This window comes from Phalangium opilio, unplaced genomic scaffold (genome assembly GCF_054372755.1).
Source record: "Phalangium opilio isolate 3A_F unplaced genomic scaffold, DU_Popi_V2 ptg000194l_1, whole genome shotgun sequence".
Classification (NCBI taxonomy): domain Eukaryota; kingdom Metazoa; phylum Arthropoda; class Arachnida; order Opiliones; family Phalangiidae; genus Phalangium; species Phalangium opilio.
The window spans coordinates 2,308,050-2,368,997 of record NW_028324212.1 but is presented as its reverse complement, the minus strand read 5'-3'; the positions used below and the strand labels follow the sequence as shown (position 1 = coordinate 2,368,997).

Sequence of the window (60,948 nt, the reverse complement as noted above, 5' to 3'; positions counted from 1 at the left end):
AAATCTTCTCCGAAGCGGGTTTCATGGACTGGAAATCTTCTCGCTTATTTGACATGTAGCTGGTGGCCCCCGAGTCGACATACCATGCCGAGCTGAGTGCAATGCCAGCAGAAGCCTTGAAGGCCGCGAATTCGCTGAAAGGTGACCCTCCTTTCACACCTTTACTTCGATGCTTGCGTCCTACTTGAGTTCTTTCTTGGTCCATCTTCTCTTTATAACGTTGGCAGTCCTTGATAAAGTGGCCCGGATTATTACAGTGATAACAAACTCCTTTTTGAGGACGACGCCGATGATTACTGTGCTTTGGTCGACTGCCTTGATTCGCAATTACTAATGCTGTGTCTGCCTTGGGCGCTTCCGTGGTAGCATCACTTTCCTGACGTCGGTTATATTCGTCGATTACCTTCGCCTTTACAAATTCCAGTGTCAACTCTGCTTCCGGCCTCACTTCAAGCGCGGTGACCAACGCATTGTAGGAATCCGGTAAACTACATAGCAACATGGCTGAGAGGTAACTATCTTCCATTTGGTGCCCGATTCCTCTTAACCCCTCAACCAGTTCTAACATCGACGTGATATGATCTTGCATACGTTGTTGACCCTCTTTGAATCGCATGTGATGGATTCTTCTTAATAGGAATAGCTTGCTGGTCATATTTGACTGCTCGTGTAGTTTGCTGAGCGTGGTCCACATGGATCGAGCGGTGGTGCCTTTAATGATGTGAATCAATTGGTCATCTTCAACCGACAGTGCAATAGCAGCTTGGGCTTGCCTATCCCGCTTGTCCCAGTCAGAAGGAATATTCGTCTCGGGCTTCTCTGTGTCAACCACTTCCCACAAGTTATCCTTTGTCAGCAGCATCTTCATTTTGAACTTCCATAGTTGACAGTTTGCGCTGTTGAGTTTCGCAATGGTGCACTTGGTGTCACTACTCATAATGGTTGCCGTTTGAAACGGGATACGATTAATCTAAGACTACACGAACTCAGCTACCACTAATATCAAAACGAAATCACACTACCGCCTTACGCGTGACTGGGCCCATAACCTGTTGGGCTTTAAAGAAAGACCATAGTAGTAACTCAACAAAGTTTATTAGATACACTAACAAGTTTAAGGCAAAAACAATTCAATATATATGAAACGAAAGTAGATCAAAAAACATGATAAAATAATAGACTTTAGAGTTAGGTCTACAAAACGTTTTACGATGTACGTTGTATTATGCCAACACCTGGTTGGCGTTATATCGTCAAACACTAATCGCTCCAAACTTTTTTTACGCTGCTTGTCTGATGAAAGTTAATATCACGCTTGAATGGAACTTGTTTTAAATGAGGCACAAACTATTTGTTTAATTTTTCAGTCAAAGACTGATTTTTCAAAATTGAGGCTCCCGCATCAATTGAAAACAATATCGCAGCCAGATGAGAACATTACTCTCCGAGCCCGGCCATACAAGAACAGTGGGCTGTTAATATTTCCCCCTCTTCTCTTGCAACTATCCAATTATACAAATGATTCTCAGTCGCTTTTTGAGAATGCTTAACCTTGAAAGTAAATGGTAGTAATCAAAATTGGTTCAAGGTTCATGTAAAACGGCATCTAAAATCACCCCTTTATATAATAGCGTTTCGCACTTACCTTTCCCAAAACCAATTTCAATTCTTTGTATAATTTTCTGACTAGAATTGTACTTATATTGCCGTTTGTTAGGAAAGTATAAGATTCTAGGCTTTTGTGATTCTTCATTTCGTCTAGTGTCACAGAGTTTGTCGTATGTAAAAGATACATAGAAATATCTGGGAACTGAACCCTTAGGCCTTGGCCATTCTGATGCTTCACTGGTATAATTATCAAGTTTCTCTTCGTAAGGATCGAAACTAACAAACTTTAGGAACTTTTTTTATTCTGGGAGCGCTCCGCGAGGACCCAAAGGAAAACGCTATTAATGTAAAGCAGCAAAAACAATTTGATTGGGCGGTTACGAAAGTTCAAGAGTCCACCGCTAACCTAGCCGGCGCTAATGACGAATTATTGGCAGCACTGTAAAGCGTCCTTTTTTAAAAATTCACAACCGTCAAAAAACTTGAACGAACCTTAAAGTAAGTTGTATGCAAAAATTATTTCATTTTTTTATACATTTTGAAAGATAGACTTATTTTTAAGAATTTGAATGTTTATTAACATAAGCTAGTTAAAAATGTACTGTGAGCAAAATAATCAATGTTAAAATATAAAATTTGTGAATTTTTTGGTAGAAAATCAAAATGTCAGGTATGACTTTCAATGGTGCGGTGAATGGCTTGACATTAAATGTCAATTACGAAAACGGAGGTCGCCGAGGAAGAGGTGGTCGTAGAGGTAGAGGGGGTCGTCAAGTTGACAACAAAAACCCTTATGGGCGTGGTGGCAAGCCGCGCACCTGCTACAAATGCAGAAAACCTGGGCATTTCATAAAGAATTGCCCAGAAATGAAAGGTGAAACATTTTTCTTATTATCTGTCCCAGCATCCTTTTTGTAACATCGTGTATTTTTAGATGGAATCGAACAAACAGAAATGGATGTAGCAACTTTGGCCACAGATGTGGCCAATGTTTTAACTGTCAATGGGGCTCCGGCTATGGAAGAAGCGGCTCAGGCAGCAAATGAAACTGTTCCGCCTACAGGTGGAACAGTTTTAGAGGAAAATAAATTACCAAATGAAGGGGAGACAAGCGTTTAAAAATGAAAAAAAATATAAAAAAAAACTTTATTTAAAATGTTTTATTCCGGTGCGGGGGAAAAAGTTGAAAAATAAAAGGCAATTAGCTCATTGTAATGAAGAAAGTTCCTGTTTCATATAAAGATTTTTTGTCTTGCTTACACTTTTAGTATATTGCTAAATTTTTATTTACCTTGAAAAATAATTAAAATTTTAAAAAATAAACAAAAAATATTTAAATTGAAATAAATATATAATAAATATAAAATAAAATATGTAAAAAATGTAAAATGTAATGCATAAAAAACTATAATGTAATAAATGAAACTAAAATGTAACAATAAAAATAAACAAAAAACATTTCGAATGTAATAAAATAAAAAATATGTAATAGCAATAATAAAATAATATGTTGTGAATAGTGTGAACTTCATTTATAACAATTAATCCTTGAAAAATATCAAAAAATTATATTAAAAAAATCAAATTCTATGAAAAATTAAGGAAAATTTCTACAATTTTTTATAGAACTTCTTGAAGAACCTATATTTAAGAATCAATTAATGAACTGGTCCCGAAGATCAGTAACCCCCATGTATTTCTTAAATTTAAAAACTACTCCATGCAATTAATAAATAGGTTTTAAACCAGAGGGATTGTGGTATTTTCATATAATTATAATAAAGATATCATTTTGTTTTACCAGTGGTCCCTTTTTGGTTTCTACCTTTAAAATTTAGGTCCCTATATTACCCTATTTTTATAGTGAAAAGTCCCTTTTTGCCCTATTTATTTTGAGATTTTGGTGGCATCCCTGTCATCGGGAGAAAGAAAAATCAGGAAATTCGTCACAAAAATCAAAAAATCTGCATAAATACAAGAAAAACAATAGTAACTTGTAGAAATCTCACATCTTTGAGAAAATACTATACCTGTTTGAGAATCTATATGACCCCTTTATGAAACCCAAAGCACTTGACGTTTAACTTTTATTTTTTATAGATAATTTTTGTAGCAAATTTTATCACCAAAAACGTTTTCGTGGAATTTTGTTTCTTCAACTTTCATTGTTCCTCCTTTATGATTATCTCTTATGAATTTGTATTTTATTTTGTTTCCTCCTACACCTTTCCATTATAATAATCTACTAACTCTATTATTTTAAAAGGATTTTTGAAGAACTGGTACAGAGAGAATTAAGTAGGGAGCGGAAGCTATAGCCTTTGACAGTGCAAAACGGGATGTAGCGCAAAACAAGTGGGCTACGTTGCTATTTTCTCTGTTTCTGTACAATCTCTTTTCCAGTCACATGACTTTGTTTTAAAAGCAAGTGTTTTACTGGTTGTAAAGTGTTGGGGGTGTGGCACTGTGTGAACCAACCAGCAGCAGCCTCTGGCAGTAGCAGAGCTGAGCGCGTAACCATCGAAACCTGTCAGTTCGTGTTTCAATCACATTTAATTTCTCAAATGTTAAAACTAACGTTTAATCGTAACTAGTACTATTTAGAAGATAAAAGGTGAAGTTTTAATTACTCCTTATAAAAAGAATTTAATATTTAATAGTAATTCTAACAGGGGTAAACGTTGAAAAAAGGTTTTGTAAGAAGTCCAAGGCTTAGAGTAGAGGCTTCTGACAGTGACAGAGAGCGTCGCGATATTTGGATTTTGGACACGCAATAATAATGCGAATTGTTTGTAAATATGGCTCTTGCTCGTCTAAACAAACTTCAAGCATTAGGGAGGTTAGAGGAGCGCCTGGAGTGTTTTTTGTGAAGTTTCCATCTTTAAAAAACGAAAAAGAAAAGTGTCAACGATGGGTTAATGCCTGTAGTCGAAAAGATTTCACCATAGACAAGGTCTCTCATGGTTCTTATATCTGTTCAAGACACTTTTATGGTTTCAGAGGTCCAACTCCCGAATATCCAGATCCTATTCCGTTAGCATCTGTTTGGGAACCCATTCAAGTAACCTAGTTTATATTATTTGTTTATATCTGGAGTATTGAAAAACATATTTTTTCAGGAAGAAATAACACTTATCGCAGATGTTGAAGAAACACAGGAAATTAATGATACACAAGAAGCTTCTCACAAAGGATATGAAGAATGCAATGTAAGCAGGGATTTGCAAATAGTGAAAACTTCAAGTTATTTACATTATTGTCATATACAGGGTGGAAGAAATCAGACCAACAGCTACCTTTGTTAACGGCCCCCAATATTGCCGTCGGGTGACTTCACTATACTACAGAGCAGACCTCGTACACAGAGTGTAAATAAATACGTAGCATTGTAAGAAAAAGAGATGTTTTAATATGGAACATGTCTGAAGGCTATCAGCCTCGGATCTACGTGACTTCATGACTTAACCCCAAGAAACCTTATTGAACAACGTTAATACTACGATATTCCCTTAACATAACCCCCATAGGAAGACATCAAGTGGGGTAAGGCCAGGAGACCTTGCTGACCACGGGATTGGTCCACCTCTACCTATCTAACAGCCATTAACGAACACTGACCGCCCAATGTGGTGGCAAAGCTCACGAATTACTGCTTATGGTAATGCGTCTATCGCTTCACTAAACTTGTGACGCAGGACGTCCAATTACGGTCCACCAGTAATGTTCTCATCGAAGAAGAAGGATCCGTTAAGTCGGTACCCATGAATGCCAGTCACACATTTACCTTCCATCGCAGTTGATGGTAATGGTGTCGTATCCAACGATGGAAGACACATTGAACATCTACGCTGATATGTTTGCAAAACAGATTGTACTGTACGTTTCAGTGTGCGGCCTAAGTTCATAGGCTAAAGAGTAGGGCTATGACAATTCAATGTGTGTAGCATTCAGACACACTCCCCATTATCACGTTTATACTTGTCTTACTTTAATAAAATGATGTGAATCCCAAGGCGTTGTTATTTACACTCTGTTTGCCGTGAATCCCAAGGCGTTATTATTTACACCAAGTTTAATAGGTCTAAATGTAGTATATTCACGGTATCTTTCGGCAGTTTTCGGGGTCGTCCACAAAGGTAGCTGTTGGTCTGATTTCTTCCACCCTGTAGGTGTCTGATCAGAAGGGATCCCAAGATATCTTAGACTTGAAAGTATTATCACCACCAATGTCTTGGTCGATGGAAAAAGTAAACCAGGGTGTTATGTTCATAAAACACATAAATGGGAAGATAGTTTTATCATGTTCATTTGTGGGAAATGGACCTGTTACTGTGACAATCACTGCGTTGGGTAAAAACATACCGAGTGATAAAATTGAAAAACATCTGGACATTAAAACAAATCGTGACGTTTACAACTATTTATCACAACTTGATAAATTTAAGATCTGCCCAGGAAATAATGATGGTGAACTGGTCAGGCTTTACAATGTGAGACGCCCAAATAACCACAAACGAAATAGCAATTATTCCAATGCTTTAAAAGCTGTTTACAGCAATAGATGCGAAGGCCTAGTTCCGGTTAGCAAGAATCGTTGTGCTTCATGCCAACAATATCGGTCAAGTTTAAGAACATTGCGTTGTCGTTACCAAGCAATACGTAAAAAAGTAACTAAAGATATTACAATAAAAGACAAAACTAAAAGGGCATCCAAGACGAAATTACTCCTATCTGAGAAAGGTAAACAAGACTTATCAACATTGAAGAGGCTTTTCAAAGAGAAACTTAAAAAAGAGAAACCAGGATCCTTCATGGCTCTTTTTATTAAACAACAGTTATTAGCATTGGAGAGATCTAAATATGGCATGAGATGGGACTCATTCTTCCTTAAATGGTGTTCCTATATAAAAAACAAATCCAAATCAGCCTACAAAGCTTTAGAATTGTCTGGAATTATAAAGCTACCCACGACAAGAACATTGTATCATCATGATCACACTATAACAAACAAATCAGGATTTAATGAAGATGCTATCAATGAAATGATAAATATTACAGACATTGATAACCTTCCAGAACATAAGAAGTACTTTGTTCTTCTTTTGGATGAAATGGCTATCAAGCCAGACCTAATTTGTCATAAAGATACTGGGTACTTCACTGGTTTTATCGATGTCTTGGACCATCATAACTCTCTTAATGACACTGTGATGAGAGAAAAGGGAACAACTGTGCCACCTTTAGCAACAAGCATTCTTCAACTTATGCTTCGTGGCATAACAAGCAATATTAAAATTCCATTTGCCCATTTTCCAACAAAAGGAGTAACGAGCGCTGAATTATATTCAATTGTTTGGGAAGCCATTTCTTTGTTGGAAAACAATGGATTTAGAATTGTTGGAGACGGAGCTTCAATAAACCGTAAGGTTTTTCGCATGTGCGCTGATCACCAAGGAACCAAAAATGTACCTTTTGCCACTAGTAATATACACGCTGCTGATGAAGAAAGGGACATATACTTCCTGTCAGATGCACCTCACCTGATAAAAACAGTGCGTAACTGTGTAAGCAACAGTGGGGCAAATTCCAATTTTCGTAGCCTATGGATAAATGGCGAAGATATTTCCTGGAAAGTTATCTTGCGCCTTTACTACACGCAATTAAGAATGAAAGGCCAATTTAAAAATGTTTCCAAGCTAACATACAGTCACGTTTTCTTGAATGCATATTCAAAGATGAAAGTCAATTTAGCTTGTCAAGTTCTGAGCAAGACAGTTGCGTCTGCGATAGAAGTCCTTTTCGGAGAAGATAAATACAAGGAAACGGTTAAATTTATTAGGACATTTGACAAGTTTTTTGACTTGTGCAATGTTGGAAATTGTTTTGAAGCCTTGGCAAAGAGAAAACCCAACAAAAGAATATATGAGCATGAGCATGATGAACGATTGCAGGTATTAAAACTAATCATGGATGGTTTAGTCAAATAATCATGTTATATAATTTGTCATTAAGTGGTTAGAAGTTGACTTTATAAAATACTTGGATGACTGGGAGAGTGATGTATTAAATCGCCCAGGAGACTATTCTAAAACAGAAAGGAGCAACATGCTTTTATCCGCAACAACTATTGAAGGGCTACGAATGACAGGTAATTAATACGCTCTGAATGTAATATAAGCCACATTTAAATATTGTTAACCTTTTCTATTACAGCCCTTTCAACAGTCCAAATAGTACGATTTCTTCTGAAGAAAGGTGCGAAATATGTTTTAACCCAACATTTGAACCAAGACCCCCTGGAACATGGAAGGCAGAGATGCTCAGGAGGTCGAAACTGCAATCCATCAGTTTCACTATTTGAAGCGAACATGGATAAGCTGAAAGCCTTAAAGGGTTTGGTTGTAGAAGCAATTCATGGAAATACAACTATTTCTGAAAAGACGGTTCTTTACACGTTTATTAGATAATAAATATTATTAAACTTGTTTGTAACCAGATTTTAAAGTTTAAGAACATGTATCTTGATTTAATCACCAATTTTTGACCATATTAATGCACAAATACAATAAAATGCACTGATACAATCATGGAATAGGAACACAATTATAATACTGTTGGTTTACTACAATGAAATCAGCCAATTATTGCTGTGATTACCTTCAATTTTGAAAACTAACGTAGTGTTATATCACTTACTCTTTGAGGCAAATTAAAAAACAATTTCATGAACCGTATCACATTTGTTTTCCTAGATATATAAATTATGTACATTTGTTTCAAATTTATGCTAATTATTCTAAATAATAACAAGGTGTGTGAGTTAAAGGGTTGCATGTTTTAGGAACATTTGGTCACGAATGAATTGAAGTGAATATCACATTGGCTTGCTTATTGAGGTAAAAATTGCACAAATAGATCAAGGTCAGGATCATTATTCAGAAATGAATACTCTGAATGTTCATTTATGTTAACTAATGTCTGTGTTGATGTGTCAGTATCGGTAATACGAATAGTTGGGATTGGATCGGTAATCTGAATAGTTTGGATTGGATCTTCTGGTGGTATGAATTGTAGGAATAGATCTAGATCAGGATCACCATTTAAAAATTTGTATTCAGAATGTTCATTGAATTTAACTAATCTCTCTGATGACATTTCAGTATTAGGAATTTGAATTGTCGGGATTTGCCTTTCTAGAACTTTTACTGGTACAGATAATCTTGACTTTTTGATATTTGGTTTCATTGTACTTCTGGGTTGAATTTTAGACTCCTGACTTTTTTCGAGCAAAGATTTTCTTAAAGCTTTCTTAGCTTTGAGTGTTTCTTTCGTTTCGTATTGGTATTGCTCCAATAAGTCACGAACTAACACTTTACCCCTCGTGTTTAAAAAACAATCCACAAGTTTTAAAAGCCATTTTCTACTGTCATTTTCACTGTACATTGAATTCCAGAGTTCATTGATTTCTGAATTTTGAAAAATGTGTTGGATAGTTCGGGTTTTTAAATTTTGGTTCCTAATTTTTGACACATCAGTCACATAGATTAAGTCCGATATCTTTTTAATTAATTGGATTAGGTTAAACATTTCATCTGTAACTGATATTAATCCCCCCCCCTAGATAATTTAACAATCCAAGCCTCTGTTTTGTCTGATTCTGTAACATCGAGAGAAGACGGGATTTTGTCCTTGACTATCATTTTGACTAGGTTTGGTGGACATTTTTTGTTCTTAACCAACTGAAAGGCACAGTACCCTGCAACATATCTTGTCACAGGAGTATTTTCAGTAATTACTTTACTGTTAGTGATGTTGGCAAAGGGGTTTCGTTTCCGATGTTGCGATCCAAGCAGCTCCACCTTTTTCCTTTCCCGTTCCACTTTAGCATTTTCCTTGCTAACTGCATTGTCAACCCCAACTTCCATCTTGACCATAATTTCGAGAAAGAAGTATTGGAGAATGCGACTTACAACATTCCTTTTCATTGGTTGTGGGAGATCGTTAAACATAGGGCAAATTGTACATAAAAGATGCCCCTTTTCTTGTTCCTTCGTTTCTATTTTCATTAAATCATGCGTTTGTTGTAAAAATTCTTCCCTAGTAGATTTAAATTGTACGCATTGAACCTTTGTCACAAGGTATGGTATAAACTGCTCTCTAATGCCAGCGCTGTCCAGATGAGAAAAAAACACTCTCACAGCTTCTTTTTCAAAGCGAAATACGAACATCTGGGTCCTGATCTTCTTTAAAGTTAATTGAAAACAATGGTTTACAACACCTAAGTATTGTAATAATTATGAATATTTATAGGACCTATAATTAAAGTAACAAAAAAAGAATAATTACCTTTCAACTGAATACCCTTTAGGGAAGCCATGGCTCCAGCGGGCTAGCGCTAGCGCGTGGCAGCAGCGCGCTTGAAATTTGAAATGATTTCCCCCGCAATCCCCAGCCCAACGGTCTTATTAAACCCGCCCATAAAGGAGGTGCCTGTCTACGTCAAACCGGAAAACGGTTTGTACTACAATTTAAGTCACGTGGTTTTTAGAGCTACATTTTTCAACCAGCCTTCCGCTACCTACTTAATTCTCTCTGCTGGTACTGCTGAAAAAGGCTGACGAATATACATTACTTTTGTGGGTAACGTTGGTACTGCAACTAAAAATTGTACTGACTGCAGCTTCATCTATCAATAACCATCATTTATAAAACATGTTGAAAGTGGGTCATCAATTGTAGCCCTTTGAATTAAATTAAAATAATTGCGAACTATTAATTTAAAAAAAAAGTATAGGCCTACTGTTAATACTTGGCAAATCACCGTTGACTACAGTGTTAATTCTTGCGTTTAATAGCTATCAATTTACACAGAAATGTTGCGTTGGGGAGGAATGTGGATATCTGCTGTAGTAAACGTGGTCTTTCTTAAAGCATTACCTGATTTAAGATTTTATTCAATTGGATAGAAATGCCAATTTCTAATTAATACAATAAAGATTAATCAAAAATGTCTTCGTGGACAAAGACTAGAAAAAGTAAATGATAAGAGAACAAAATGGAATGACCGAAGTAACAGATATTAAATTTTTTCAGTTTAAAGACATGATTATAAAACATCAATTATTTAAAAAAAAATACTTATCTTCGTTTTTTTCACCAAAATTACATTTGCATTGTTTACGAAAGACAGGTTATTCATTCTATATATCATTTTTGGTATTAACAGTTTTCGAATGATAAGGATTAGAATAAATATCCGAGTATGGATATGGTTTATTTTTAAAGGTTCCTCTTTTCGAACTTAAGAGAAAACGTTGTTTAAAACGACTAAATGCTACCGAAGTTAGAAATTTTATCTTTCATCATGATTGGCATTTTAAACGTCACTTTAGGGTTGGTTTTGCGCCTGTTTTTATACGACCACGATTCGATTGGGTCCCATTTTTTGGGTCGACGATTTAAAATGTTTTATAAATGAATCATTAAAATTTGGATAAAAGATATTATTAACAAAAAACGTTTGGTATATTATTGAGTGCGTGAGAACTGTTTTAAAAGTTGTGATTGAAATTGAATTAGTTTGGTATGACTTCGACTTGCTATTTATGAGCAAATGTATAACACGAAACACGTAAATGGACACCGACAAATGGTGGGCTGTGTTTTTATTTCACTATTGGGCTTAGTTTCCAGTCTTAAAACGTATTGTAACGTACGTAGCTGCATCCATTTAAATATCACTAACGAGGAACTGTTTCTATCATGGCCTACACTGGAAATCTAGCTTTAAATATAAACGATGTCGCATGTATCTGTTATATAGTAAAGATTTGACACGAACCATTTTGAAAAGAATGGAAAATTCATGATTCAAAATTTTTGGGCAAATGTAATTTTGGTGAAAAAAACGAAGATAAGTATTTTTTTTTAAATAATTGATGTTTTATAATCATGTCTTTAAACTGAAAAAATTTAATATCTGTTACTTCGGTCATTCCATTTTGTTCTCTTATCATTTACTTTTTCTAGTCTTTGTCCACGAAGACATTTTTGATTAATATCTGTTCCTTCAGTCTTCATTTTAATTAAGATTGTTAAGAAACTGTTGCATTTTTAAAATCTGCACTAAGCACAAACATAAATATAGGGGAGCTTAAGCATAAGAGACCTAATATTGGTATTTAGTGACTAATGCTTTCAGGTACCAGTTAATCAGTTATCACCAATGAGATTAATTTATCACTGAAAACATCAAATTTTCATACTAAAATTATTTTGGCCTTTCTTTATCCCCTGGCTTTGAGTATTAAAATACTTAAAATAACTCTGAGAATTATCTAGAATCATATCTACTGATATTCCAAATTCAGAAGAATCAGAGTCATCGTTTTGAGTCTTTCAGATGATGGCTTGGACTTATGTTACTGGTTTTCGGTTTTCGTTGTAGCAGTTTAACTGAGACAAAGTTTCTGCCTGACAGCATAGCCCACTCGATCCGCGCTCATGGACGCAAGCTGCTCGCGCTTAGAGAGCTTTCAGTTGGAGAAGGAGATGAGCCTCGTGACATCATTTACGCTGCCATATTGGTGGGTTTAAAGCAGGAATGAAGCTGATACCACCCAATATGGCTACCAGAACAGCGGTAAGACTTGGGAGGGTGTGACGTACAACAATCCCATCTGAAAGCTCTCTATTTAATAATAATTGACCAGGTCTCGTCATCTGCTAAACTTAGGGATTGGACAATTATACTTTTTGAGTTAATGTCTGGACTCTGGTTACCCTTGCATTTTCTTAGTGGTCCCGTGGTTTAATTTTTAAACTGGTCATTTGCCCTGTGCCACCGCCTTATTTCCCCCACTGGACAAGGAAGCATTTCTCATAAAGGATAATGGCCATCATTGTTGTGTAAGAGACAGCCTGGCAGCCCCGTATTTGTTTACCCTGCCCATAGCCCACTCGATCACGCGTAACACGACGCAAGATGCAGAGGGCAGAGCAGCGTCCGTGAGCATGGATTGAGTGGGCTATGCCCTGCCTGGCCAAGTCAGCTGACTTAGGTGAAATATTCATTACTTCTATGCGACTTAACTCTAGACATTCTTGAACGAATCATCTTGTGAACATTTTATAAGACAGGCTTCTGGCGCTGGGTTTTTTTCTGAGCCAAATTTGCTTTTTAAATTTAAAAAAATAAATTTCAACCTTTTTTTCATCTCTTCAGAAATTTAATAATGATAGTGTGTTACATATTTATCCAAAATTTATATTAATTAATTAACACACTGTACATCGCCTTAATTTGTAATTTCGCGCTTGGAAGAGGCTGAATTAAAAATATTGATTTGGAGACAGGGATTAGTGATAGTGTGATTGAATTGAATCTATCATTTATTTTACCAGTAAAAAACGTATCTTCGTAGCGGTAACCGTTGGCTGCTGGCACCAGTCTAGAAACCAGGGAATGAACCCTTCTACGTAGTTTGAATTAATCTACTTTAAACATCAAAAATGTATCTAATTTAAACAAAAAGGTTTATTCTAAATAGCGGTTATAAATAGTAATTAAAAACGCAACTGTTACCTAATAAAAATGATTGCTAGAGCCGGGATAGAAAACATTGGTTGGTTTGTTGACAGGGTTTAGTGATCGTGTGATTTAATTATTCAATTATATTACCATTAATTTAAACCAATAAAATGATCTACATAGTGGTTATCGGTGGCACCAAATATAATCTGCACAGTTATCGTTGGAAAAATGGCCATTGTTTACTGTTTTGAGGTTATGTTAGAATAAGCACTAAATAATTAAAATTTAAATTGTTAACCTATAAGAATTATTGGAAAAGCGTCATTTAAAAATATTGTATGATTTGGTGACAGGGTTTAGTGATAGTGTGATTGAATCTATCATTTATTTTACCAGTAAAAAACGTATCTTCGTAGCGGTAACTGTTGGCAACAGTCAAAAAACAGGGAACGAACCCTTGTGCGTCTTTTGCATTAATCTACTTTTAACAACAAAAATTGATTTAATTTAAACAAATAACCTAATTAGCGGCTATCGTGGGCCGATGGCACCAGGTGAAACACCTTAAAACGTACGCTACACGGCCAATTGGTCTCTAGTCTCTACATACAATCAGCTGTATTTAAATTTTGACCGAGGCTTAGTGAAATCAGTCAATTTAAAAATTATCGGCTAAATCCTAAATTTAAATTCTTTTGTATTAAATTATAATAAGGTTTAACTTACGAAATTAAAATAAAATGAGGACGAATTAACCCCTTCTTTTATGTGAAAAGTTAAAAAATTCGCCTTAAGCTCGACATAGCCACACGCGTTGTCTAAACAAAAATCTTCGCTCAGTCGCTCTATTAGCGGTAAAACAGCGTAAGTCCAACAGTACGTTTCTCTATGATTTTAGCTAGGATTAAACCACGTAAGTCCAACAGAATAAAAGGTCGTAAGTTTAAGTATGTGCTTAAAAGTACAAAAAGTAATACTTAATATTAATTGTTTTCAATAAAACTTCGAAAGGCACCAGAAAAATGTTCAACCTTTCATTTAAAACCATTTTCAGACCTATCGAATAAATAGTCTTCAAAAAATGGTCGAGACCATTTGGCTATCACAGCAAACATTTCCTATGTTATTCCTATGGGAAAATTTCCCTTTTTTTGCCAAAATGTCTTAATTTTTTTATGGAAATGAAAACCACCCTTAGCAACTTTATTTTCTATGAAGAAAACTAATAGAGGGATCTCTTTGAAATTTTAACCACATATTAAGGGTCCGAATTTTAGTTCAGTGGAATTTTTTCAAAACAATTAATACAATACAAAAAAACTACATCCAAACAAAAAACCCTCCTTATACATTAAGAGCAGTATGAAGTCTTATCTAAGAGAGCGACCGCTCTCTCAGAATATCAAAATAAAAGTAAGAGATAAAGCACATGTGAACTAAAGAACACAACTACATGGTTAACACTGTATATATTTAAGTGACTGTGTTATTCTCTATTACTATTCTCCCTTGATTTGACTATATTAGATAACAGTATCTTAAATTATTTAGCGGTACTGTTACCTTAGTTACCAGCAAACTCGATTTTTAAACTTTGGTCCCAAGTTTTTTTTTTGACCAAGGCTTACCGAAATAAACTGATTTACAAATTACCTGATAAATCATTTATATAAAGTGTATTATATTTAACTATTATTAAGTTTTTGAAACGAAAGAAAGTGAAATCAAACCTTATATTCCACCTGTCTCTACCAAAAGTAAATAAATGAGGTTTTAACCGTCTTATCGACACTCGACAGCGCGTGGATTTATTCAACTTTTCAAGCTTGATTAACCTTCAATGGACCATTTCATCCATATGGCTTTAGCAAGAAACGCTGGAGTTATTATAAGGCAACTAAACCCTAAAAAAGCTAGTTTTGATCGCGATGACATTTTTCAGTAAATCGGTGTATGCCTAGTATAATATCGCAAATCAAGATATGTCGTAAATATTGTCAAAATGAATACTTAGACTTAATTTTTATCCAAGAAAATCGCTAAGCGCCTAGTTAAATGTTTTACCTTTCATTTAAAACCGGTTTTAAGTCTAACAACCGTATATTTAATTCTAAAAGTGCCTGGACAAAATGGTTGTTATCCAAAAAAATCCCATGTTATTTCTATGGGAAATTTCAATTTTTTCGTCAAAAGGGCTGATTAATTTAATGCAAATGAAAACCACGCTTAGCAACTTTATTTTTTATAAAATAAACTAATGGATGGATCTTTTTGAAATTTTAACCACATATTAAGCGCCCGAATTGTAGATCCGTGGAATATTTTCAAAACACTTAATAGAATACGAAAAAAGTTACACCAAAGCAAATAACCCTCCTTATACATTAAGAGCAGTATGAAGTCGTATCTAAGAGAGCTATCGCTCTCCTAGAATTTCTTCAGCTATACTACATATGTATATAGAATAATCCTCGCTATAGTGATTACAAGGACAAAGCTAAGGCCTAGACTCCGTCAGGTAAATCAAGTGTTATCCGTAATAGGCTTAGTGAACCAAAGAGGAAATAATTGAGACCTGAGATGAGGTAAACTATGGGTTTTGATTTTCTTGTCCGTAATGAGGAGACATTAAAGGGTCAGAGTGAGCCGAAGGTTAAGTACACGTTTAAATAAAAAGGTCTAAATTTTATTATAGAAGGTAGCACCATGGTGACAATTCGATCAGTGAAAGGGCTAATCGTAATCGGGTTGTAGCTTCGGAGTTTTCATTCTTGTTATGGTGCGCATTGACTTTCATTGCGTCTAACCACAAATCAGCTATGGTGATAATTAACGTTAACACTCGGGTTGGCAAACTAAGAATATAGTTGAGGTGAAACGAGACAGTAGTGTTTATACTGCAAACCAGTTGTGAATGTAGCTATGAGAATATAGGGTTAACAGTTGAGGCGTAGACGATCGGACCTTTTCAAACACATAAAGGTTATAACTCTCCTAAAGTTATCACTTCATTTCCTGTTTTTTCCTATTGACAATTTTCCATGTGTCCAAGACATATCTTCATTGGGTGTAAAATGTGTTCCGCTTTACTGTATATTCGCTATGCTTGGAATACTGCTTTAAAAATTCGTAAATTTTTACTTCAAAAAACGAGAAATAAATCTATATCTAGGTGAATAAGTTTGTAGTAGTAGTCCTCCTCTTGACTCGGAGAGGTAATATTTTGGTTTTTCCAACTTGTAATGATTATAGGTTTTGTTCCAATCCTATCATTCTCATTTCTGTTCGTCCTCCTACCCTGAGGCCACTGCTCTACTCTAATATGTTGGTGAGCAACTTGCCTTCGATTGTTCGTAACATACAAGGCATCCCTGGTTGGCCCACTTCACATTCTCTAATGGCCAACTCTCAACACCTACCTATGCCAACTAAATCAGTTTAGAATTGCTCAGCTGTTAATTCTAAATAAAAGGCAATGATTAGAGGTGCTGGGAAAACTAGATACACTCGACGGGCTCTATTTGTCAGTTTCCTGGAAAAGGATGTACTTTCTTCAGACATAGTTGTGCTTAAGGAAAAGGCTGAAAGCACTAAACAAATTTTCATCAGACTCAAAACTAAAAATCCTGACTCTGATCATTCCTCATTCTATCTTGCCTGTGAGGATGACAGCGAATTTCAAAAACTTTCTGACCGCGCTATTTGGCCAGTCAATACTCCGTTCCATTTATTCAATAAATTGCTTTCCCCCACTCTATTCGGGAAAGTAGGGCTTTCATACAACCGGGCTGCCAGGCCTGTAGTGCGGTTTCTGATAGGAAACCGATCTCCATGATTATAAGCACTGAACGCATTCAGACTTGGGTTTTAAAGTTGCAAAGACGTTTATCTAGCCAAAGCCAACAGCTGAGAAGCCATAAGTCAACAGCTGAGAAGCCATAAGCCAAATACGTTTGAAGTTAGGCACCGTACAAGGCTTAGGTATGAATAATGCGGAAATTGAAGTTCTAAAACCGTGCCATAACACTCCTGAGAGTCTAAAGCGACAGTGTTTGACGTCAAAACCAAGTAGGAACAGTCCCAAGGAAAATAATATTAAAAGGTAAACAGTTGCTTCTTTCACGTTTTAATTTAAGTATATGGGTAATTAGCTCACGATTAATATGTTGATGCTTGTATTAGGAAAGCGTTTTGTGAAAGTTTTGTACCGCGACCAGAAACCAGTGCGAAAAATGGGGATGAAACGAATGACAAGAAACGAAGAGTTACAGGTGTACCTATCCATGATTTCCCTAATGGATCTTGGACCAAACAGTTAAAATCACTTCCAATACAATTTAACATTAGCCAAGTTGTCACTTTTTTTACGAAAAACAAGGCAAATAAGCACCTTGAAGATGGAAACCGAATGCAAAAAGCCAAAAAGGTTGCAAGTGTGTTCATTTGTGATCCAGGGAGTGATAAGGCCTTCATTTTTGTCAAAAGTATAATTGTTCCATCTTATAAGCTTTATATATAGTACGCAGTGCAATTAAAACTCGAAAAAATAAGCGGGGACATATTAGATGGTTATTGTGAGTGCCCATGTGGTAACGGTGGTGTTTGTAAACACACTTGTGCAGTTTTATGGTTCCTGTGGGAGTGCAAACTAGAAAAACTCTTTTATATTCCACATGATAAGTCATGCACTGAGGTACCTAAGAAATGGGGACTGAAGAAAGGAAATGTAAATATTCAAACTAAAAGCTTTTCTAATTTACAATTTAAAAAACACAAGCCAAATTATTCTAACGAAAACCCTGCCCCAGTGCTTCCAAAACCCAAGTACTCCTCACTTCCAGTTTTGGACACTGAAGAGAAACGTAAAGCGGATGAAATGGATTAAGAGGCACGGATAGAACGTGTGTCCAATAGCTTTGGGAAAGGAGCTAAGGTTATGTGGCAAGAAATCTTAGCGGAAAATAACTACCTTCCCGTACCTGAAGAAACACATAATGAAATAGAATCAAACGAGAGTTTACAGAAACAGCAAGTTCCTACCATTACGCCTGAAGTACCTTTTCCAGAGATACCTAAGTGCCAAAAAGATAAAATATTTATTTCCGAGTGTGTTCTTACGCTTATCCAAGCTAAAAATCTTGAGTCCTTAACTAGAGGTCAATCCAACTCTCAGCTATGGAAAAGTGAGAGAGTAAATCGAATCACAGCTTCCAAATTTGGAGATGTTATTAAAAGAAAAAAAGAAATCACTCCAAAATATGTTGAAACTATTAGAAAGGGGTCTGATCTCAGTGGAAATGTCTTTGTCCAGGAAGGCATTACCAACGAAGGAAATGCAATAAATATGTACAAAGTTTATAAAGCTGGAACTGTGATATGCTTCAACGTTGGATTTTGTGTAAATCCTTCTTTACCAATAATTGGAGCTAGTCCCGATCAAATTTGTTACGACAAAAGTAAAGAAGAATTTGGTTTACTTGAAATTAAAACACCGGCCAAAGCAAAATAGGAAGGGTATACTGTATCTCAAGCCATTGACAAAAAACTAGCCCCTTGCTTGAAGAAGGACAACAATGGAGAGATAAGTTTAAAGGATAACCACAATTATTATTTCCAAGTTCAAGGTCAACTGGGTGTGACCGGCTACAAATGGTGTGATTTCTTTTTGGTTACCGGAAATGATTATTTTTGCCAAAGGATTAATTTCAACTGTGATATATTTAATGATTTAATGGTTCCAAAATTGAGTGAATTTTATTTTTGTCATTTTTGACAAATATTTTTATATTTTCACATTAGTTATTTTTGATTAATATTTTTATATTTTCACAAATGTTTGAAAATAAAATTGTATACAGCGCCAGAGTTTTGTAGTTATTCATTTACTGTTTCTCTATTTAATAATGGCGCTCTTCTAAAATTAAGTAAATAGGCAAATATTTTCCATACTTTGTTTAGTTCTTCATGCATGCAATTTGGAAATACATATTTTAATATTCGGTTAATTTTTACCTCCCTTCTTTCAACATGGATTCTTAAGTTTGCTATGTCTCTGGTTTGTTTCACTTCCGCTTCAGTGAGCTGTGTTCTATCCTTTAAAAACGGTGGTATGTTTAAGGTAGCACCAACTTTCTGCAACTCCTCTGCCATTAAAAATCCTCGGTCAGCCATAACTGAGTCACCGGGCTCTAATTTTTCATAAAGACCGCTACTATTTGTGATCTCTTTATCAGATATGCGGCCAGGAGAAAGGTCAGATATGAAACTGACAAAACCATTTGGGGTTATTCCTATCAAGCCTTTTACGGTATTATGGCTTTTATAGCTCGAATAAGTGTCACTTTGAGTGTTATAATCATGGGGAGTTTCTATAAAGAGTTCGGTACAATCAATGATAATTCGAGTGCAAGGATAAAGGGCACGAAATGGTTCTGGCATGTATTTATCAACAATCCTCCTTGATGGCCATATTGTCATCCTTGGAAGCCTACGGTAAAAAAGGTCAATCCATGTAATCCATATATTACTAAAAGTTGAAACGCTAATCTGAAATCGATAGGCTAAATCTTCTTCTAGCATTCCAACCTTTATACGGCACATAACGAGGAATAGTTGATTTTTAAAATCTAGGGCCTTAGGTCTACCAGCTGAAGACTTCTTTCTTTTTTCTTTTTGGTTAAATTGGTTATTACTATTGTGAAAATTTAAACTAGGTAGATCGTTTTCTATGTAACCGTAAAGGTCTAAAAAGTCCTCTTTAGATCTAAATCCTGTGTAAAATTCTAGTTGTTTATCATTTGCACTGATGTTTTCAAAGTTAAACGATTTTGCAGAGTTTTCTTCTAATATAAGCACATAGCCTCTCCTTCAATTTGACATTTTCTTCAATGAGACAAGCCATTTTTGACTTAAGAATTGACATTTCCAATTTAAGTCCGGCTTCATTGGTCCCTGAAGATATGTCATCGCCTTGCGTTTGACAATAATTGTGGTCTAAAAACACATTTGTTTTACAAAATGAAAATCGCGCGATAATGAAACTTCATTACAACTTTAGCTAAGACTACGATACCTGTAAAGCTAGATTCCCACTTGACCGAAAAAACACGACGGAAATCACGCAGTCGACGGTAGAAATTTTAACTTACGCCGGCGTCCGGCGGTAGACCGTTCACACTACGACTGAATTTTGAGTTCGGCGGTAGATAATTTTGGGTCACGTGACAGATTTGAGTGGTTTCCACAACATCTCTTTCGCACTCTGAATTGGTATCTTTGTCCCCTTGTCGCTTCGATCGTACAAGAAGGGCTATTTTCTAGCCTCCTCACTAAATTATTTCCTATTAACATCTAATCTCTTTTTACTTTCATTAGTTTCGTTTTTCTTTCTTGGTGGCATGTTTAAGCTAAGCCTTGGTCAACCACAAAAAAATGGCGGCTATAAAATCTATCTCGCGTATGCGTGCGCACTTGAAATTTATGACGTAGTCAGTGGGATAATTTCATTGGCTGAGACACCGGCGTAACGCCGAGCACGACCGAAAAAATAGAACACAACTTACGCCCGGCCGAACGGCAATTCCGTCGGGCTCGGCGTAAAGATTTTTCTGTCGAACCCCTTTCTGCCGGGTTTCCGTCGTGTTTTCGGTCGAGTGGGAATCTAGCTTAAATGCTATTGTCATCCGTTTGTCTGAAACATTAGAACATCCAATATTTGTATTTGGCACAGTTTCAAAGGCTACAGCTTCCGGTAGTTGACCCTCCTCAAGAAGATCAATTGATTTGGTAATTGAATTTGGGAATACAAATTTCCCCATGTACATAGGGTAAACATCTTCCTTTCTTTTTATACCACTTTTTCGAAAATGTGCGCCACAAACAACACTGTTCTCACAAGGAGTCCACGAAACGTGCGGTCGAGTCTTAGAACCCTGGCACAAAACGAAGCGTATTCTTCGTACCCATTCTTCGCGGACACATTCATCCCTGGGGAACTTATGAAAAGAAATACCCTTGTGGTTTCTGGTGTTGTTTTTGCATTCAGGGATGCAACAAGTATTTCCTCCTTTCCAAAATGATACACACTTAGGCATTTTCTTTACTATCCTTGAGTTACCAACGGCAAGCTGACACTTCACTTGAGCAAAATTTTTCCAAATAAAACCGTCTGCTACTACTACGAGTGATAGAAGAGGAAGCCAACGCATAGCCGATAGCCGAAACGCGGTGCACGTTACAGGGCTGCCGGACTAACAAAATGTAAAATCCACAAAATAGTGAAAGCTTCACTAGTCCATTTAGATATTTTTATTTGGTCTTTGTCGACTGTTACAGTTTTCCTACCCCCATTTATGGAACGGTGTATTGCATCATTACTGAATTTATTTAACAGAGGATAGACTGATGCTATTATTTAACATAGAGTTAGACTGATTTTAATAGCATCAGAGAGAGGTTGCGCGGTACTGACCCCCGAGGTAAAGGCTCTTAAAATATCGTTCATAAGTTCAGAATTATTTTATTTATGATTTTATTATGTTATGGAAAATTTTAATACACTTATCGCTTACCGTCACCAGGATGACCATCCTGTTATTATTTTATTTTCATATTTACCCTGATCATCATGGTGTCAATTTAATTTCCTACATATCTTACCCATCTTGTTGTTTGTCAATTAATTATAGAAATAATTTCAAGTATTGTCTCACCATCTCTCTAGGAAATTGAAAAGTTGGTTTCCCCGGTTAGAAAGTATTTGGTACTGATCATTTTTGAATTTGTAGAAGCTTTTATGTGCTAGACATTTTACTATAAAAGACTCTTTACATCAGACCTTCTTCACCATTTAATCTAAAAAGGAAAGACCGACAAATCTAGAAATAATCGTCAATTGTTTTAAAGTTCGTGGTTCATTGGTTGTTAAGAAGTTAACGATGTATATGAAATCAACGCGTGAACACGAAGTATGGATTTTTCAGTCACTACGCTCATTTACCTCTTTCCACCAACAAGATCAACAAAGATGCAGGCGACTTACAGGAAATATATATGATCTGAGTTTCGAGGAAGGGGGACTATATAAAATTACTGATTTTATTCGGGAGCAGACCTCCGTATTCGTTATCAACGGTCTGGAAAAGGTACGTTTGCTGTCCAGGATATTGTGTCTGTCTCTGTGTGTGTGTCTGTCTGTCACACCCCACGTGACCGCGTTCGCAGTTTGCGTATCGGAGCAAACGTGTTCCAGATTTCCGGACTGCATTGACAGTTCACGGAAATTGGGAAAATTGTGTTTGTCTCCGCTGGCTATTCTACTTGAGTTCCCACACCACCAGTTTTGGTTTTCGTCCACTCCACATGGACACTAGTTTGTACTTGCTGGCTTCCAAGCACCACAATCTTCTGTTCTTCGTCTTTCGTCTATACCACATAGACACCAATCTGTAACATTGGCTTCTACTCCATCATCGTCGTTAGGCTTAAGATGACGCGGAGAGCGGCTAGGGTTACGAGAAACGTCTAGCCTCCCAATGGCAGGGCTTCCACCATCGGTTCACGCGAATGCGTTTTTATCTAGTATTATAATGGAAACGAATCGTATATATACCCCAAAATTTGAAGAAAGCGGGCAAGAGTGGTACCCTTCACTTTAAACGTCAATATTAGCAAAGTTTCGAAAGAAAATAGGAACAACTTTATTTTAAACGATTTAACTATTTTTAAAATTATTTACTGGCGATTAAAATAATTAATATCATTTATATTTAATTAATCATTTAAGATAAACTTATTTCTATGTACTGACACAAGTGAGAGTTAATATAGAACGAGTAATGAAGATTGCATCTGAATCGAAACAGTACACGCATATCAAAGTTAATATAAAGCGAGTAGGGTGAAAAGATCTCTTACAAAACGATTACATTTTCTTTTTGCAGAATATTAAATGGAAATACTTAAATATTTTTCGGCATTACGATTCTTTTAGTAGTTGTGTAGCTATAAAGCTCTGTTTCATCTCAATATTCCAAGAACATCGTTTGATATTAACATTTAAAATTTAGTGTTTACTTTTTAATAAATCTTTACTACATTTATATATAGTGTAAACGTAACTTTTAGCTTCATTAAATAATAAGGATGTCAATACTTCATCTCTCCATACGTGTTGAAACGACTGGGTCTATGAGATAAGATAACCTATATCTTAACCATAATTGACCTTGTTTCATGTCCTCTTATAGGAGGTTTTAACGGTTCAGAGTGAGCCGAAGGTTAAATACACATTTAAGTGATAGATATTAGGTCCTCATTAGAATTATTGTGGATACGCAGGAAATTATTAAAACTCTTTAAACCAAATGATCATGGCAATATCTCGCCGATTAGAACTATGTATTTCCGGTTTGCCTCATTGGCTTGCGGACCTGTGTTTGGAAAGTAAATTCGTCTCGGCTCGGAGAGGTTTATTTTGGTTTCCCAATTTGTTTTTTCAAATTTGAAAGGACGGATACCAAATTATAAAACTCCCCTTTAGTTTATCGGATTTTTGGTAATTTAATTTACAAATGATTCGAAGCCGAGCTAGTTCTGTTTCTCAGTGACAACTTGACCGATTACGGTTAGTATTTCATACGAAACACATGGTAAAGTTTCTAGTTCAGTCGAAGCGTTATTTCAAAAAGTTCGATCTGTGGCCCAAGATTCGTAAAATTTATACAACGAAATGCAATAGAAACTATTTTCGCGGACAGACCACATACCGACTTTAACGAATAAGGATGGTTTTCTTTTTGGACATAGCTTTGCTTTATTATGTCTAGGTAGTGTTCTAGCCTAATGCAATAATTATACGTCAAAGCTTATACAGTAAAAGATAATAATGGTATTTAAATTATCTTTCAAAATATAATAATATCGGGGTTACATTTTGGAGGGGCATGGGGCCTCAACAGCGACATGCCAGGCTAGCTTTCCTGCCTTACTCGCGCAATTGCACTTCAAATATGTGAAAGAAATGCAAACTTAACTTTTGCTAGCCTATACGAAAAAGATGTGACTAGAAATCTAGATTTAAAATTTATAAGCCTTTTCTTTATGCTCTTTAAGATTTTATGGGGGTAAGGTGGAGTGTTTGATTCTTATTAGAGGGGTTAAAGTATAAGACAAACACCTACCTCTTTTCACTTATGATTCAACCTCGCTAACGCTAGACAAGATGTTAGAATGCAGTCAGTTGTGGAGAGTTAAGGCCTTTTAACGGGAACGAGGGGCTTATAAAATTTCTGAATCAAAAGTGACCGCGTTTGATGGTATGTGTCAATTGAGAGTCAAAATAGATTCTAATCCAATTTTTAATATTCAACATAATATTCAATCTTGTTCACAACTTTTCACAAACTTTTAAGGGTCAAAATAAGAATTTAAGCAAACTTTAAACTTACATCTAAGGGAGGTTTGCAATTTATAACCTCTTTTGAATGTCTCCTCAATTGGAGTACCTCCTACAGCCTTTAAGTTTTAAATGTAAATTTAAGGGTATTTAGGGTAAAATTTAATCGTTATGCACTAAAATTATATTGTTCAAAAATAGAAAATTAAAATTTAAAAATTGTATCATTCCGTCAACCATAATCTAAGTTCTTTAACCATAGTTTCAAGCCAGTTTATCAAAATAATATCAAGTTTTTAATTTCTTACGCCAAGAAGTTTTTCTTCCATATTCTTCTTAGGGGTTCAGGATCTTTTTTTCTTCTTTTTTACGCGATTTAAGGGTTTTAATTCAGGATCTTTTTTTCTTTTCTCGCGATTTAATAACAATTCGCGCACTCGCGATCCTTCTTTTCTTCTAGGGGTTTTAGGGGTTTAAAAAAATATCTCCGAGTTTTCTCTTCCGAAAATAAACATTCAATTTGACGAAAAATAAAGGTATCAAATGAATAAAAAAGTTCAATATAAAATAATACTCCTGGCCAGGTACCAGGGTAGTGACTTAAGGTCTTGTTGCTTGGGGTCTAAATCAGCGTGACATTTCTCTGGGTTCTTGGAAAGAGTTTTCGTTGCTAGGTATTTCATTTTGCACTATGGATATAGGGGAATAGGATCGTTCTAGAAAGTTCTGTGTCAACATTGAGGGGCTAGTTCCTTTTCTATTGTACGAAAGAATTTCTTTTCAGTTTGTTTTAAAGGGATAGGTTTAAGTTTAAAGGGCTAATATTATCTTTATAGTGTTAATTTAAGGTATTTCGTTATTAATTAATGATTATTTATAAATTTAATTCGATTTTAGGGTCAAAATGGTTATATATCAACACCTCTTCTTAAAAGTTCGTCCCCGAACTTAACATATCCATCTTACCATCACCATAATAAAAATAAATTTTTTTTTTAGATTAAGTGATTAATAATAAAATAGGTGTGAACGAGTAAAAAGTATTTATCTTCTATACCTGCAGGAGGTATTTTCTTTTAGGGAATAGAATTCCGGTTTCAGCCAGCGTCTATGAGGGGTTTGATAATGGGGGCTGGTAATGTTATTAGTTATTTCAATGTCCTGGGTGTCTTCCGATTTCTCATTAGGGGTTAAGGGGACATTTTTAATACATTCATTTTCTTGATGACCATTGGCATGACAAATTAGACAATTAATAGATGGGGTAGGGAATATCCCAGCGTCGACTCTCAATCTCATTTCTTCATATTTTTGGGGGGTAGCAGAACTTCTGTCTTTATGGTAAGGGTCATTGATTCTAGGGTAGCCAGTAGAAGAATTTTTAACAACAATGATTTTCTTGGGGTATTTAATCTATTGCGTTGGACGGTAGGGGGTCTGAACAAGAAGAAATGAGTACCATCATCGTCGATTCTGGTCTCATATGAACGTCTTTGGGGGTTGGGGGAGGTCTAATATTGGCAACAACTTGCGTTTGATTATCTAAGGATGAGGGAGGGTTCGAGCCGTTTGCAAGTAATTGTGGGTCGACGTTTAGATTTTCAATGGAAGGCTCTATAACAGGGGTATTAATAATTAAATTTTGTGTTAAGGGTTCCAGATCCCACACTTCTTCGTTTAAGGCATTAGAATTTGGGTTTTGATTTTCAGATTCAGTTATTTCGATTGTACCCCAGTTTTCAAAATTATCGTTATAGGGGTTTGAAGGGGGGTTCATAATTAAATTAATATTTTCATGCCAATAGTTTAATGATTGTTCGAGGGTAGGGGTATTAAGAACTGGTGGATTAAAAGTGCGTTCTCTTTCCCAGCTGGCTATGGGGTGAATTACAGGTCTGGTAGGCAGAGGATCCATGAACGAGGTTGTTGATCTTTGTTGACGTCGGCGGCGGCGGTTTCTCCTTCTCGCTCCTCCTGACGTTAGATCATCTTCCTCCAGACTGGAGTCCAAATAGGGGTCGTTGATAGGGGTTTGTGGTGGGGATGTTTCCTAAGATATTTGATGATATCCTTGGACTGAGATTATAGGTAGATCCGGATAAAGATGGAATACTAGGGGAACATCAGCTGGACATGGTTCTAAAACTGGTGTTTGAATCATGTGAAAAGTAATCATGGGTTCGCATGTTCGGCAATAGTAATGTGGAAGAGTTTGTGATTGTTCTCTAGTCATATTTATGCAATGAATGTGAATTTAAGATTCATAGTTGTCACACTGAATCCAGTCTATAACAGTATCGGTAATCTCATTTATAGTACACTTAGGGGCTGCACAGTTCTCTTCTTCTTTCGACTTTCTAGGGGTTTCTTTCCTTTTTCTATGAAAATACCTTCTTTTCGAGGGGATATTTTCTTTAGGGATCGTAGTAGCCGTATTATCTTCTTGTTCAGTGATTATCGGCCCGACGCGATCGTGAAAAACTTTCAGGTTGGATATGTGATGAGTACCGATTTCTTCTCCCGTATTTGGATCTTTTAATTTATAGTCTAAGTTGTTGACCCGAGCAACGATCACGAAAGGTCCTTCATATTTGGGTGCTAATTTTTGTGTAAAGTGTGCGCTCGCACTCGATTGGGGGTGTGTTTTAATCCACACTAATTGTCCGATTGTAAGGGTATAGTCTCTATGATGAGCATCATAATATTTTTATTTTTATCCTGAGCTTTAGTAACATTTCTTTTCACATTTTCATAAGCTTCATTTAATTGTTTTGTAAAATTTGTCGAGATAGGAGGAAGCTCATCAAAACCTTCAGGTAAGGGGTCTCCTGGTAATCTTATTTCTCGACCATAGTTCAAATAATTAGGGGTATATCCAGTTGTATCATTAGGGGTACTATTCATAGCTAACCTCACCAAGGAAATATGTTTATCCCAGTTTCTATGATCATTTTCAATGTAAGTGGCTAATAGCCTGCCTACCACTTGGTTATATCGTTCAGTTAAATTTGATTGAGGGTGATAAATGCTAGTAAAACTTTGTTTAATACCGAGCAAACCCATGACCTCTCCAAAAACATCAGCTATGAATTGAGGTCCTGAATCCGACACTAAACGAAGGGGTACTCCATATCGAGCAATCACATGATCGACTAAAGCATTTGCAATATCAATAGCCGTGGCTCGTTTCAGGGGTTGTAACTCTATGGCTTTAGTAAAATAATCAACCATAACTAGTAACATGGTATTTTCTTTAGGGGATTTAGGAAAAGGACCCATCAGATCTATACCGACTAATTTCCAGGGGCCTTCAATTATTGTTGACATCATAAGTACAGGTTTCTTTTGTCTTTCAGTTTTTGTTCTTTGACATACGACACATGATTGTACGTATTGTTTAATGTCATTTTTCGTACCTTCCCAAAAGTATTTAGCTTTTATCTTTTTGTAAGTCTTATCAATGCCCATGTGTCCTGCATATCGCGCATCATGGTATGTTTCTAACACATTTTTCTCGCGTCTATAGGGGTTAATAGTCTTGGATAAAAGTCCTCTTCCGTAGGCTGCAGCTAAATAAGGTCGTTTAATTTCACGTATTTGGGATGATTAGATATCAACTGGGGATCCTCATAAAATTCATTTATTTCAGGATCATTCTTTTGTTTATCTATCCATTCTTCGTGACTTAAAATTTTAATGGGTATCTCTTTAGCTAAGGGTTCTATTTGAATAGCCAGAAGAAAATCTTCAAATTCTTCGTCACCTATCTCTTCTTTTCCCATGGTGATGCATTGTGATTCTGTAGTAGGGGTTTGAGTACTAGTAGACTTCATCAACTTGTTTTTATCCAAAAACCAGTCGTAGGGGTAAGTAGGGATGTTATGTTCCAATTCTTTATCTTCTTCCGTTTCATCCTCCATGAGGGGATTTTCATGCATTCTCTCTTCTTCGATACTAGCGCGTGAAAGGGGGTCGGCTAGTTTGTTTTTAGATCCAGGTCTATAGATGATTTGGAAGTTATAATTTTGTAAACAGAGAGCCCATCTTGCTAGTCTTCCGTGGGGGTCGTGCAATGAAATTAACCATTGTAAAGCGGCATGATCAGTTATGACTTTAAAATGGACACCCTCCAGGTAACATTTAAATTTCTTTATGGCCCAAACGACTGCGTAACATTCTTTCTCAGTAGTAGAATAGTTTCTTTCATGTGAATTCAGGGTTTTACTAGCATAGTGAATAACTCTGGGATAATCATTCTGTACTTGAAGTAATACAGCTCCCAAGCCTATTCCACTTGCATCGGTATGAACTATCATCTCGCCATCCTTTAGGGGTGCAACCAAGATAGGGGTTGAAACAAGTTTTTCCTTTAATTGTTGGAAAGCCTGTTCTTGCGGTTCATTCCAAGTCCAAGGGACATTCTTTTTCCTTAGATTGTTTAGGGGTGCAGCTATGTCGGCAAAGTTAGGAATAAAGCGCCGAAACCATCCCGCCAATCCCATGAATTTTGCCAATTCATCAGTATTTGTGGGGGGAGGGTATTGTATTAATGCTTCAGTTTTATCAGGATCAGGACGAATTCCTTTTTGTCCAACGCGGTGTCCTAACATAGGGACTTCCGATTTGGCAAAAGTACATTTATCAATTCTTATGGTCAATCCATGATTTTTAAGTCGTGTGAATACATAATTCAGGTCTTCTAAATGTTTCTCCCAAGAAGGGGATGCAACTATGATATCATCTCTATACACATTTGTATTGTGTTCTCTTCTCACGCTAGGGGGAAATACTTCATTCATCAGATAAGCGAAGCTCGCCGGAGCATTGACCAATCCAAAAGGCATGACCAAAAATTCGTATTTTCCAGAGTGAGTTATAAACGCAGTCTTGCTAATAGATTCAGAATCCATGGGTAATTGCCAAAATCCTGACAATAAATCAATCGTAGTAATATACATAGGGGTTCCAATAGAATCTAATACTTCATTGACATCAGGATAGGGGTAAACATTTGTCACTGTTATCTCGTTTAACTTTCTATAGTCTACGCAAAATCTGGTATCTCCAGTTTTTTTAGGAACTTATACTACAGGTGAGCTCCAAGATCCTTGGGATGGTCGAATTATTCGATCTTCCAACATCTTGCTAACGTGTTCTTCTATAATAGCTTGTTTTGAAGGGGATACTCTATAAGGTGCTAACGCGATAGGATTATGCAATCCAGTGTCTATTTTGTGTGTAGTTACCGTAGCTCGACCCGGTTTCTTACTAAAAACGTTGGGAAATTGGTTGACTAGGTTTTGCAAATCTTGTTTTTTCTCTGTATCCAAATCTATATCTTCTGGCATGCTTATGTCGTTAGTCACGGTCGTAGTAGTAGGAGTGGTTCTAGGGTTCTGAATAAATGGAAACACCCAGTATTGTCCATTTATTGTGCAAGTGATACTATGATCCTCGTAGTTCAGTTATGCTCCTACTTCTAACATCCAATCCGATCCCAATATAATTGAAAATTTAGCTTGATCGATTATATGAAATTCTATTTCCATAGGGGGACCCATCTCATCATCCAATTGTACAGGAAGTTTAATTGGGCCTGCAGCTTTAAGAGGATTGTTAGGGAAGCTGAAACGAACTCTCTTGTTTTCAGGTGATTAAAATCCATTTCTGGGTAGGCTTTTTCAGCGACATTCTTTACCATAAATGATGTACATGCTCCCGTGTCTAGGATTGCAGCATAATTATCATTGGGTAATTGTAAGGGTATACTTCCAGTTCCAGGGACAATATTACGTATCACGTGAATTACGTTTTCGTGTTGGGGAACAGTCATCTCAACTGTTCTTTTAGGAATGGTATTTTGATCTTCATTTACTCTTTCTCTTGATTGATAGTTTTGTTTTTGGGGACAATCCCTAGCAATATGATCCGTAGAATTGCATACAAGGCATTTAGGCCTAGCTGATGGAAGATACGATTCAATGGGTAAGGGTACTTCTTGTGGTCTACTTCTTTTATTTGGGCAGTTATAAACAAAATGTCCGTATTCCTTGCAATAGTTGCAGAATTTGTTTATGAAGGGGTTTCGGGGTTCGTTTGTTCCTTGATTTCGAGGATGTAAAACTCCCATCACTGGTTGAAGTTGTTTTACTACCTCTAAAAGTTCATCAACTGTGGTACAAGTTTTCAGGTTTAATAGGGCTTCATATTCGGGCATTAATCCAAAAATTATATGGTCTAATCGATCTTGCTCAGAGGGAATAGAGGGTAATTGATCATAATAGTTAATCATATCCTGCACATAATCTGCAGGGCTCTCATTGGGTCTTTGTCTTCTTGTTTGGATTTTTCTCTTGATTATTTTGGAATAACCATCTCCCAAAAATTTTTCTTTAAACTTATTTTCAAAGTCATTCCAAGTATGAAAATGATTTTTATATTTTTCCAATACCATTTCTTTGCTTGTCCTTCGAATGTAAGGGTATGTGGGTCAATAATTCCTGACGTTTCACGCCTGTTATCATCCCATACTCGTACGCGCTATATAGGAAGTCTATAGGGTTTGATTCTCCATTAAATCTTATCGTGAATTGAGGAATAGGTAAAGTTCGATTATTAGGGGTCGAATATTGTAAGTTTTCTCCGCGAGGGATTTGAGTAATATCAGGAATGTTTGAAGTCTCTTGTTCTTTCTCATATTCAGGAAATATAGGACTTTGCAACTTTTCTTGAAAAAAAGTAGTCTGATTTAGTATAGGTTCCTCTATGGGTTCGTTTCTTGGAAAAAGTTCTTCTCTCTCTGGTCTCAAGGTAACTTTATTAGGGATTGTATAGAGTTCTTTAATTCGCGTCGCATAAGGGTCTTCCGAACGTTTTTCTTCGCGTATAATGTAGGGGAGGGATACTTTCTTTCCTGTTTCTTTTTGGACATAAGGGGTTGATGTAAATAGAGGATTTAATCTATCTTCCTCTTTTTCAGGGTTCTCTTCTCTATGGGCTTCTAACGATTCTCTCATACTATCTCGTAAAGCAACCATAGTATCAGTAAATATTTTTTGGGATTCGACATTTTGTTGATTAATTGGATTTTGGGATTCAACATTTTGTTGCATTAATTGTTGCTGGGAAGCAAAATTTTCTTGAATTATTCGTTGTTGGGAAACAAAATTTTCTTGAATTATTCGAGTTATGTCATACATATGGTTAGATTTATCAACGTTTGTACGTTGAAATAAAACACCTATCTTCATAATAAGGTTTCTCAGGAAGTTTAAGATTCTATCATACGAAATTCCTATCAACAATAAAATTATGATAGCGATAGCGAAGATAGCTAATAATAGATCTGACGAGTTAAGGGTAATGTCCGTCATTTTGATTGCTCGATTTTTCTCAATATTTTCTCAAAATAATACAGGGGTTTTTAATAATTGAACCAACTTTGACTCTCTTCAAGACATGTCAAAATCCATCATATTGATAAGATTCCGAAGGATCGAATCCTGCCGACTGCGCCAATTTATAAGCCTTTTCTTTATGCTCTTTAAGATTTTATGGGGGTAAGGTGGAGTGTTCGATTCTTATTAGAGGGGTTAAAGTATAAGACAAACACCTACCTCTTTTCACTTATGATTCAACCTCACTAACGCTAGACTAGATGTTAGAATGCAGTCAGTTGTGAAGAGTTAAGGCCTTTTAACGGGAACGAGGGGCTTATAAAATTTCTGAATCAAAAGTGACCGCGTTTGATGGTATGTGTCAATTGAGAGTCAAAATAGATTCTAATACAAATTTTAATATTCAACATAATATTCAATCTTGTTCATAAATTTCGACACACTTTTATAGGGGTCAAAATAAAAAATTAAACAAAAAATCAAAAGTAATATACTCTATGGAATGTCTCCTATAAGTTTCAAATTTAAATTTTAGGGGTGTTTGGGTTAAAATCGTGCAGTTATGCACTAAAACCATAATGTTCAAAAATAGAAAGTTAGGATTTAAAAAAAAAATGAAACAATCCGTTAACCATAATCTAAGTTCTTTAACCATAGTTTCAAGTCAGTTTATTAAAATAGTTTCAAGTTTTTTAATTTCTTACGCCAGTTTCATCTTAGGGGTTCAGGATCTTTTTTCTTCTTCTCGATTTAAGGGTTTTAATTCAGGATCTTTTTTCTTTTCTCGCGATTTAATAACAATTCGCGCACTCGCGCTCCTTCTCTTCTTCAACTTAGGGGTTTAAAAAAAATGTTTCCGAGTTTCTCCAAAAAATTAAGGATTCAAATTGACGAAAAATAAAGGTATCAAATTGAATAAAAAATCTGTCCGATTCTCTTCCGAAAACTTGGGGATTCAAATTGATGAAAAATAAAGGTATCAAAATGAATAAAAAATATCTCCGATATAAAATAATACTCCGGATTTCTAAGGGTTTCTTAAGGGTGAGCCGACAGGGTTTCGTTAAGCAGTTCAGGAATCGACTGAGGGTGGGACAGGAGGGACTTCGTATATATAACTTCTAGTTTCTCGCAAGGATCTCTGGGACAATGACGTTTGTTGATTGACTTTGGTTTGGCGAATAGTGGACCATATTTATTACGTAGCCGGACGGATTCAAGTTATCAACGAATAGGCAAAACTTTTAAATCTGGGACCCAATTGGGATTGGTCATTTTAAGGGTTAAAAAAAATGTTCTAGAAGTTTCTCGGGCCAGGTACCAGGTACCAGGATAGTGACTCAAGGTCTTGTTGCTTGGGGTCTAAATCAGCGTGACATTTCTCTGGGTTCTTGGAAAGAGTTTTCGTTGCTAGGTATTTCATTTTGCACTGTGGATACTGTGGTACAGGATAGTTCTAGAAAGTTTTGTGTCAACATTAAGGGGCAAGTTCCTTTTCTTTTGTACGAACGAATTTCTTTTCAGTTTTTTAAAGGGATAGGTTTAAGTTTAAAGGGCTAGTAATATATTTATAATGTTAATTTAAGGTATTTCGTTATTAATTTAATGATTAATTGTAAATATAATTCGATTTTTGGGTTAAGATGGTTACATATGTTGGACAAGGCTCCCAAGATAAGCAAGCCGCCTACTTTACCATAAATGAGATTTTAATGCTATGACAAATTATTTAAACGAAACTTTGCCTGACATATTTGCTGGACCAAGTGTTTCTGTAAATGACGCCTGGGAGGCTATTAAAGATAGCATCCACAAGGCTATTGAAAAGTTTACTCCCAGAAGACCTTTCACTATAAGAAACCACGTTCCATGGATAAATAGAACAATGAAGCTACAATCAAAGAGACTTAAACGCCAGTACTCTCAAGCCAAGAAATCGAACTCAGCTGATAAATGGAATTTGTTTCGAGACACCCGAAGGAAACACAAACATTTGCTGAACGCAAGTAGAATCACATACTACAAAAACCTCCTAGCACAAAACCCACACTGTTAAAAATAACCGTTTCTTCCTGTTGAATTACCGTAAAATTTCAACAAGTAATATCCAATACTAGATATTACCGTTGGATTAACAGGATATTTACTATAAGCAACAGTAAAAATGTAATAATTTTATCAACTGTACATTTAGCAGTAAATGTTCAATAAATAACAAGAAAGTTACTGTTATCTTAATATACCGTACCATCAACAATAAAGTAATGGTAAAAATACTGTCGATGAAAAATACTGTAAAATCAACACTAAGTAATAGTAGAAACATAGTCGTTTAGTAATATCGTAACATCAACAATAAATACTCGGTGATCAACTGTGAGGATGCTGTTAGGTTAGGAATAACATATCAACAATGGTATTCTTTGCATTGCGTTTCGTACTACCCCAAATGAAATAAATTCAAATAATTTCACCTTTTTTCTCTGTTAGGATATTATTTACTATTATTTATTTATTATTACAATTTACGACATTGGACAACAACTAAGCGTGACAAATCGGATTAACCAGCAATCTTCCACGTAATTCAAGGATGCCAGATTGAGGGAAATTTCCCATATCTAGGGAAATTTATTTTAATGGTATTGGATTTATTTCCTATAAATTAATTGAATTAAAAATTACTTATCTCAGATTTTTCAACAACAATTACAATTTCCTAAAACATTTTATCTAGAAATTTATTTTTACCTCTCCGAGTGACGATGACGTCACGGAGAGGTATTATACTGAACGCATCTGTGTGTCCGTCTGTCTGTCAAAGCGTTAGCAGTTGGCAAATAGGAGCAAACGTGTTCGCAATTTCCGGACCGCATTCGCAGTATACAGAAATTCGGAAAACTATACTTCATTGCTATATTTATCTTACTTAACGTCAATCATTAACTAGCCGTTATAACTTCATCAGCTGGCTAACCGCGAACTCTTTCACCCAATAACAATCGGTATTTAAAGGTTTCTAACAACAACACCATGCACTAGTCTTTCGTCTATACAACATAGACACCAATCTGCAACATAAGCTTCTACTGCATCTACATCTTTAGGTTTAAGATGTACGCGGAGAGCGGCAAGGGTTACGAGAAACGTCTAGCCTCCCAATGGCAGGGCTTCCACCGCTGGTTCACGCATATGCTAATTTTCTTATACCTCACTGTGAATCGATCACCTTATATACCCTAAATTCACGAAAATTCGGAAAAAGGTGTTCGCTGGAAGTCAAAAGTTAACAATAGCTATGTTTAAAATAATTTTAATAATGAAGTTTCTTGCATCGACTTAACTATAATTAATCTAAAATACAGACGACTAAAATAATTAATATAAGATATATAAATTTAATTATTAAAGATAAACTTCTTTCTTCAGAACGACACGATTGAAAGTTTATATAGAACGAGTAATGAAGATTGCATCTGAATCGAAACACTATACGCGTATCAAAGTTAATATAAAGCGAGTAGGATGAAAAGATCTTTTACAAAACCATAAACATTTTCTTTTTGCAGAATATTAAATGAAAATCAATTAAATATATTTCGGTATTACGATTCTTTTAGTAGTTGTGTAGCTATAAAGCTCTGATTCATTTCAATATTCCAAGAACATCTCTTGATAATAATATTTCAAATTTTGTGTTTACTATTTAATTCAGCTTTACTACATTTATATATAGCGTAAAAGTAAAATTTATCTTTCATAGTTTCAATGGATGTTAACGCTTAATACTTTAGTAACTGTTGCTCTGAGTGGATCCATGAATTAAGAATTCCTTGGGCTAAAGCAAAATAAGCCTTGATTCATGTTCTCCTTGCGGAGGTCTTATCGGTTCAGAGTGAGCCGAAAGTTAAATACACATTTAAATGATATATATTAGGTCCTTAAATAGAATTAAGGAGGATATATAGTAAAGGAATAGACACTTTAACCTTTACAAATGAACTAGGCAAATTTGTACTTTTTATTTCCTGTTATCTCATTGGCTGATTGTGCTTTGTTTGAAAAGTATAATTCTTTTTAGGAAATGTTAGCTCTCGACTCGGAGAGGTTTATTTTGGTTTCCCAACTTAATTTGAGGGATATTGTTACCATCTATTTAGACTTGAAAATTATGATTGAAAACCTTGAAAATAAACCGTAAAAACACATAAAGTTTGCTGTAGTTACGATGGGTTGCCGTCATTTAATTTTAAAATAATGGGATGTTACCAGTAATTACTACGGTTAACTGTAATTTTATTTGAAAAACTAGTAGGGAGGAAGGCAGAATTTAACGTTGGAACAACAGTAACGTTCCAGTAAAAGTAACTTTACTTCACTTCTGCATGGAGCAAGATCTTAATTGCAAGATTTACGTGTAAAATAACGTTGGGGTTTTTTACCGTCATTTTATTTTAAAATAATAGTAGAAATCAGGTACAGCTTACTGTTGACACCACAGTAACGTGTCTGTTAAACTAACTATACTATACTTGTACATATATCAGGTTTTTAATTGCAAGTTTCATGATACAATTAATGTTGATGTTAACGGTAAGAAAAACCTGTAATTTAACGGTAACTTTCCTGGTAATTTTCTGCCAGTAAAATTGCCGTAATTTCAACAGTAATTTTTTACAGTGCAGGAAGACGCCAATTTTTTAAACTTTTGCGACCGGAGAAGTCTATCCGCTCTAGTGTGTTACCAATCCCGAGTCACAAACCAGGTACCCTACTCGCTGCCAAAAACAGAGCCGAACTCCTTGGTCGGCACTTCGCATCGGTGCATATCCGAGACAACACTGATCCAGTACCATTGCTACCAAATAGAGCTCCTCCGATGCTGCCTATCATGGTAACGGAGTCAGGGGTGCTTAAACTTCTCAATGGACTTTGTTCGCACAAAAACCAGGGACCTGATGGCATACCACCTGTGCTACTAAAACATTTCTCTGTAGCACTAGCACCGTCATTAACCAAACTTTATCAACTGTCATTAGATACGGGTACGGTCCCACTTGATTGGCAAACGGTAAATGTCGTCCCAATTTATAAATCAGGAAACAGGAAAGACACTACAAACTACCGACCTATATCCCTCACAAGTATACCATGTAAATTACTGGAACATATATTAACGACTTCAATGTGGAAGCATCTTGACGAACACCAGCTCATAACAAGTTCTCAGCATGGATTTAGAAGAAACCATTCCACCGAAACACAGCTCTTAACTTGCATTGAAAACTGGGCTCAAGCGAAAAATTTTAGATGTAGTCGCCTTCGACTTCTCAAAGGCATTCGATAAAGTACCCCATGAACTCCTTAAAACTAAATTACGCACCTTTGGCATAAACCCCCAAATTTTGAAGTGCATTACCTCTTTCTTGGAAAATAGAAGACTCTCCGTCGTCTTAGAGGGTGAGAAATCTCTAGATCATCCAGTACTGTCAGGCGTATAGTCGTTGTTTCAGAAAAAGACGTCTGCTATCTTAGGAGCCTAAGCCCTAGGCTTACGTTCGATAATGGATGATCTTTTGAAATACCTTTCAAATATTAATCGACCATTTGTGACTTCAAGACGGGAAATATTTATCGAAATTCTAAAGTCAGACATTGGACAAAAGTATGTTAAAAGTCTTCTTATCCTACTCGAAAAGTTGTGCTAACATCTTTCGACTCAAACAACCAATTCTCCCCAAAAGAATCTTCCGAGGGAAATATATCCTCTTCCCAAGAAGTCGCCATTATTAAAAACTCTAACTAATTCCCGGAAAATCCGGTTACTCGAACATTGGCCGCTTGGTGGCGTTTTCAGAATTTTTGTGTTTCGAAAGAGTAGAGGAGCGAGATTATCGTCGGGGTTGAAATATGGGGATTTGTGAGGAACTTGTGCTTAATGAATAGACAATAGGACTCCGGTAACTTCGGTTCATTTACTTCTGATAAGCCATAATCTGATTTTTATTGAAATCAAAGCAACTTAACATGTTACAGTAAAATGAAGTAATTGTAGTGCAGAATAATTTTTGTTATTATTGGGGCCGTTTACGAAGAGTGTGGGCGTCGTGAGCACTTAACGATAAATTGACCTTCTTTGATTGAATTAAATAAGTTAGACCCTGGACACGACTTGTCAAAATAATTAGTGATTATAGAACTTTATGGGTATTATAAAATAAGCTGTATTTCTAAACAGATCATTAGCTGTTAAGCTTTAATAATGATTGAGACGAACCTTTCTCAATTAATTATGAGCTAAAAAGTTTAACTTCATTATGGAAATAATTAAGGAAAAACCTACCAGTCTTTTGTCTAAATTTAGTTGGTAAACCTCCGTATCTTATATTCATTAAATTTTTTATATTTTACAGAGCCTTAAATAATTTGACCTTACTAAGCCCTACCTAGCTTATTCTAGCCCAGGCGTAGAAAACCTTACCCAGGCGCCAAATGTTTGTCAGTAACGATATTTTGGAATAGTCATCAAATTACTCGGGAAGTAAATCTACCTCAACTGTACGAAATGCCAATAATGAACTCCATTGACGCTTCGTATTTGAAACTCTAAAGCAAATATTGCTTTGTAATTGGGAATTACTCTAAATTCAGATTATTTAATGTCGACGTTGTAAATAAATCTCAGTGGTTCGAAAGGCGCAACTCCGCTAGTTCCGTATCTTATTTGGCGCAGTTAGGACGAATGGAAATTTGGTTCATTGGGATGATACCCCCCGAATTGCCCTGACCTTAGGAGGTGGATGGGTAAACAAATATTTCATTAATTTCTATAGTTCTCTTTGGTTTTTCAGTTTTTCCCCTTAATGTATCTGAGAGAAGATCGAAAAAAAATTAATAGACCCGTTATTGACGACTACGATGGAATTATTGCCGAAATCATGCTCGCAATAAGGAGAAATCTCAAGTAATTACATTGAGCGATATCCTTACTAATATAGGCTGTGATAGATATCTTACGGTTAATTCCCATCTAACCTACCTTTAAAATAATAATAATTATCCTATTTTGTAACTAAAGTTACAGAGGCATATGCTTATAAAAAGTGCTTTACGAGACAAACAATGCATATACATTTAAGCTTGACTTGCTTACTAGTAAACAGGATTGTGTATAACGCGAAGCAAATGGCGGTTTTTACTTTGTTTTTGCCCCACCCATAAAAATAGGTGATAATAATTATTCTTTTTTACTTTTAGCCTACCTATCAGCAGGTGCACTTACGCTTTAATCTGCGTGTAGCGATTATAAATAAAGATACTTGAACCGATCTAGGCTTTACCCAAACAAAATTGATTAAATGTTTACGTCAGAGAAACTATATCTTTAGGTATTTATTTTAGAGGTTAAATTATTGGGACTTAAAGACCTACCTGAACGTTTATTCGTATAATCGTATGAGAAAAGTGAAATTTGCGACTGAAATCTTTTACTCTAAAGTTACCATGTTTTCGCAGCTATCTCAAACGCAAAATGATAGTTTTCTTTCGAATATAATATACCTTTATGGGTAAGACAAAAGGTTTTCCATTATTGAAAAACATATCCGCAATTCTCAATTCAACCTCTCAAAACACTTATGGCTTTTTTTTTCAGTTTCTTGCATTAGTTTTTCTCGCCATTTTGGTTCTTTTGGTATTAACGAAAGCTTTCGAAAAGTCAAACAAACTTGGGTCTTACATGTGGATGTATTTGGCACCACTCTTTCAGCAAAGTGAGAAAATACCCTCAATATTTTTAATATGTTCATACGATATGTTCCCTAAGTATGACACTTTTTATACTTCCTAATGCTAGAGACTTATAGCTCGAGCTAGTTCGAGAACGAAAGCGAAATTTGACTACATTTCGTTAATTTGGCATTCCATCTTCCTATCTAGTCTGTACTAATTAAGCCTTTGACATCGCCTCACCAGGCGCCGCTTTACAAGAATCTATGATCTAAGTCACTTCATGACAAACTCTCAGTAACCTGTGACAAACTTATGGAGCATATCTTATGAACTTATGGTTTCCGTTGAGACCAATATTTTTATTTTAGATTTTGAGGTGAAAATTGTCCACCGCGTATCAGCGCATTTGTTGAACATCTGGTACTCGACTTTGATAGTCCTGATCATTGTCGTGTTGAGCTCTACAACCGCCGATCTCTTAGTCGGGCAGAAAATTGTAATGAATCATTTAAGCGACATCCTGAAAGTTAAAAACATCAAATACACGACGCATGGCTCCGATGCTATGAAAGATTTTTTCATGTGAGTAATTCTACACCTCTTCATTGAGCAAAGACACAAGTGATAGATCACTCGTTTCTGAAAAAAGGCACCTTCTGTCCCTCGAATTCTATACCACTTCGGAAATGAACAGTTTGATGATATCTTGTCGTATTTAATTAGGGAATCGCTTGAAGAAAGTTGTGAAAGAAGAATTAGTTTATATCGACCGACGACTGGCACGAAGTGGCAGGTCTCGAGAAGTTTTGTAGAGAAGAAATGAAAGGGGGAAACGACGGACGTCCCTTAATTTACCAGTCACCTTTTCCTTTGAAAACATATTGCGTTGGCTTCATGATGTCACAAAATCATACAATTGACAAGGAGACTTTGGAACAAATTAGTCAAACGTAAGCCTGTAATAAAGTATTAACGCTCTATCTCTTACCACAGAAATAGCATTTTTCCGGGGCGAAATAGCGTTCTCTACTATAAAATTGCCCACAAAACGGGGATAAACAGTTAACTCCCCTCTTTACCAAAGTATTCTCCACGATCAATATATTGATACTTCGTAAGAAAATTACCCCATAAATATTGTATTTGATATTGTGATGATGCTAAAGTCGTCAAAGGGGTAGCGATGACAAAGTAGTTATCCCTCGAGAAAGTGGAATTTACGAGAGATACGTCATTCTTGTACCAGTATTGCCAATAATTTCTGGAGCGTTAAGCTTAAAGAGAGTTAAAAATCATCAGCATCTCCTTAGTAAGATACTCCGCATATATATATTCTACTTGGAATCTTTATGATTTCAAAGACATTATGCATGACGTCAAGGCTGAAGGTTTCTACAACTCCTCCCCTTTAATTCAAGCATAAAGGGCTCCAAACGTCTACGCATTCCTGGTAAAAGTAATCTTCTAATAAAAAAACTCTCAAATACAAAATGTTTTGATGGTTTTTAAGCATGCTGGGTTGCAGAGGGAGAAAATCCGAGCAACGGCTATCTGAATATTTCTTCAAAATACCCGTTGTGGTTTCAATGCTCAAAATTTGCAAAACATAGGTTTAAAGTTAAAAGCATTGGTTTAAAATAAATAGTAGTAGGCCTTATAATGTTGCGCTTATAAGATGTTATACAATATTTTCTCTTTCAGTTTGCAGTTTGCGGTACGCCGCTTCATCGTGCTTGTGTGACGAGGCGATTAATAAAGCCTTCGCGTGGCTGAACACGAAATGCGTCACGACAGAGAATCACGTCCAAGACCTGGACTACACCAAGAACGAAAGCGAAGTGCGTCTCTTGCTCAGCATTTTCATCATAAGTTTAATGCCGGCGTGCTTAGTAGTAACGTTGGAACTTTTCTTCAAACTATGTCCGTGTTTCAGAGCAGCTCGTGTTGAAAAGTCAACCCGTCGCATGATTAAGCTGCGAATAATTGGCTGCGCATCAATTTGGGGATTGAGAAGACCCGCACAGGCACGTCTCCCTCACTTCAGAAACTTATATTAGCTTCTAAACTGTGGTCTACCGACTTTCATATACTGGAGTCATAAGCCTACCAGAATTAGTTCCCTAGAAAAACATTAAATTTTAAGAGCTGTCGGATAAAAACATTCGTGTGTAGATTTGCACAATTTGTCACTATAGTGAAAGAATTAAAGCTGTAATTCTTTAGCATACACGCTTTCTTATTGCTACCATGCTGTAATAGATATAAATTAAGGTTACATTTTCTGCGACTCAGAAAACGCGAAAATTTTACAGCAATTCTAGACCTGCAAATTGATTGTCATTTCTACATTTTCTATTTGTTAACTCTTAATTGTCTATATTGGTAAAAATAAGCATCGCAATTCTGAAAACGCGATGAAAAAGTAGATATACCAACTGCTAGTTTAAAACTGTAATTAGACCACATTCATACACTTGTTACGGGTCTGCAAAAGTGATGGAAAAGTAGGTATCCAGCTGCCAACTTGAAACTGTAACTTGATCACATATATAGACATATTGCAGGTATTGAAAAGTAGCAAGAAACTACATCCACGAATCCGGGTACGAAAGTGATACTTTATTACAATTTGAACACATTTATATACAATGGTTACATCGATAAAAAGATAATAAAAAACATAGTTAGTCTATTATGATAAAAAACCTTATACATTACATCACCTCCCCATTTAACAATATTAGGGAACACTAACAATTTTGTTAAATAATTTTAAACAATCAAAACTTTTAATAAATTAACTTGTGGCTAAGTAGCGAATCTGTCCGGAGGTCTGCGTACACGAGTTGACCTACGAATGGATTGTTCAATTCCCACCGGACACGGCACAGTAGGCTCTTCGTCAGAAATCGCTGATTGTTCATCGTCTGCATTGGCGATGGGTATGGCGCTGGCATCGCTAGAAACCCGTACTGACGTATCGACAGCTGAACTTACATCGGGCCAGTAATCCGAATTACCAATCGGCGATGAATGGCGTAGCTGGTTCGCATGTCTCCGCCATATTAATTTGTCGGTCATTTGGACGTCATAGGTGCGCGTGCCATAAACTTTTATGACCGTGGCTTCGCTCCACCCGTGCTTTCGGCGAAAATCTTTGGCCCAAACAAGGTCCCCGACCTGGAAACTCTTCTCCTTCCCCCGATAGTGTTCTTCATGCCTTTGTTGGTTGAGACGAACAACATCATTCACGCTCGGTGGTTTCAACAAATCGAGTCTTGTACGCAAGTCTCGTTTCAGCATCAGTTTTGCTGGTGTCATGGCCGTAGTTAAGTGAGGTGTAACCCGATACCGGAAGATAAACCGACGTATGGCCTCACTCAAATCCAGCCCCGTGTCCAACGATGACCCAACGCATTTCTTGAAAGTCCCAACGAAATTTTCCGCCGCACCGTTGGTTGCTGGGTGACCAGGTGGGGAGAACTTCTGGCGGACCCCGTTTCTTGTCATGGCGTCACGAAACTCTTGCGAAGTGAACTGACTGCCATTATCAGTGACCAACACTTCCGGCAAACCATGCTGAGCGAAACCGTCTTTGAAAGCCGAGATGGTTTCCGCCGCCGAGATGTTCTTCATGACTTTGACCTCCGGCCACTTAGAGAAAGCGTCAATGATCAGCAGGAAGATATGACCACGAAATGGCCCGGCAAAATCCGCATGGATTCGGCTCCATGGCGTGTTTGGATGTTCCCATACATGCAGCAAAGTCTTCACGTCTGACTTTCGACCCTCCTGACACGCTTGACATCGGCGGGTTAAATCTTCAATGTCACGATCCATTTGTGGCCACCAGCAATACGATCTCGCAAGACTTTTGGTTTTGACAACTCCCATATGGCCATCATGGAGCTCAGCCAAAATCTGCTCACGAAACCTGCTCGGAACTATTACACGAGATCCCCACATCAAACATCCGAATTCTGCCGAGATCTCGTTGCGCCTGATGAAGAACGGCCGAATGTCATCGTTGGGTGACGTCTTCTTCGGCCAACCGTCTTTAACCGAACGTAAAACTTGCGAGAGCAGGACATCTCTTCTTGTTTCCGTTGCAATCTTCTTAGAGTCGACGGGCAAGACGTCCAATTGCTGACGAAAGATACTTCTGATTTCGTCACTCTCGCCAGGTTCTTTGTCCATCTTGGGTAGCGGCAAACGGGACAAAAAATCGGCCATGACGTTATCGGTTGTGGGGACGTATTTAATTGTGAAATCGTAACCCATCAAGATGATGGCCCATCGCTGCATACGAGGATTAACGGTGTCTGGAATTCCCTTCGTCGGATCAAACAACGTTACAAGTGGTTGATGATCAGTCCACAGGGTGAAATGTTTTCCATACAGGTATTGGTGAAAACGTTGAAGAGCGTAAACGACTGCAAATGCTTCTTTATGAATTTGCTAGTAGTTCTTCTGGGCTTGATTCAAAGACTTCGAGGCATGAGCTATGGGCTTTCTACTTTCGTCGGGACATCTATGCATCAATACAGCTCCTACGCCGTATCCTGACGCGTCGCAGAATAGCTCAACTGGTAACGTAGCGTCGAAGTGAGTCAGAATCGTTGATCGTGCAAGGCGATCCTTAACATCTTCAAAAGCTCGCTGGCACGAGCCATTCCAGGTCCACTGTGACTCTCCTCTAAGCAACTTGTGAAGCGGTTCCAAACAGGTCGCCAAATGGGGTATGAACTTTCCATAATAATTCAGCATTCCCAGAAACGATCTTAGTTGCGTGATGTCCCTGGGTGCGTTTACTGCCAGAATCTCTTGAACCTTTTCGGGTACAAGATGAATTCCATTCCTGTCAATGACGTGGCCCAGATATTGAACTGATTCTCGCATGAACTTGCACTTGTCTTTCGAGATGCGCAAACCGGACTCTGCCAACCGACCAAGAACCGCATCCAAATTCTGAATATGCTCATGGTCATCCGCTCCGGTAATGATAATATCGTCCTGGAAGGCTCCGGTTTTCGTCAGTCCTTTGATCACGCCATCAATCGCTCTTTGAAAAATTGATGACGCGGGCGTTATTCCAAATGGTACGCGCGTTACTTCATATAATCCGTTAATGGTGTTGATAGTGGTGTATCGGATGGAATCTTTTTCCAATTCGATTTGCAAGTAAGCCGCAGTCAGATCTATCTTCGTGAACTTGTCACCTCCCGCCAGCCTTGTAAACAAGTCGTCGTTCGTGGGAAGCGGGTACTTGTCCTTGCGCAAATGCGGATTGATTGTGACTTTGTAATCGCCACAAACTCGCATGGATCCGTTGCCTTTCAGCACAGGAACTATCGGTGTTGCCCATTGAGAGTGCGAAACGGGCCTTATAATGCCCGCTGTCTCCAACCGTCGTAACTCTGTCTTCACTGCCTCTTGAATTCCAAACGGGACAGGTCGCGGTCGAAAAAACCTTGGTTCCACCGTCTCGTCAATGTACAGCTTGTTTTAGTTTTCCATATCCTGGCTCAAAAACGGCTTGATGTTTCAGCAACAATTCCGGTACCGTAGTTCCCGTGGCAGCAGATACAGAGTTAATCTTGATTTCTCGCCAATTTACTCGGAAAACAGTCATCCAGTCCCGTCCGACCAGCGCTGGACCATCGCCTGGAACAACGTTTACTTCGAAATCGTGCGTTTGATCTTCGTACCGCATTGAAACTCGGAATACCCCCAACGGCTTCATGATAGGACTCATGACATTATATAAAAATTTTCAATTCAAATCTCGCTCTAAAATTCATCATTTTATATTCTCAAAATAAGGTGATTTTTCGGAAACGTTTTGGGTCTACTTTTTGTCTTGCTACAAATACGGTTAAAATGATCACAATGAAATGTATGGCGAATTTTTACAATTATCAGATAGTTTCACACGGTTAAAACGAATAATTAGCATAGTGTGCTTTTATACAGTGTATTGATTTTTCCGAACATTCCAAACGTAAGTTACGATTGAGTTTGGCAATTTCAGAACTAATTAGATTGAGATTGAAGCGCCTAAAAGTCAGATTTTATATTTCAATATCTCGGTCAGTACAATTGAGTGATTTTACCTCGCATACTACACTTAGTAGTTTTGCCGCCCTGAAAGGAATACATAGTTAATATTGCAACTGCTTCAGAAATTTCTAATACGAGAAGCTGAAAACTATACATGTCTTTATTTATTATTTGAATCAATTAACTTCTATTACTTGTATTTGAAGAAGAGATTGTCGCTCTTATAAACTTTGGTCAAATTAATCCTTAAATCATTCTCACAATTCATGGCTACTTACTTGTGAAAAAAAGTATTCTATTAAAGACTTTTTTCAGATGTCTTATCTTATGTTTCGTTTGCGTTAATGGCTAGTTTGTTGATAAGTCGCATCGGCAAGTGTCAGCAATGTTGTACTGAGTATTGCATTCAAATGTGCGAGAATATGTCCAGATGTTTGTGTAATGATTGAATGCCTGCAAATATAGGGTTTCTTTCGTTAAATGTTAAACAAACCTTTTTATGATCATTGTAGTTCAGTTTCGAATCGGTCGTTTCATGTTGCAAGTCGCATTACCCTCCTTGCAGCGTCCCTTTGTAATTGATTTAAAACAGGTTCTAAGAGTATCTCTTTCACCCTCTCTCACGTATTACGTTTACATTCTATTATTAACCTTGACTTCTCTGTCTGAGTCAAACATTTAACCAATTTTTCACCTTCTTCCACCAAAACGGTTTCTCTAATTTTAAGTGTGCGCGGTTTCAAATGTGATGACAAGCAGTTTGCCGCACTGTGAAAATAAGTAATTTTAAAGCAACTCTGTTTAAATTATTCAATTATTGAAAACGTGTATAAGTGGAGGCGACTTTCGATCTTGTGAAGAGAATTGTTGCCTTGTTTTATTTTCAATGGAAGGAAGGTTATTATTGAGCAATGCACGCGAATAAGTTAGAATATGTACAACTGTTTCTCTATTGATTGAGCCACGTCTTTAAATATTTGGAACAATTTCCGTCTGACATGTTTTCTATGGAATTAATAATGAAGTTCGTGCAGTTTCTGTGGTCTTTTTCGCTCTATCTCCCTTACTACGTTCCCTTTTATTGACTTAACACATGCACTAATGTTATATTTACTGCCCCTCCCATGTGTAAAATAAAAATGAAGTTATTTTACTTTGCTATTATTGATTGGCCTAAAGTTTACGATAGTTCGTGCAGTTTCTGTGTTCTATGTCGCTCTATCCCAAGTTACTGCGTTTCCTTTTATTGACTTAATACAAGAGGTAAGTTATGTTCACTGCCCCTCTTACGTAAAACTTTTCAATTCTAAGATAATTTCACATCAATCAAAGTGTTTTCTTAAACAGAATTAATTTTCCAGTCAACAATTTATTGATCGTAATATTAATGAAAGAGCATAAAAATAATAAGTACATTACTTACCTAATATAATTCATTAATTTCATATCATTTTCAACAATTGAGCTACTTATCGCGGAACTCACATTTATTTGTATTGTCACAATTCGAAAGACCTTCAAATTTGACTTCGAGTAATTGATGTTTGAATTGAGACTAGAAACTTCTCGAGTACTCGCCTATTTTAAATTAATAATGAACGCATTTCTATTGCCGACCGAACAATAGATAACAAAATTCCGATGCAATCTATCCCGTTACTTTTAATCAAGAAACCTGAAGAAACGCAACATATTTGCCCAAATTGCTATGAAAACCACAATTTGATGTCTTTATCTGGCACTAAATTATTTCTTATTTACAGGTAAAGAGCTTTATAGGTGTGAAAATGAATATTTTATTTCAAGTTCGATAAACTGCATCATGGTCTAATTAGATATTATTCCGTGTTGGTAGACATATTGCATATGCAAGAGAAGAAAGTGCATAGAATATGGCGTAAAAATGTGCTTTAGAGGAAATTGCAACGGATCTGGCGGGACATTATGAAACAGAACATTAAAAAAACCTATCGGATTCAGAAGTATAATGACTGGAAGAAAAATGCGAACACAGTAACAGACACACACACAGAGAAACTTCCAGTGTAATATCTGTCAGTGACGTCTGTGGTGTTAATTTTATTGTGCGTAGTCATAAAGAGTACAAACCTATGGTGTTGCTATTAGCATTAGACATTTAAAACCATATTTTCATTGTGCAGTTTTTTCCGGTAATAAAAACAAAAACATTCAACAATAACGAAAGTGATTAAGCAGTAATAACACGGACTTCAAAAGGGCTTTTTTGATAAATCTATAGCCTAGCTTGATTATAACTTCTGCAAAGAAGGTTGCTGTGGCAATACCCACACCGTAGACGAACAGCAAGAATGTTCCGTATGTTTCGTTGATTGACATTGCTGCAAGGCTTTTCGTCGGTTTTTTCCAAGCAATTCTCGAAATGTAGAAATTGTTTTTCATAAACAAGTAATCCGAGAATTTTGTCTCGGTGGCTACCATCGTTCTAAAATGAAAGATAAAATGAGAATTTGTTATTGCTCATCAATGAATGCCGTATAATTGAAACAATGCAACTTATTCCATACCCAAGAGTCAGTTGCTCGATAAACTCAGGGCACCTTTTCGCTTCGCTACTGAGAGGAAAAACGAACAGCAGATTTTTGATTCGCTTAGCGTTGAAGTAGAAAATCAATTTTCTGAAATCTGCGTCTCCTTCAAGAAGAATTGACCAAAGATTCTCGATGTAAAACTGTGAAACAAAAATTCCAGTTTTTCCCGAATACGCATTATGATAATGCTCAACGTTTAAGGCGTTTTCTACATAGATGTATTCAACTCTGGAAGCCAGGGACAATTTGGGTTCCTTTTCCATGATGGACGTTTCCTAATATAACACCGCCATTACCAAATATGGCTATTTTTATCAATGACAACTTGGCTTACCCATTCTTTGAAAATACTGGCGGCGATGTCTGTTGGGTTAAATAGAATTTTAGCTTCGGTGTATTTTCTTAAACTTTCCAGACTGTCGATCAAGACGTGTTCGGTTGAGTACAGTTCCGTTTTCAAGGCGGATCCCATGAATATCGATATGATTAAAATAGCAATCAGCCACGAACCGATTGTTGTCCTCAATGAAATGCATTTTGGAACACGAATAAAGGCTTGAAAATTATTTGAAATATCATTTGAAAATTTTGCAGTTTGGAAAATATCCACAGGAGAAAGTCAATAGTCACTATAGTTATGAAGTTACGCTCGAAGAAAAATATGCAAACGAAATCCCATGAGAAATCGAAATGGTTTTGAATTTTCCGACGAATAGATATTGCTCTTGCGGTCGCCCTTGACCAATGCTGGTAACAAATTCGGAAAGATTCGTCAGCAGAGGTAGAACGACGATGCACGAAACAAGTAGGTATGAAATCTGGAAAATGAATCTTATCTCTTGAATCTTACGCCCCGTTTTTATGAGAGCGATTTGCGAGAAAAAACCGGAAAAAACGCTCGAGAAATTTTCTCGCCTATTTTCAAGTTTGCGAGAATTTTGAGACAATAGCGAGAAAGAGCCTGTGATATCAATGTTAGCGATATCGCAAACGTCTGTTCGGTTTTGATTTCTTTGCTCTCGCTTCTGCGATTTTTATAGCATTCCTCTACGTCACAACTTGGCTAAACTTAATAAGCCAATAAAACTGAATAAAAATTTGTCACGCGCTTTTTTTTAATTATTTACCCACATTGGGCCTAATTTTTAAAACTGCGCGAAAGAACTTTTTTCTCTTAGACCGCGTGCAGGATAGAGACGGCTATTAACATTAGGCTTAAGTTTTCAGAAACCATTTAGATATTTCTTTATTTTTTGTTACATTCCTTAATCTGTCGGAAAAAATGCCTACGAATAACGAATATTTCAAGCCTTTGATCGAAACTTTAAACAGTATAATTAAAGAAATGTAAAGGTGGGAATGGGGGTAATTTCGAATTTTCATCTGTGTTGAAGCTTAAGATACTACTAACCAACGTTTCGTAATGTCCCTCTGATTTTCTGGTTCCTTTTTGAATGCGTACGCTTTTTATTTCTGTTCAAATAAACAAAATTTGCAAAAGCAGAAGCTTCTCTCTCAGAGGTAGGCCCTTGAATTTATGTTCAACCGCCATTTCATGTCGGCTTAATATGTTTAAAAATCGCGCGTGAAATCACATGCTTATAAAACATCGCCCTTCATGAAACTTGAACTAAGTCTCGCTAAAATCTTGAAGCGATATTGCTAATTGGAAACTCGCTTTCGCTCTCGCAAATCGCTTCGAATTTCGCTCTCATGAAAACGGGGCTTTAGAGTATTAGATACTCTTTTGGTGGCAAACTGTTAGACAAAATCTTATTTCACCGTATTGTCAATGGTCAAGAATGACATGAAATACTTTCCAACTTCAGCCGGTGGCCCAGTAATTAAAAGGAGCTCTGATGTCAAGAACGTTGGTGTATAGTACCAAAAATTGTCCTTCACTATGTAGCCCAGGACTTTTAGGGTTTGACCTAGAACATTTGAACATAAAGATGAAAATTGGTACATGTGTTGTTTTTGACCCATCAAAAAATATACTAAAAGTCCCCTGCTGTAGAGCGCGAGCTTTCGCCGCCATCTTGGAAAATGGCCGCCGGGAATACCAGCTTCAATGTAATCCACGTTCTTCTTCAAAAATGATGAAAATTGGTACACATAATGATTGGAACCACATGAACATCATGGCAAAATTTTACAGCTCTGTGTTCAATAGTTTGGTCGCCATATTGGAAAATGGCCGTCGTGAATGCTAGGTACAGTATATTTCACCATGTTGTTGGAAAATTATGAAAATTGATAGGTATTATAATCAGAGCTGTGTGAACTTCATAGTAAAATATTGAAGCCATTAATCCGATAGTTTGGCCGCCATCTTGAAAAATGGCCGCCATCAATGTCATTTAGATACAGTATATGGTTCAAAAATTATGAAAATTGGTAATAATTATGTTGAAGACCGTCTAAACATCATACTTGAATATTGAAGACGTGCTACTGATAGTCAGGGCACCTCTTCGAAAATGACTGCTGGAATGCCAAATATATAAATCTTTTTGAAATTCCTATTTTGAATAGATGATTTTCATTAACGTAATAAACAACAAAAATGGGTATCTTGAAGTTGAAATTATCGACGCCACCTTTAAAAATGGCGAAACGAAAATCATTGCCCTAAATTCTGAAAGAAAGAAAAGTTATTCAAAGCTGTTAGTCTCAACATGTTGATTAGAGAATATGATTTAAAATGGGGTTTAAACATTTTAGTGTTTTTTAAGATTAGATTTAGACAAATCTCTAACATTTCATTCATATCCATCGTCATCCTGAAGATTTTTCATAATAATTGCATGTCAGAACCCTTGATTAGGCGCTACACATAGCTGGGGGCCTTGTCAGCGACCCTCCCCATCATATTCCAAATTGAACCTGCGGAGCCGCAGACATGGCACACGGGATCGGCCAGCGGGCCCGACAAACGCCACTTGAGCGGGTGACAGAAGCTGGACACCGTCAGCGGCGAGCCCAGTTAGGAGGTGGTCGGTGACAGGGAAGGATTAAGGCAGCAGAAAACTCGAGGAGCCGGGGGAGTTCTCTCCAAGCACAAAAGTGCCATAAGGCCCAAACAAATAGGGTATCCGCGACCCCTAGAGGGTTGCCAATAGCGGGGGCGAGCCGAGGCAACACCTAGGCGGGGGCGAAGCGGACGGGCAAAACCTTCACGGAATGGGGCAAGGAACGGTCTGAAGCAAGGGCAAATCCAAGGAACTCCCGAACCGTCACACCGAACTCGGGCCCCCTCCGCCGCGACAAGTCCTTTGAGTTAAAAAGGTTAAGAGAACACTTCTTTCATTTGCGTGCTGTAACTGGGTGTGGTTATGATAAGGCGTGGTTTAAAGTAATGACAGATAATAAACATCTTACAGATTTGTTGCGCTTTTTGAATGGCCATATTGCATCTAAGGAAGTCATAGCTGCTGCCGAAGGGAGATTTCTTTTCGCTTTGTTTTAGGGTTATAATTGACACGTCACGCTTCAACCATGTAGATATTACACGTATAATGGAACCGTTGCCGCACATACTGTCCTCATTTGATCTCGCTAAGCTTCATCCAACAACCGACGCCGCAAAACTACATTTTTTCCGAGCGTATCTTCAAGTCCAACAATAGCTAGGAAACGATTTAATCCCAAACAGTGGGGATTGGTTCGCCATCGCGAAAGTCGAAAACCCATTCACACCATTCTCATTCCGACATCAGATGAACTTCTAACACTCATTATTTGTACCTGCAGTCTGCAGATCATCTTGTATAAAGAACTGTGAATGTAGACGATCTGGATTTGCTTGCTGGGCAATGTGTGGTCATTGTCAAGGTATTAGCCGTAATAAAAAATCTTCAGGATGAAGCGAAATATGAACGAAATGTTAAAAATGTGTCTTAGATCTAATCCTTAACGGCAATAGAATGTTTATACCCCATATAAAATGGTTTTTCCTAACCAAAATGGAAGTAACATGGCTTTCCTTTTTTTCCAGATTTTAGGATATCAATATTTCAGCGACCATTGTTGAAGATGGGTCGATAATTTAGACTCAAAATTGGTTATTTTTATGGCGTTTAATACGTTCATGAAAATCATCTACTCAATAAAAAAAATATCGAAAAAATTTATATATCGGTAATATATTTGTCATTTCAAGAAGTCATTTTCGAAGATGGCACCCAAACTATCAGTAGCACGTCATAAATATTCAAGTATGATGTTAAGACGGTCTTCAACATAATTATTACCAATTTTCATAATTTTTGAACCATATACTGTATCTAAATGAAATTGATGGCGGCCATTTTTCAAAATGGCGGTCAAACTATCGGATTAATGGCTTCAATATTTTACTATGAGGTTCACACAGCTCTGATTATAATACCTATCAATTTTCATAATTTTCCAATAACATGGTGAAATATACTGTACCTAGCATTCACGGCAGCCATTTTCCAGTATGGCGACCAAACTATTGAACACAGAGCTGTAAAATTTTGCCCTGATGTTCATGTGGTTCCAATAATTATGTGTACCAATTTTCATAATTTTTGAAGAAAAACGTGGAATACATTGTAGCTGGCATTTCCGGCGGCCATTTTCCAAGATGGCGGCGAAAGCTCGCGCTGTACAGCAGGGGACTTTTAGTATATTTTTTGTTGGGTGCAAAACAACACATGTACCAATTTTCATCTTTTTGTTCTAATGTTCTAGGTCAAGCCCTTTTTTGGCCTATCTGTCCTGGCCTAATAGTACACCCAACCTATTCTGCAGTATCAAATTAAAATACTCTTACCCATGATAGCGCGATAATTATGAAATATAATTGAGTCGTTTTCTTCATTCAAGTTTTTACCTGAATTTGCACGATGGAAGTTCCATTTGTTGTTAATTCCCCATAAGGAATAGGATTGCATTCTAATCTGAATTTTGAATTGTGAACAATTGTGTTATCTTCACAATTAAAGGGATACAATCAATCTTTGTTTTGGACTTTTCCAATAACAATTTCGATAAATCGCTTTTATTCCTTACTCTACAACGTAACCAAGAGTTAATAGAACAATGGATAATAATTAATAAACATGAAAAATCGTAACTTTTTTTACCAAATTTCCCCTCAAATATGCGCCGGAAATTTCACAAGTGACTCTCTTGATTGTAGTTAACCTTCTATACACGTCTAGAGTTTCCCACATTTTCATTTTTCCTAACAACCAATGAAACAAGGTCCCCTTTCTGACGGCAGAAAAGGGAAAACAATCTTGTCAGTATATCGCGGTTGGTTTGAATTTGGGACCGTCCATAAACTACGTCACGCAAAAAATGACATTTTCTGACCCCCCGTCCCCCCTGATCACACTTGGTCACGTTTTCTAAGACCCCTCCCCTGAAAACCACGTCACATTTCTTTAACCCCCCCAACAGACTATTATTTGTCTTAATTTACCAATTTAATTTGATTAAATTAAAAAGATATTCTTTCTTCTTTTCCACTTAGAAATTTTTTGCTCGACTTGAAAGTCGAAGTTCATTTCCGTTTTTAGCTTTTATGAATATCGTTTGCCACTGATTGAGCTTTAGAACTATGTGCTTTTTTATAACCATCCAAAATATTAGTTAAAAGGGCACACTTAATAGCTTTCGACATTGTCACTTGAAAACCTTAGGCTAATCGAGCTTGGGATTCAGATTTTAAAAATGTGCGAAAGAAACGAAACCATTTAAATCGGATGGGGGATCCGATTCTTCCTCGCTAATGCCAGTGGCGAATATAAAGTGACATTAGAGAGTTTAAGCTGACACTACATTTAGCAGTCCTTAATGGTACGTGTAGCAAGTTCTGCAGAGAACGGGTCTCTTTATTTTAAATGCGCTGTTTAAATTGGCTACACGTAAGAGTAAGTATGTGATCATTGCTTAAAATTTCTACTGATTAAGCGATGATGGATTAAAAATTTTGTTAAATTATTGTAGAGGTCAGTCTCACGGTGAACTTTGAAACGTTGTGTTTTTTCTTCTATAACAAAAGGGTCAATCGACCTCTTACTCACTTCGTAATAAAATTAATTTGAAATGTGACGTCACACATCGAAGGACCCCTCCCTCCCCCCTCGTCACGGACCGTCACAAACTTACAAACCCCCTCCTCCCCATAAGAGTGTGACGTAGTTTATGGACGGTCCCTTTCAAAATATCTAAGGTACTTTCCTTAAATTTAAACTGTTTATGTCGAGCTGTTTTGTCTTCCACATAATTTTAGGCGCATTTTCGAACTAATACTGGCCCATCTAATAATAGTAGTAAAAGATTGAGAGTATTCCTTTACGCACAACATATTTAGTATTTTCAATATCAACTCCTTACTTTACGTTAAAGAATTTGAGGTAAAACTCATCCATTAACTTGAACAATTTGACAACTGACTCTAGAAGTAGAAGCTCCTTAAAGACAGATTTATTATTTCAATATCTCGATCAGTAAATTTTAATAATTCTTATATTACCTGGCATACTACAATGGGAAAACTAACTCAGGTTGCAGCCCTGAAAAAAATAAGGAATTATTTATACCTGAAGCTGAAAACTCTATTAAATAACTTCTATTACTTGTATTTGAAGAAGCGGTCTTCGCTGTTATAAACTTAAGTCAAGTTCATCCTTAAAACATTCTCACAATTCATGGCTATTCAGGTGTGAAAAAAAAATATTCTTTTAAAGAATTATTTCATGAGATGCCTTAATTTCGTGTTTTGTTTGCGTTAAAGGCTATTTGATGATAAGTCCCATGGGCGATTGCCAGACATGTTGTACAAATGAGTTTATGATTGACTATTGCGTTCGAGCGTATGTCCAGATGTTTGTGTAATGAAAGAATGCCTGCAAATATTAGGTTTCTTTCGTTAAATGTTAAACAAACCTTTTTATGATCATTGCAGTTCAGTTTCAAATCGGTCGTTTCATGTTGCAAGTCGCATTACCCTCCTTACAGCGTCCCTTTGTAATTGATTTAAAACAGGTTCTAAGAGTATCTCTTTCACCCTCTCTCACGTATTACGTTTTCACTCTATTATTAACCTTGACTCTTCTGTCTGAGTCAAAACTTGTAAGCAATTTTTCATATTCTTCTACCGAAACGATTTCTCTCATTTTTAGTGTGCGCGGTTTCAAATGTGATGACAATATTACCATGGGAAGGTTCAGGCAGGCCACCCAGTGAAAATAAGTAATTTTAAAGCAACTCTGTCTAAATTATTCTATTATTGAATAACTTGTATTATTGGAGGTGACTTTCGATGTTGTAAAGAGAATTGTTGACTTGCTTTATTTGCAATAGACGAAAGAGGTTACTTTTGAGCAATGCATGCATGCTCGCGAATAAGTGTTGAGAATGTGTCCAAATGTTTCTCTATTGATTTAGCCACGCCTGTAAATATTTGGAATAATTGCTGTCTGACGTGTTTTCTGTGGAATGAAGTTATTTTACTTTGTTATACAGGGTGATTCTAAAATGGTGGTATAACCGAACTACTGCGGGTTCTATGAGCGATTTTAAGTCGAAAATGTTCTATGGCATTTTGTCATCCAGGCCACCGTTTAAAAGTTATGATAAGAATCATTTACGGATGACCCCTTAAAATTAATTAAATTAATCAAAAGCCCAGCGGGTTGAATACATTTTTAAGGGGACTCACGTGTTTAGTAATCGCGCGCGCGATTTATTTCCCCGTGAACTCCATGAAGAAGTCCTCCACCAATGTAAGCTTGAAAATGGGTTCAAATGGGAAGATTCATGCCGAATTGAGATAAACCTAACCCAATATGGGGAAATACATTGAAAATTTAATAAAAAAGGACCAAATGGGAAGATTCTTGCCGGATTGAGAAAAACCTAACAAACAATCAACAAACTGAGAATCGCAAAAAAAAGTGAAGCTTTTCAAGCAAAATTACACGTATGTTTGTTTAAAGCGGATCAAAACTTAATTTTAACAATTTGATCGTCAATGGAGTAAGAAGTTACGGAACACATGGGCTCTACTGCAATGTAACGTAAAAATTGTAAAGTCAGAAGCCAAATTAAGAAATCAACTAAATGTCAGTTTTTGGGGGTGTAGCGTGTTTTGCCTCATGGAATGAGAGTCTGACTAGATGTTCTCACATTCGATTCTCAAAACTTGTTGAATCGCTGGCTTTTGTTTGCTTTTGTGGCCGGATTGCAACTAACTGTAAAGTCAGTTGGAATTTGGAAGGAATGAGAGTCTGACTAGATGTTCTCACATTCGATTCTCAAAACTCAGTCTCCAGTAATGTAACCGCGGCAATCAGAAGTAATGCAGGAAGCTAGGAATGAAGCAATGCATTTCCCAGGCGAGGGCGAAGCATACCTATCCTTCTAGGCTCAAAAAGCGGTTTTCTAAAACTTGGTTTTAAAAAAAGCGGGTTGGTTTCGTTCACTGTCTACGCTGTTTAAAATCTAATTTGAAATAGGCTTAAGAATTGTTGGGAAGATCGTAGTCACGAGACTTTAGCACAGTAAAAGGCTGCACGTGCCATTACAAAATTTTTAAATGTTGGCGCGCGACGGCGAATATCAGTTTTAAATTTCAAGAAAACCAAGGCTTTCTAAACACGTGAGTCCCCTTAAAAAATGTATTCAACCCGCTGGGCTTTTGTTTTCGAATTTAATTAATTTTCAGGGGTCATCCGTAAATGATCCTTATCATAACTTTTAAACCGTGGCCTGGATGACAAAATGCCATAGAACATTTTCGACTTAAAATCGCTCATAGAACCCGCAGTAGTTCGGTTATACCACCATTTTAGAATCACCCTGTATTGTTGGCCTGTTTTTATGATATTTCGTTCAGTTTCGTGGTCTATGTATCTCTATCCCCTTATTGCGTTCCCTTTTTTGACATAATACATTCGGTAAAGTTTTGTTCATTGCCCCTCACACGTATAAATTAAAAATGAAGTTGTTGGCCCATTTTTATGAGAGTTTGTGAAGTTTCGATTCTGTTGTTTTGTGTTCTAAGTCGCTCTGTCGATCTCCCTTACTACGATCCCTTTTATTGACTTAATACAAGCGGTAAAGTTAGATTCACTGTCCCTCCCACGTGTAAAATAAAAATGAAGTTATTTTACTCTGTTATATTGTTGAAGTTATTTTACTTTGTTATATTCTTGAAGTTATTTTACTTTGTTATATTCTTGAAGTTATTTTTACTTTGTTATATTCTTGAAGTTATTTTTACTTTGTTATATTCTTGAAGTTATTTTTACTTTGTTATATTCTTGAAGTTATTTTACTTTGTTTTATTGTTGAAGTTATTTTACTTTGTTATATTGTTGAAGTTTTTATATTTTGTTATATTGTTGAAGTTCTTATGCTTTGTTATATTGTTGAAGTTATTTTACTTTGATATATGGTTGGCCTATTTTTATGATAGTTTGTGCAGTTTCGTGTTCAATGTCGCTCTATGCCGCTTACTGCGTTTCCTATTATTGACTTAATATACACGCGGTAAAGATATGTTCACTGCCCCACCCATGCGTAACTTATGATTTTCAAATTGATTTCACGTCAAAATGTTTTCTTAAACATGATTAATTTCCCAATCCATAATTTATTGATCGTAATATTAATTTGTAACCGTAAAATTAAACGTGGAAAAGGGGGCCTAATTTCACGGCACACAAAGATATTTAAATAAAAACTAAGAAGCCCAGGTTACCCGTTTAAAGATCTTATTGACCATGACTAAAATATATTTACCAAATAATCCATTCTTGTAAATAAAGCGCAGTAGTAGAATAATAACAATACTTTGGATTTATTGTAACAAAAGAAAACACGTCCGAACTAGATCGCGTTACAAATTCTGACTGACTGCCCTTTAGCCGGCGGCGGCGGGGGTTTTTATCCCCGCCAAATTATATTTTTTAAACAGAAAGGAGCTAGTGGCGCTTAAGGCGCCACTTGTGAGCAAAATTGTAATTAAGAATTTAGATGAAGCAGACGACTTCGGAGGAATGTGGAGGCCGTCGTTACATCCTCCCCCCCGGAAAAAGTCGTCTGCTCATGAGGAGTCAGACTCCGGCTCCCGCTGCTCCGGCGATCTTCTGGCCGCTGAGGCCGCGCTTTCCATCTTGGACCGCTGGCGGCGGCGGGCCTTATAGGCCTCGCTCCGCTTGGGCTGTGGCTTGTGGCAGTTCTTTTCATGGTGTCGTCCCACCTGGCAACGGCGACACAAGGTGTATCGTTCGTCCGGGACCATGTTTGGCGGCGCGGCGCTGGTTGGGCGGCTCGTGGAAACCGCGGGTGGTGGTGGTGTCGCCGCGGAAATTCCCTGGCCGCTATCAGGGGTGGCGGTCGCCCGAACATTCGTGACGATAACAGGGCGGGCAAGAAGGGATCCGAGCCCTCGACCACGGCCTCGTCCTAGTGGTGGCATCGCGTCGGGTCGCCTTCCTCGACCTCGTCCCTGACCAGGAGAAGAGGCGGACAAGATGTCTGCCATTGGCGACACCCGACCAAAATCGGACGGGCGGACCCGTAGCTCGGGGATGGCAGGTGCGGCGGCACCTGGTGGAGGTGCGGTGGTAGGCGGAGCCGGTGCGGCGGCTGCCATGAAGGCCGCCGCGAGATGTGCGGGAGGCACCCAGTTCCGGGCCGCCTCGTACTGTTCGAGGACCTCCCTTGGATTTATCAGGTCGGCTTGGACCTCTTGGTGGTGAAACGGAATGGGGTCGGTTTGGACCTCTGCGGCGGCAGTATCTGCCGCCGCGACGATAGAACCTCGAGGAGGGGCGTCCAGGGCACGGGCTACGCACGGCGCGAACAGTAGACCCTCGCACCGTAGGCAAGGGCAGATCATCGCTCTAAGCAGGCGTAGACCGGCGATATCCAAAATTAACAGAGGCCGCTCCTCCTGAAATACGATAGGTGACAGCGCAGCGGAGGTGTCCTCATCCACGCGCGAAATCCTGAGTACAGGGGATTGTGCGATGAGGAGGTCGGCGGGGGCGAATGGCCAACGTTGGCGGAACGCTTGCAGTTGCCAAGTTGTTAGGCGGATGCCTTGGCGGCGCCTTAGCAGCCGCAGTGCTCCGTGAGAAATGAGGGAAAAGGGTGCCGATAACATCACGGTTGCCGGAACCTGGCTGGCATAATATGGGGCGTCATTCGTCTCGATCTTGATTACGAACGTTCCCATCGGTCCCTGGAAGGCGTCAAAAGTTATTAGTTCGCGGTTCGCACAGTTTCCCACGGCTCGCGCGATATCGCTTGCCGCGAAAAGTTAAAATCACGCGAAGTCACATCGGTGATACCATTCACGCGTAAATAGTTCGCAACGTCCGGGCGAGACCGGAGAGTCTTATGCGGATATTGTTCTGGAGGATGATAGTAAATGTCCATTTCCGGACCTCCAGGCTTAGGATTCTTCCTCAGCATTATCTCACGTTTCCATCCTTTACGAAAAGGGTTTACGAATCTCATGGGATTGATGGGAACAGGGTTAGACAATTCCATTTCGTCTTCCTCAGATTTGGAGGAAGAACTGGAATCGTCAGTGTGAGATAGAGGAGAAGGTGGAGGGAGAGACTTCTCCCTCGAGCTCCTATCAGGAGAGGAAGATGGAGAGGTTGGAGGGAGAGACTTCTCCCTCGAGCTCCTATCAGGAGAGGAAAGTGGAGAAAGGTCTGGCGGCATCCGATTCACTCGGAAGACCGCGGGAGGATCTGAGAATAAAGCGAATGCGTCTGGCTCAGATTCCTCGGGTAGATCAGAGACTTCTGGGAAGGGCTCTGGAACTTCTTCGGATGGGGAAGAAGAGGATCCGTTTGTGGACGAAGAGGAGGATTGATTTCTCCTCGGCTCTTCACCAGACGACTCGGTCTGCGCTTCTTGATCTCTCAACAGTCGTTGTCTTCGTTCTCGCCGAGTCTCAAGACGTTCGTCACCAGTACTGACTCCAGCGTCCTGAAGTATAGGTACGGAGTGTGACGAGGTAGAACTTGAAGATGAGCTCCGTGACGTTGAGGATGACTGACTTCCGTCCGGTTGGCAGACATCTTTATTCGACCAATATAGCTTTAGATGAGCGATATTCTCGATTCCTTTGCTTTCTCCGGTTTCTGGATCTTCTAATTGATATCGCAAGCGGTCTAGCTTCTTCGCGATCTTGTAGGGACCCTCCCACTTGGGACACAACTTAGCGGCGACATCACGTGCCGCTTGAGACAGAGGATGCGTCTCTTTCCAGACAAGCGCACCAACGGGAAATTCAATTCCTTCCCGCCTTTGATCGTAGTAGCGCTTCTGGTGTGCTTGCGCTTTCTTGGCAAGCTCCTTAGACAAAGCAAGTTGCTTTGCTAAAGCTGAGAGTGAGGCGGACCTTTCAACAAAGTCCGCTACTGGCATCCCCACGTCTAAGTCCCAGGGAAATCTCGGTTCCCTACCCATGTTAAGGTAGAACGGAGTTCTTCCTGTTGTTGTGTGAGTAGTCGAGTTGATGGCGAACTGAATGAACGGTAAGTTCTCATCCCATCTTCGGTGATCTCGACCAACGAACATTGAAATGATTTCGCCCAGAACGCGGTTTGTGCGCTCCACGATGTTACTCTGTGGATGATACGGAGTGAT

General features: G+C 37.4%; 1 protein-coding gene and 1 long non-coding RNA gene across 3 annotated transcripts; one reads left to right on the top strand and one right to left on the bottom strand.

The window, feature by feature from the left end:
• The first annotated feature begins 4,299 nt into the window (after window positions 1–4,299).
• Window positions 4,300–6,580, top strand: LOC149622678 (uncharacterized). Its single transcript, XM_089853543.1, has 5 exons — window positions 4,300–4,669; window positions 4,728–4,817; window positions 5,778–6,188; window positions 6,262–6,348; window positions 6,444–6,580. Exons 1-4 carry the CDS (start codon window positions 4,388–4,390, stop codon window positions 6,277–6,279), a joined length of 801 nt encoding a protein of 266 aa, XP_089709669.1. The 5' UTR covers window positions 4,300–4,387; the 3' UTR covers window positions 6,280–6,348; window positions 6,444–6,580.
• Window positions 6,581–13,018: 6,438 nt separating this feature from the next.
• LOC149622677 (uncharacterized) lies at window positions 13,019–14,431 on the bottom strand. Of its 2 annotated transcripts, none has more exons than XR_016374976.1 (3): window positions 13,662–14,431; window positions 13,289–13,411; window positions 13,019–13,125 (listed from the first exon to the last, which is right to left on the bottom strand). It is a non-coding gene; the product is annotated as an uncharacterized LOC149622677 (long non-coding RNA). The 2 variants fall into 2 exon arrangements; XR_016374977.1 differs by having other exon boundaries at window positions 13,019–13,101.
• Between the last annotated feature and the right edge of the window lie 46,517 nt (window positions 14,432–60,948).

What these genes read in the sequence shown, in the direction of transcription:
- LOC149622678 (XM_089853543.1), top strand. Translation starts at nt 4,388, where the DNA reads ATGCGAATTGTTTGTAAATATGGCTCTTGCTCGTCTAAACAAACTTCA. An exon ending in CTGTTTGGGAACCCATTCAA is followed by an intron (nt 4,670 to 4,727) that starts GTAACCTAGTTT and finishes ATATTTTTTCAG; the next exon opens with GAAGAAATAACACTTATCGC. An exon ending in AAGGATATGAAGAATGCAAT is followed by an intron (nt 4,818 to 5,777) that starts GTAAGCAGGGAT and finishes TCCACCCTGTAG; the next exon opens with GTGTCTGATCAGAAGGGATC.